At 47.4% G+C, this 72,089-nt stretch overlaps 1 protein-coding gene and 2 pseudogenes across 1 annotated transcript; 2 read left to right on the forward strand and 1 right to left on the reverse strand.

Annotated features, from left to right (window-relative positions):
- Positions 1 to 3,700: 3,700 nt before the first annotated feature.
- Positions 3,701 to 25,628, forward strand: LOC125513597 (uncharacterized). The gene is made up of 11 exons (XM_048678737.2): positions 3,701 to 4,053; positions 4,585 to 4,865; positions 4,982 to 5,176; positions 15,490 to 15,836; positions 19,797 to 20,088; positions 22,776 to 22,934; positions 23,877 to 24,242; positions 24,384 to 24,449; positions 24,773 to 24,821; positions 24,912 to 25,035; positions 25,325 to 25,628. The coding sequence occupies exons 1-11, from the start codon at positions 3,888 to 3,890 to the stop codon at positions 25,398 to 25,400; spliced, it is 2,121 nt and encodes a 706-aa protein (XP_048534694.2). The 5' UTR covers positions 3,701 to 3,887; the 3' UTR covers positions 25,401 to 25,628.
- On the reverse strand, positions 11,446 to 13,540 carry LOC147965441 (uncharacterized; annotated as a pseudogene).
- On the forward strand, positions 13,931 to 14,517 carry LOC147965442 (uncharacterized; annotated as a pseudogene).
- Positions 25,629 to 72,089: the final 46,461 nt, after the last annotated feature.

Consider the following 72,089-nt stretch of genomic DNA (forward strand, 5'->3'; position numbering starts at 1 on the left):
ATGTACTTTCGCTAGTACGATCTCTCAACAATGCTAATCTAATTGGATCATATAACCATCCCTCAAAGTGCGATGAAGAATCACTCCAAAGTTCCTATCTAGAGGAGAACATAAGAAGAAATTATTTGTAGCTATTCTTTCCGATCGACCTATCCAAGAGTTCGTACTAAAATAACACCAAGTTATTCTTTCCAATCGGTCTATCAAGAGTTCGTACAAAAATAATACAAGTTATTCTTTCCGATCGATCTATCAAGAGTTCGTACTAAAATAACACCAAAACAAATTCAGATTAATAATACTCAATCCAACACAAAGAACCTCAAAGAGTGCCCTAAGATTTCTACCGGAGAAACAAAAGACGAGAACGTGCCTCAACCCCTATGCATAGATTACCCCAATGTCACCTCGAGAATCCGCGAGTTGAGTGCCAAAACATATCTCAAGTGAATCAATATAATACCCCATTGTCACCACGGGTATTTATATGCAAGACATATATCAAGTGCTCTCAAATCCATAAAAGTATTCAATCCGATAAAACGAAATCTCAAACGGAAAACTAAATTCATCACAACAAGATAGAGAGGGGAAAACACCATATGATCCAACTATATTAACAAAGCTCGCGATACATCAAGATCGTGACATCTCAAGAACACGAGAGAGAGAGAGAGAGATTAAACACATAGCTACTGGTACAAACCCTCAGCCCCGAGGGTGGACTACTCCCTCCTCATCATGGTGGCCGCCGGGATAATGAAGATGGCCACCGGTGATGATTTCCCCCTCCGGCAGGGTGCCGGAACGGGGTCTAGATTGGTTTTTCATGGCTATAGAGGCTTGCGGCACCGGAACTTCTGATATAGGGTTACCCCGAGAGTTTTTGGAATATTTGACAATTTATAGGGCGAAGAGGGGGTGCGGGAGGCCACCGAGGTGGGCACAACCCACCAGGGCACGCTTGGGCCCCCAGGCGCGCCCAGGTGGGTTGTGCCCCCCTCGGGCACCCCTCTGGTACTTCTCTGGCCCATCCTTGGTGTTCTGGTCCATAAAAATTCTCCAAAAAGTTTCACTGTGTTTGGACTCCGTCTGGTATTGATTTTATGCCATGTAAAAAACAAGCAAAAAACAACAACTGGCAGTGAGCACTATGTCAATAGATTAGTCCCAAAAAATGATATAGAGTTGCTATAAAATGATTGTAAAACGTCCAAGAATGATAATATAACATCATGAATACTTCATAAATTATAGATATGTTGGAGACGTATCACTACCCATACAACAATGTTTGGATAAGTGATTAAGAAACATTTAGCATTGCGCCTCCAATGTTCTTAATGATGTTCGAAGTACCACATTCATGCTTTAGGATAGCATTGACATGGTCATCGGGTAAGGTCGGACCTTGGGAACACAAATGATCCATCAGGAATTTCTACAACATCTCATGCAATTTTATTGGGAAAAAGATGAGGATGTGGCCGATGGGTTCAGCAGCAATCCATCGACATGTCAAAAAAGATGTATTTCCAAAATTATATGAACAAGTTTGTGTTGGGAGGAAGGTAAGAATGTTGCCGATGATAACACAAATCATCGAGGGGAAAGGATGGTATTTCTCATCATGAATTTGACTGATATCTTGGAAGAGCTCAGAATGTTGATGATGACCATCACTCATTTGTCGAGAGATTTCATGAAGATGTAATCGATCGGCGATGACATCAAGTCAAAGGAATGATGAAGCGAAAGGTTATTGGGACCACAGGTAGGAAAAAACTCGGAATCAAGCTTGTTGTTCAAGGTGAAACGATATGATGAGGCAGATCAACGTAAGCTTAGCTCACTGTCGAAAATTGTGCTTCGGGAAGAAGGACCAGGTAGCAAAGTTAAAATTTAGCATGATAATGATATAGCCAATCAGGCTAGGAATGACATGATGGAGTATCAAACTTCCCAGCAACAAAGTACTAGGAGTGTTGAATCATAGTGTGGATTCGATTCATTGTTCAGCGTTCACGAGTGACTAACAACTCAGAACCCAGGAAACTTGTAATCGATGAGAAATAATAGTTGATGAAGAACTCATCGGAATTTATGTAGTTCCGTGATACTCTCAAGATACCAAAGGGTAAAACTCGAGGTAGATCAGAATAGGGGTTAGACGGGCATATTGATTTGCAGAAGATAAGTGCTAAACTTGTCTGAGAAAGGGGATCACAAAAGAACAATCATGGAGACCAAACATAGATATAAGATGAACTTATAACAAGGGTATAATTATTGTTACGAGAAGCTTGCATGATAAGGTCTACATCGTTTCCATGGGCACTACCAGAACCAAAAGTGCAACTTTTAAATAGCTCGAATGGTTCCACCAAAAATTGTCCGAAGGCTCCGAATGCCTTTGGCTCACCTACACACGCCACCGGTCTCGTTTGAAAAATCCGAAGAAAAATTGTTCGGAAGGTCCAAGCAATGTACAAAGGAGTGCAAGTGCTCCGGGGCTCCTAATGGAAAATCCTAGAGGCTTCGACCGAATTAGGGTTTGCGACAACTATCTCCAGAGTCGTTCAAAGGTTTTGAAGGAATGTTGTTCGGTGGCTCCAAGGAGTGAAAAATCAAAGAGATAGTGGAAAAATGAGAGTCCTTTGAGGGTTTGAAGATTGATCTTTAAGCATTCTCGAGAAAGGAGCTCAATTAGCAACCTCGTCCCCCTTTTGATAGTATCGACATAGCTATGAACTCAGTATGATCTTGGATTACTAAAATATTAAAACAAGTCTTGAGCTTTGCCAACACTTGTCTTTGAAATAGGGATCACCCACCACTTCCCTTATTGTATCTTTTGGAAGAAATATCAAATAGATTTGACAATTCATTAGTCTTTTGAGATATGTTGACACTAATCACCAAATTCCACCAAGGGGATGAAGATGCACATTTAGTTGGGTTTTGCGCCTATGGCGCATAACGTCAATGCCATTATTGAGGATTCCGTGGGCACTTACGAGGCGCTTCTGGTGGCCACCGGCCGCGTCCCAAGCTCAGTGTCCATGAAGGATCTGGCGAAAGCTCACCTAGTAAGATGGAGTGACGACTGGATTTGGTGAAGTCAAGGATGATATCTTCATGCTTTTCTGTCGTCGTGGTGGAGGAAGAGGAGTCAATTACATGTTTGTCTCTGGCTTCTTCAGATCGTCCGTCGCACCAAAGATGGGTCTCCAACTGTGGATCGATGATATTTTTCAGTGGAACTACTACGCCCTCTAACGCTTGCTGATATCAAAGGTTTATTGTCGGCCTTGAGCGCTCCATTGCCGACCGTTTTGGCTGAAAAGTGACCCTCTAAAGCTCTCGTCTTCTTCCATTCCACACGACCAAGGTGTCAAAAGGGAGGCAATTCAACAACAACATAGCGTAAGTTTCTTTTTTCTTTTGTAAGCGCTGACATGTCTTCATGTCAGATGATAGGGTCCTCTTTGCCCAAAAAAAATGGTAGAGTCCCCGATAATGGAGATTTGGTTAGTTGTTGAAGCCAAAAAAAAGATGCACTGGATCACACTCCATAGCTCAAACCCATGTTATTTTTCTAAAGTTTATGGGCTGAGTTTTCTTTAGAGGGATCTTTGGATCAGCTGCACTGAATTGCAAAATGAATCCACCTTCTGTTTTTGCAGAATGAATCTATCTTTCAGTTTTGTTTTTAAAAAAGAGAGCCGTTTCTTGCATGGTCAACGGGCAAAGCAGTCGAACACGGACCGACAGACTCGAGCTGCTTCACACTGATCCAACCCCACCGGGCCTCTCCCGCCGCCGCGCTCTCTCGCCGGCAGCCCCTACGCCAACTCGTCCTCGAATCGTGCGCCTCCGCATCTGCGATGGCCTCCATGCCGCCGGTGGCAAGGAAGGTGCCGCACGAGCTGGCGGAGCATGGCGACGTCCGCGTCGACTGCTACTACTGGCTCCGCGACTACTCCCGCTCCGATCCCGCCGTCCTCGCCCACCTCCGCGCCGAGAACGACTACACGGCCGCCCTCATGTCTGGTGAGAGCCTATGTGCCATTGCGGAGCTTCTGCTCGGTACCATCCGATTGGATTGGATAGTTTAATCAAGTGAGAATCTTCCTGCTGAGGTCGATTTGAGCGAACCGCTTTTAGTGTGTCTGCACCAACAAATTAATTAATTAGGCTCCACCATATTCTCTAGTAATTTGTCATGATATTTGTGGTATACATTCGATTTGGTTCTTGTTGGTGCCTAGTAGATCGACCTGCCTTATGTTGTTCTATCGGCGGAATTTAAATCTTGGATTGTCATCCTGTGCAGCTTGATTGCTAGTGGAATTGGAATGTTTGTGCCGTGGCATTGGTTGCCATGTTATAGGGGTACGATGCAGTCATATAATTTGATCGCTAGTGGTAGTGGAGACTGATGACAAATGCATTCTGAACTGAAGGGGGAGTTTAATGCTGTACTTGAGACCAGACCTTTTTTTCTTCTAAATATGTATTAACACCTTATAAGTTATCTAGTATTATACTCTTCTTTTATATCTTATATTTCCCTTCTTCTAGATGTCAAACACATCGAGGATGAAATATTTGCTGAAATTCGAGGAAGAATCAAGGAAGATGATACAGATGTGCCTGTTCGCAGAGGGCAGTATTACTACTATGAAAGAACATTGTCTGGCAAGGAGTATGTACAACACTGCAGGCGTCTTGTACCAACAGATGGCCATATTACAGTCTTCGATGCAATGCCCGTAGGACTTGATGCCCCTGATGAGCATATTGTCTTGGATGAGAATGTAAAGTCTGAGGGCCATGATTATTACAGCATCGGGGCTTTCAAGGTATAATTTTGGTTTCCCTTGCTCCATGTATTTGTGCGAATGTGTGCTCCTTGATTCCTTGTGTACGTGTCTCTTCAATGTTCTCATATTTAGGTGAATCTGAATATTCGTTTCAGGTCAGTCCCAGCGGTAGGCTAGTTGCTTATGGAGAAGATACTAACGGTGACGAAGCCTACACGCTTTATGTCATTGATGCGGAGAGTGGAGAATATGTTGGGCAACCACTTAAAGGAGTTACTTCTGACATTGAGTGGGCTGGTGATGATTACCTTGTTTACATTAAAATGGACAGCCTTCATCGACCAGATAAAGTATGTGAACTATCCTTCTTACTTCTACATGAAATGTGTCCTGGCTCGTGCTCACGAGGTTTATAGACGCATGAGAGAAAAGTAAATATTGATGTTTCATCATGTAAGTAGCTCAAATTCATGGAAAAAAGTAGCGGAATTTCTCTCTGTCATCGTTGTTCTCAAGCTATTATGGCACTGTGCAATGTGGTCTTCCCTGCATGCCCAAATTTTTGCTCTTATTTTCTTGGGAACGAAAATGTTACTTCTTGATTTGTAGTTTAACAGAATGGTGGCGACATGTTCAGATTAATCACTCATTCTTGACTCCTAAGGTGATAGCTGACTGAAAATTACTATATCAAGTTGTAAACTTGTAATCCTTTTTTATTTAAGAATGTGCAAGAGCTTTGCATGCCATTTTGTTAAGATCGAAAGGCAGTCAATTAGAAGAGGTTTTAGAACACATTGAGCAGCCAAACACTAGCCACTCCAGCTGAGAGCAACTACACTGATTACTCACGGTAGCCAGCCGGCAGCTGCACCTTCTTCTACATAACGAAGTCCTCCCTAACTCGTGAGGTCACTCTACCTCGCAGCAGCCACGCGTCGGCCTCTCGTGTCACACAGAAGTGCCCCCTGCGGGACCCCTACCAAGGGTACCCCCTAAATAGTTGCTCCCTAAAACATGTTATATAATGGATTATCTCTTAGTGTTATCTTTAGTATTTAGGGTTTTTATCATTTATGCCACTAGTTGTGTTACTCAATTTTGCCACTAGAAGTTTCAACTGCTAAAAAATGCCATCACTCCATTAGGTGCATGCTAAAAAATGCCACTAGGCACCATTACTGTCAGCTCAAAGCCTGTTTACCATGTTACATGACCAAAATACCCATGGACTAACATGTCTGCTCTCCCTCTATCTCATTACGATAAAGTGTGGGTCCCACTCGAGCCCCAACAATGTTCTTACTTTCCTCTAAAATAATTCACTTCTTACTCCTGACAAGTGGGGCCCACACTTATCATTGTGTGATAGAGAGAACTGAAAGGCGCACCTCATGAACAAAGCCGGCCGCCTTGTGCTCGTGAAAGTCGTCCTCAGCGCGATCCCGATCCATCAACTACTCGTGCTAACGCCCCTATGAAGACCATCAGGGCACTCGAGAAGATCCGGCGTGGCTTCCTCTGGGTTGGACGCGTTGCGGCAAATGGCGGACACTGCCACGTCAATTGGCAACGCATTGCCCGCCCGATCTCCCTAGGTGGCCTTGGCGTGCACGACCTCACGCGTACCAGCCTCGCGCTGTGCACGCGGTGGCTCTGCTTTAGCCGTACGGACACCAACAGAGCATGGGCAGGCCTCGACCTGCAATTCTCCGCCGAAGAACGCGCTTTCTTCTTCGCCTCCACCACCATGCATGTCGGAGATGGCACGCAGGCTCTATTCTGGGAAGATCGCTGGATTGGCGGGCGCTCTATCCGCGAGATCACCCCTGATAGGAACCAATTCCCTACCAGGGCGTGCTCTCAGGTTGTAGGGGTGGAAGGGCAGTTGGCGAGGCGAGGGGCGCGTGCGGCGGCGCTGGGGCGCCATGATCGAGCGCGGGATAGGGAGGCGCAGGGGCGGCTAGGGTTTAGGGGTCTCGGCTCCTGAAGGGAGCCGAGCAATAAAGATTACTTATTGCTTGTCTCCAAAACAAGTCATTACAGGTGTTTATATAATCCTTCTATGCGCTAATAAAAATAACGATAAGTTGGGCCAAGCCCCTAACTGCCTGCGCCATTGGTGGGCCTCCTCCGACTATAGTGTACGCCGATCATAACATCTCTCCCCGCCTGCGCAAACAGCTCGTCCTCGAGCTGGAAGTCAGGAAAATGCTGACGGAACTCCTCGAGCTGCTCCCTAGTGGCATCCTCCGCCGGCAGGCCTTGCCACTGGATCAACAGGCGCCAAACACCTCGGCTCTGCTGGCCCTTCAACACCCGCTCTGGCCCCGGAAGAAGACGACCCTCGGAGGTCGGGGGAAGAGTCGGTGCGGTCGGCGGTGGTTCGCCGCGGAAGGGCTTCAACAAGCCCACATGGAAGACATCGTGGATGCGGGCGCCGGGCGGCAGCTGAAGGCGGTAGGTGACGTTGCCGATGCGTCCCAACACTAGAAACGGCCCGGCGTAGCGAGGACCCAGCTTGCACTTGGCGCGAGGATCCAGGGACTGCGTGGTGCGATGGAGGAGCCGCAGCCACACCCAGTCACCCACCGCAAACTCCGCCTCGTGGTGGTGGGCATCGTAGTATTTCTTGGACTGCTGCTGGGCCTGGAGAAGACGCTGGCGCACCTCGGCAAGGATTTCATCCCTGCTGCAAAGAAGGTCACCCGCCGCCTCAGTCCGGGTCGTCCTGGGTTGAAACGGCAAGATGGGTGGTGGAGGGTGACCGTAGACCACCTCGAAGGGTGTGGCACACAGGGCGGAGTGGTAGGAGGTGTTGTAGCAGTACTCCGCCCAAGCGAGCCAGTCCACCCAAGCACGTGGACGATCACCTATAACACAGCGTAAATACATAGCAATCACCTTGTTGACCACCTCGGATTGGCCGTCGGTCTGTGGGTGGAAGGCCGTACTCAGGTGCAATTTGACGCCCGCCATCCGAAAAAGATCGCGCCAGACATGGCCGGTGAACACCTAGTCGCGGTCGCTGATGATCGAGGAGGGAAACCTGTGGAGGCGGATGATGCCGTCGAAGAAGGCACGCATGACGGAGGTGGCGATGTAGGGGTGGCCGAGCGCGGTGAAGTGCACGTACTTGGAGAAGCGGTTGGCCACCGTAAGAATAACGGACTTGCCGCCCACCTTGGGAAGGCCTCGATAAAGTCCATGGAGATGCCGGCCCAAACCTGAGAGGGCACCTCAAGGGACTGTAGCAGTCCCGCGGGCTGCGGGGTCTCCGTCTTGTTGCGCTGGCACGTCACGCAAGACTGGACCCAGTCTCGGACCAGCGCACGGTCGCCAGGGATGTAGAAATCTGCTCGGAGGTGGTGGAGGGTCTTCTGCACACCCTCGTGGCCGGCCGAGTGGGCCAGCAACATGATCTGGTGGCGGAGATCGCTGTGATCCGGCACGAAGAGACGCCGCCCATGCAGGAGTAAGCCATTGTCCAGGCGCCACGGCTACTGCAACTCGCCCGCCTCGAGGCACCGACGGAGGTGCTGCGCATCCGTAGAGGTCGCCGTGCCCTGGCGGATGTCGTCGATGAAAGCGAAGGAGGGTCCCGAGCGGGTGCAAAGGACTGCCCCCTCGGTGTCGGCGGCGCCCATGTCGTGGTCGGTGTCACGGCGGGACAGTGCGTCCGCCACGGTGTTGAGGCGACCCGGCCGGTACTCGACGGTGAAGTCGAACCCGAAAAGCTTGCTGATCCACTGGTGCTGCGGAACGGTGGACAAGCGCTGGTCCAATAGAAGCTTGAGGTTGTAGTGATCCGTGTGAATAAGGAACGGCCGCCCCCATAAATACGGCCGCCAATGGAGCACAGCCTGCACCAAGCCGATGAGCTCCCTCTCATCGGCCGCGAGCTTGTGATGGTGTAGGACCGAAAGTATGTCTAGAGGGGGGAGGTGATTAGACTACTTGACCAAATAAAAATCTAGCATTTTCCCAATTTTAAGTCTTGGCAGATTTTAGCAACTTATCACAAGTCAAGCAATCAACCTACACATGCAAATCTAAGAGTATAATAGCGGAATGTAAATCATTGCATATGAAGGTAAAGGGGAGGAGTTTGGAGGGAGCAAACGCAATGTAGACACGAAGATTTTTGGCGTGGTTCCGATAGGTAGTGCTATCGTACATCCACATTGATGAAGACTTCAACCCACGAAGGGCAACGGTTGCGCGAGTCCACGGAGGGCTCCACTCACGAAGGGTCTACGAAGAAGTAACCTCGTCTATCCCACCATGGCCATCGCCCACGAAGGACTTGCCTCACTTGGGTAGATCTTCGCGAAGTAGGCGATCTCCTTGCCCTTACAAACTCCTTTGTTCAACTCCACAATCTTGACGGAGGCTCCCAAGTGACACCTAACCAATCTAGGATACACCACTCTCCAAAAGGTAATAGATGGTGTGTTGATGATGAACTCCTTGCTCTTGTGCTTCAAATGATAGTCTCCCCAACACTCAACTCTCTCTCATAGATTTGGATTTGGTGGAAAGATGATTTGAGTGGAAAGCAACTTGGGGAAGGCTAGAAGAGATCAAGGTTCTTGTGGTTGGATTGGAATATCTTGGTCTCAACACATAAGTAGGTGGTTCTCTCTCAGAAAATGAATGGTGGAAGTGTAGGCACGTTCTGATGGCTCTCTCCACGAATGGAGGATGGGTGGAGGGGTATATATAGCCTCCACACAAAATCTAACCGTTACACACAATTAACCAAACTTGGTGGGACTGAATAGTTAAACTCGGTCAGACCGATTTAGTTCAAAATGTGAACGTTAGGATTTCCGGTGGGACCGACATGTCAACTCGGTGTGACCGATTTCATTAGGGTTAGGGCATATCATAATCTCGGTGAGACCGACCACATGAACTCGGTGAGACCAATTTCTGTAATAGGCAAACAGAGAGTTGGTTAGGCAAACTCGGTGAGACCGATCGCTCATTTCGATGAGACCGAAACATTACGAAAAGGAAACAGAGTGTTTGCATTGCGAACTTGGTGGGACCGATCGCTCATCTCGGTTAGACCGAAACATTACGAAGGGAAACAGAGAGTTTGCAATCCCATCTCGGTGAGACTGAGATCCCTATCGGTGAGACCGAACTGATTAGGGTTTCTGGCTATGGCTATGTCAAATGAACTCGGTGGTGCTGGATAGATCAAATCGGTGGGGCCGAGTTTGACTTTTGGTTTGGGACATATGTGGATATGAGAAAGTGGTTGAGAGCTTTTGGAGCATATCACTAAGCATTTTGAGCAAGCAAGCCATTAAGCAACACCTCATCCCCTTTTAATAGTATTGGCTTTTCCTATGGACTCAATGTGATCTTGGATCACTAAAATGAAAATGTAGAGTCTTGAGCTTGAGCCAATATGTGTCCTTAGCATTTTGAGGGGTCCACATCTCTAGTCCATGCCATGCCAATCATTGAACTTTCTGAAATGATCATCTTGAAAGAGTATTAGTTCAATGGGCTATATGTTGTTAAGAATTACCAAAATCACCCAGGGATTAATTGCACTTTCAGATGGCGCGTGGCGAAAGGCCTGCTGAAAACGCGAGCGGTCCGGCGCCCTGATGAAGGACAGCGCCAAACCCCACGCCCGAGGCGTCGCAGTCCACCATGAACGGCTTGTCGATGTCAGGCATCTGGAGGACCGCCCCCATCGTGAGAGCCTGCTTGAGTGTCTGGAACGCCTCGGTCGCCTCAGTATCCCAGGAGAAGGCGTCGCGGCACAACAGTTGAGTGAGCGGTGTTGCGATAAGGCCGAACTCCCAGATGAACTTCCGGTAATAGCCTGCAAGGCCCAGAAAACCCTGGAGGACCTGCGGCGAGTGCGGCGTTGGCCAAACCGGGACCACCGCGACCTTATCAGCATCCATGGCGACTCCCTCCGCCGAGATGACGTGGCGAGATACGCAACGGACGTCGTGCCGAACGAGCACTTCGAGCGCTTGAGGTGCAGATGGTGCGCTTGAAGCTTGTTGAAGACGATGGCCACGTGTTGTAGGTGCTCCGCCCATGACGAGCTGTAGATGAGTATGTCTTCGAAGGAAACGAGCACAAACCGCCGCAAGTAGGGGCGGAGGATGTCGTTCATCAATGCCTGAAATGTCGCCGGGGCATTGAAGAGGCCGAAGGGCATCACCAAGAACTCGAAGTGGTCGTGATGTGTGCGAAAGGCCGTCTTAGTGACATCGTCCGGGTGCATCCGCACCTGGTGGTAGCCTGAACGGAGGTCGAGCTTGGTGAAGAAGCGGGCCCCGTGTAGCTCGTCCAGGAGTTCATCAACGATGGGGATGGGGAATTTGTCCTTGGACGTCTTGGCGTTAAGAGCACGGTAGTCGATGCAGAAGCGCCACGAGCCGTCGGCCTTGCGCACAAGGAGCACCAGCGCGGAGAATGGCGATGTAGTGATCTGGATGATGCCCTGGGCGAGCATGACCGCGCACTGCCGCTCCACCTCATCCTTCTGCAGCTAGGGGTAGCGGTACGGTCGCACGGTGACGGGGGCTTTGCCCGGTAGCAGGTGAATGTGGTGGTCGTAGGGTCTGGCGGGTGGGAGGCCCTATGGCTCGTCAAAGAGGTCGATGTGCTGCTGCAATAGGCTAGCCAACAGGGGATGCTCGGGGTCGATGGTGGTCGTCGTCAGCTGGGGCTGGGCCACCGCGGGGTCGGCGCCACCCACGCCCTCCCACCGGACGCGGTGACCCAGGCGCCAAAAGATCATCGTCATAGCGTCGAAATCCCATAGGATGGGATCCAGGGTCCACAAAAAGTCTATGCCGAGGATGAAGTCGAAGCAGCCCAAGTCAATGCCGACGCATGTGATGGTGAAGTGCTCTTCGCCAATGATGATGGGGACATGCCGAGCAATTCCCTGGCAGGGTAGGCGATCACTGTTGGCCACGGTAACTCGGAGCTGCTCCGTGCTAGTCGGTTACAGTGCCAGGCGGCGCATGGTGGACCTAGGCAGGAAGTTATGGGTGGAGCCCGTATCCAGCAGGGTGAGGAAACGCTCCCGTTGATCGTCACCGGCAGCAGCATAGTCTTGTCCGCCCGTATACCCGCGAGGGCATGGAGGGAGACCACGAGGCGAGGGCGTTCGCCTGGGCAGGCCTCGGGGCGACCTCTGCGTCAAACAGGGCGGGCATGTCGCCGAGCATGGCGGCGCCAGCGTCCTCCTCGATGTAGTCCGCAGCCTCCAAGTAGAAGAGTCGCGGGTAGACGTGGCCCGGAACGTAGGGCTCGTCACAATTGTAGCATAGCCCCTGACGACGGCGCTCGAGCTGCTCGGTCGGGGTGAGCCGACGGAATGGGCGCGTCGCGGGGGCCTGGGCGGGATGCCCCCACGCTGGTGGTGTCTGTCGGCGGGGGGGGCTGGCGGGCAGCCCAGGGCGGTGGCGCTTGCATAGCCACCGCGCGGTGCTCAAAGGCGCGGGCATAGTACATGGCTGTCTGGAGGTCCTGTGGCCCGCGCATCTCCACATCCACGCGGATGTGGTCCGGCAGACCGCCAACGAAGAGCTCGGCCAGCTGGCGAGCCGTGATGCCAGGGCCTGGAAGCGGTCGGCGAAGTCTTGCACCGTGGAGAGAAAAGGCAGGCGCCCAAGCTCCGCCAGCCGGCTCCCGTGTATCGGCGATCCGAAGCGGAAGAGGTATAGTTCGCGGAAGCGCTCCCATGGTGGCATCCGCCCTCGTCCTGTTCGAGGGCGTAGTACCACGTCTGAGCTGCTCCCCGAAGGTGATACGAGGCGATCCGGGTGCGGTTGGACGCGAGCGTGCGCTGCCCCCTGAAAAATTGGTCGCACTGGTTGAGCCAATTCAGAGGGTCCACAGTGCCGTCGTAGGTGGCGAACTCCAACTTGGAGAATCTCGGCGGTGGCTGGGCGTGGACGAGGGTCGGGTGTGCCTCGTCAGCGCGGAACAGCGAGGGTGGCGGAGCCAAGTAAGCGGGCATCAGGGTGCCGCCCTGGAACAGGGGCCCGTCGACGCCGTCGTATGAGTTGGTGGAGCTCGAGGACCCACCGTACTGCATGGTTGGGTGCGATGTTGGTGGCAGCGGCACATGCGGTTGGCCTGAGGCCGTCGTGTAGACCAGCCCGAGGGACCTGGAGAGCCAGGCCGGCAGCGGTGATGGCGACGTGGGGAACCGGACCTGGTGGATGGGCACCCCGAGATCCGTCGTCGGGATACCCGGGGCCGAGGTCGCCGGTGGCGGCGGCGGTAGCTACTGCTGCGGCGGCGGCATGGTGGGGGCAAAGGAGGTCGCCGGTGGTGGCGACTGCCACGGTTGTTGCTGCGGCGCCATGATGGTGGCGAAGGGGGCGGGCGACTGCGGGGCATAGGGTCCTGAGAGGAAGGTGCGGATGCCCGCAACCGCCTGAGTGAGGTCTCGGAGCACAGCCGTCATCTCCTCCGGGGTGAGGACGATGGGGGCGGACACCGGCGGTGTCCAGGCAGCGGAGGAGACCGGCCACGACAGGGATGGCGCTCCCGCCGTGGTGGTCATCGGTGGTGTGGTGGCGACCGGCAGTGGGCAAAGGGGCGGACATGATCGATCCCGAGACAACTGATACTAGATTGATAGGAACCGAGTCCCTACCAAGGCGTGCTCTCAGGTTGTAGGGGTGGAAGGGGAGTTGGCGAGGCGAGGGGCGCATGCGGCGGCGCTGGGGCGCCGTGATCGAGCGCGGGATAGGGAGGCGCAAGGGGCGGCTAGGGTTTAGGGGTCTCGAAGCCGAGCAATAAAGATTACTTATTGCTTGTCTCCAAAACGAGTCATTACAGGTGTTTATATAATCCTCATATGCGCTAATAAAAATGACGATAAGTTGGGCCAAGCCCCTAACTGCCTGCGCCATTGGTGGGCCTCCTCCAGCTATAGTGTACGCACGCCGGTCATAACAACCCCACTGCTGTACACATGCATCCCCAAGCGCCGTCACAAGCTCCGGACTGTCGCCGAAGGACTGCTGGACAACCATTGGACGCATGACATACACGGCACAGTGGGAATCCGTGAGATCAGGCAATATCTGCAGCTTTGGCACATGATCGCCGGCACGTCCCTTTCAGCCGAGCCGGATCTCCTAACCTGGAGGTGGCGTGCGGACGGCACCACCGAGTCTGCCTACAATGCCACGTTCAGCGGCTCCGCAACTTGCGCCACATGGAGGCTCACCTGGAAAAACTGGCCGCCGCCGAGCGTCCGTTTCTTTCACTGGTTAGCTCACTTGGACCGCTGCTGGACTGCAGACCGTCTCGCCCGGCGCAGCTTGCAGCCCCCCGAGACCATGACCACCTTCTCCTAACCTGCCCCTTCGCCCGTCAGGTTTGGCACGAAACAATGTACTGGCTCCGGATGCCATGCACCCCGCCTGCCAACGAAGCCTCGCTCAACGACTGGTGGCAAACCACGCAGCAGGCCACCCCCAAACCCATGCGTAAGGGCCTTGACTCCATGACCCTTCTTGTCCCATGGATGATTTGGAAGCATCGCAACGACCGCGTCTTCAACGGAGGGCGCCCATCAGTGCACGACCCGCTAACAAAGATCAAGGACGAGGCCGCCCTCTGTACCGGCGCGGGCGCCCTAGGACTTAGAGCAATCATACCCCAAACATGGGATGTCCACTGATTCGATCATGGACTATGTAACCGCCTCCTAGGAGGATTGTAACCAAAACTCTCTATTTTCAATGCAATGAAACGGAAGCTCTCTTGCGTTTTCTCGAAAAAAACAGCGGTTGTAAAAAATGAAAACCGAAAAAAATCGGAAACAAGCAAAACGTAAACCTGAAAGCACAACCGTTCTTTTTACCTTTTTGGGAAGCACATCTCTGCTTTTTCACTTTTCTGAGCTGTGCTTCACCATGAAGTACAACTGTACTTTTCACTTCCTGGGAAGCACATCTGTGTTTCACACCGAAGCACAACTGTACTTCACCGTGAAGCACAACTGTGCTTTTCACTTCTCAGCAGCACAACTGTGTTTTTTCAGACGGTGTGCTTCACATGAGGAAAACAACAATTTTTTCCCGAGAAAACTTAGGAAAAACCAAGCAAAATCCAAAAACCCGAAAAAAAGAAACGCGTCCTGGAAACAAAAAAAGAATTGCCTTTTTATAGCAAATTATGATTTGTTGAGCTGCAAACACCATCGCTTCATCCACAAAAAGGTATAGTTGATGCCCTGGAGTGGAGAATTGCCAGTAAGAACGGCCACGAAAAAAAAGTCAAATGCCTCCACAATGTCCATTTTCAGTACGAATGCTGGAGCACATTTGCGGTGGAAGAATTCCACAGCCCGTTGCCCAGGAATGAAGTTGTTCTGGATTGATCTTTCTCGGATGAAAGCACTCTGATTTGCGGCGATGAGAGTGTCAAGCTTGTGAGCAAGTCACGGCCCCGAAGTCTTCAAGAAGATCTTTCCAAATCCATGTACCTGACTAATGGGGTGAAACCCGCTGATGTTCGCTGCGCCATCCTTTTTCAGAAGCAGGGTGATGAAACCAAGTTTTAATACCGCGTCAATGCATGACAAGTGTGTGCTTGTGTGTTTTGCAGTGCTTGTCATAGTTTTATTGACTCGTTACCTTGGCTTTGACAGGTATGCCTACACAAGTTAGGATCTGATCAATCTAATGATATGTGCCTGTATCATGAAAAAGATGACATATTTTCACTTGGTCTTCAAGCTTCAGAAAGCAAGCAATATTTATTTGTTAGATCAGAAAGCAAAAGCACAAGCTTTATATTCCACCTAGACATCTCCAAACAGAACAAGCAGCTTGAAGTTTTGACACCTCGCTTGTATGGCATTGATACAGCAGCTAGTCATCGTGGAAACCATTTCTATATTAAGAGGCAGTGTGAAGATTTCTACAACTCTGAACTGGTTGCTTGCCCATCGAATAATGTTGCTGAGGCCACTGTCTTGCTATCACACAGAGAAAGGTAATCAACTTCGTTGCTATTTAAGTTTGAAAGTTAGTTTTCTTGGCTTCTTGATTATATACTGATACACAGTGCCCATTCCCCCCCTGGAAACACCATTCCTTGGATTCCATAATTGCAAATTCTTTCTTAGGACTAAAAAAGAAAGACTGAAAAGTGGATTTTAGACCTGGCTGACTGTCATGTTTATTTCTCATATTGGTTAATGTATTTGGAACCCCTAGGAACTTCTGTCAAATCTTATTAAAAAATCACCCAAAAGCAAAGACTACCAAATAAAGCTTCACTGTTATGGAGATAGTTAAAAAAACGTTGATCCAAATGCCTCAATGTAATTTGATTTTCTGTATGATTCAGTATTTTTTTACTTGGAGATGGAATAGGATGTCAATGGTAAATTTGTATGATCTGTGAACTTGCTAATCATTTATCCAACCTGGACAGAGAGACATTGTTGGCATCAGTTTTCAAGCTTATACCGAAAAAGGCTTTCGCCCCGCTTTATATTATAAAGCAAACCGCCCAAGCCAACATCCAACAAAGTTCACACACACGCACACAAGTCTCACACAACCACTAGTACACATAAGGGTTAATGCTGAGGGCACAGCTCAACAAGCCCTGGAAACAGAAAAACAGCACACACACGCCCACACCCAGCAACACAAACTCAATCGGGTTCCGGAGGAGGGGGCGGCGGCGGGGGCGCCATGCGGACGACCATCGAGCGAAGGTCGGTGATGAGGGTGTTGATGGTGTCCCGGTCCTGGGGGCGGCTAAGCGGCCTCCAGAGCTGCAAGAAACCACACATTTTGAAGACTGCATCAGTCGCACATCGAAGAGGCACTTTCTGAATAAACAAGCTTGTTGCGGATGGTCCAAAGCGTCCAGGCGAGGACACCGACACACAGCCACCGAGTGGCGGTATCGAGGGGGGGGGGGAGGCGAGGATCTGAACAAGCAAGTCGGGGAAGTTGGTGTTGCACCACTGTCCACTAACCGTCTCACGGAAACAGGACCACAGGAATTGGGCTGTGGAGCAAGAGAAGAAGATGTGGTTAGCATCCTCGACCGTGCCGCACAGTGGACAAATCCCATCTCCCGATCCATTACGCTTGAGGACCTCGACCCCAGAGGGAAGGCGTCCCCGGATCCACTGCCATAGGAAGATTCGAATCTTCAGGGGGAGGCGAATGTCCCAGATCAGGCTAAAGGGCTCAGGAGCCGATGAGGGAGCGATGGCCGCATATAAGGATTTAGTGGTGAAGCGGCCAGAGGGCTCCAGGCGCCAAGAGATGGAGTCAAGAGTATCGTCGACGTCCATCGGGAGGAGAGCGATGTCCTGGAGGAGGGAGTCCCAAGCGACCACCTCAAGAGGGCCAAGGGACGCCGGAAGGCGAGACGCCCTAAGTCAATAAGGGCCGTCTCGACAGAGACCCGAGGGTCAACCGCTATGGCGAATAGTTCTGGGAAGCGAGCGACTAGGGGGGAGTCCCCTAGCCAACGATCGAACCAGAACAGGGTCGAGGACCCGGAGCCAACCGAGATGGAGGTGCCAATGCGGAGCACGGGAAGAAGTTGGATCACAGCCTGCCAGAACCGGGAGCCACCAGACCGCTGGCAGAAAGCAAGGGGTTGGCCCCGAAGATACTTATTCCTGATGATGGTAAGCTAGAGGCCACCCACTCCATTGGCGATTCGCCAGAGCCAACGGGTCAGGAGGGCGATGTTCATGTGCCGAGAAGACAAGATCCCCAGACCCCCCTGGTCCTTGGGTTTGCATATGTCGAGCCAGCTCACCATATGGTACTTCTGCTTGTCTCCCTCGCCTGCCCAGAAAAACCTGGCCTGGTATTTGGCGACCTCCTGATGAAGCGTCTCATGGAGGCTGTAGAAGCTCATGAGAAACCATAGGAGACTGGCAAGCGAGGAGTTGATTAGGATTACCCTGGCGGCCTTCGAGAGCCACCTCCCCTTCCACGGCTCCACCCGGTGCTGCATCCGGGTCACAGTCGGGCGGAGGTCAGCCACGGTGAGTCATGAGTCACTAATGGGTATCCCCAAATAAGTCGTGGGGAAAGTACCCAGACGACAGTTTAACCGATCAGCAATGGTATGGGTCTCCTCCGGAGGATAACTGAGGATCATCACTTCGCTTTTATCGAAGTTGATAGTGAGCCCAAACATCTGTTGGAAGCACAGGAGGAGGAACTTCAGGTTGGCAATGTCGGAAGCGGAACCCTCTACCATTATTATGGTATCGTCAGCATATTGTAGGAGGGAGACCCCTCCCCCTCCTACCAGGTGAGGGACTAAGCCGTGGATATGGCCAACAGACTTGGCCCTATCCAGGATAACAGCAGGAGCATCGACCACTATGTTAAACAGAAACGGGGAGAACGGGTCGCCCTGGCGAACCCCACAAAGAGTGGGGAAGTACGACCCGATCTCGCCGTTAATGTTAACCGCGGTCCGACCGCAGGAGACGAGTTGCATCACTCTGGTGACCTACCGGTCATCGAACCCTTTGCGAAGCAGGACTTCCCGAAGGAAGGGCCAGGGAACCATATCACAGGCCTTGTGGAAGTCAAGCTTCAAGAAGACCGCCCGTTGGTGTTTGGCTCGGACTTCGTGAAGGACTTCGTGGAAGACTAAGACCCCATCCAAAATAAACCGCCCTTGAATGAAGGCGGATTGGTTGGGGTGAGTGACAGTGTTCGCCAAAAGGGTCACCCTATTGGCATACCCTTTGGCCAGGATCCGGAATATCACATTGATCACGGTGATAGGCCGGAATTGGCGAATATCCGAAGCACCCAGAACTTTGGGGATGAGGGTGATGACCCCATAGTTCAGGCGCCCAAGGTCCATGGTCCCCGAGAAGAATTCGTCGAAGAGGGCCATGACCTCCGGCTTGATGGTTTGCCAGAAAGCTTTGAAAAACATCACTGGTAATCCATCCGACCCCGGAGCCGAGGAGGGGTTCATCCCCTTTATGGCCGCGAGGACCTCGTCCTTCGAGAAAGGTGCCACCAATGCGGCATTAGCTTCGGCGGACACTAACTGGCGACCCGACCAAGTGTCGGGGGCTAGTGCTGCCCCACCCCGAGGGGTGGGGGAGAAAAGGGCTTTATAGAAGCCGTCTACATGGACCCGGATGTTCGAAGGGCGGACTATTTGGGAATCTCCATCCCACAAGCAATGGATGGAGTTCCGTCTACGTCACCCATTCGCGATCGCCTGAAAGTCACCCATTCAAGCTTATAAAGAGTAAACATCTTTTGTAACACAAGCCCCAGGTTTTGCTGTGGTGTCTCTAGTTCATTTCCAGTGCTACATAAAAATGCCTTTGTCTATATGGATACTGGTCCCACAAGGATATTTCACAGATGCACCATGTACCCTTTTTCTCATTGGAAACTTGCTGATTAAAAAAGAGAGCTGGAAGTCACTGCTTTTGCAAGTACAGTTAGCACCGTGTATAACAAGCTAATGAATTTGAACACCACTAAAGTATCGGGGAACACACCAATTAATGTTTTCATGTTGCAGTGCTGTCAAACATATGGATCATTGATAGGATGATATCACAACAATGCAAAGCTCTCGATTTAGTTAGGTCACGTTTTCCTTTTTTTTGTAATTAGGAAGTGGGTGAGAAACTTGATGCTCATAAAGTAATGTCCTAGATTTTTGAAACAAATACACTGAAAATATTTCTGGAGAAGTATGCACTTAGATTAATAGTACAGTCATGTGTACCGATAGCTAAGCTGCATCTAATAGATAACTGCACGGTACATATCAGTTAAGTTATTCGGCTGCACCTTATCGGCTTGCAAATCTAATTTACTGTACTCTGCTCTTCTTATCAATGTGAAAATTATGTATTAGTGATGATGATCCAACATTGATAACATAAGGAGCAACACTGCATAAAAAAACTGAAGCTCCTTTCAGTGTGAAAATTCAGGACTTCCAGCTCTTTGAGAATCATATTGCTGTCTATGAGCGTGAGAATGGTCTACCAAAAATAACTGTATATGGCTTACCGGCCAGTGGAGAGGCACTTGGGAAACTTCAAGGTGGACGGGAAATTGATTTTGTTGATCCAGCATATGCAGTGGAACCCGAGGAGTCACAGTTCCATTCATCTATTATTAGGTTTCATTATAGCTCACTGAAGACACCACCCTCGGTGTTTGACTATGATATGGATTCAGGGGTGTCTGTATTGAAGAAAATTAATACTGTAAGCTATTACTTGCACCACTTGGTTTTATGTTATTTGGACAAATTTTGCATGTGCTTCATATCTCTTTGTGTCTGGCCATGGTAATCAATGCACAATGAATATCAATATTTCAACAATGGTAAATTCATTGGGTAGTTTCTGTTTGTTGCTTACACTAATGCCTCTACTTTCCTTAATATGCTATTCTTGTGAGTTTTTTTTTTTTGAGCTGTATTCTTGTGAGTTTTGACAGTAGTTTGGTGATGGTCTATATTGCCCGGGCCAAAAGCTTTCCGCTGATTTTGTTTTACAAATCTACTATTACATCTATTTCAACATGTAAGACGTTCGTGCTAAGTTCGGGCGTTCTCAGGATTTGATCCAGCATCTGATGGCCCCCTTTGAATTGCCGCTTCAGGCAACATTTCGCTGTCCAACCGAGCCATGTTTACTGTCTCTGCCTTTTCTCTTTTCACCATTACTGAAAAAGGCTTTCGCCCGCTTTATATATAAAACAACGTTCCACAAGCACCATGATACAAACTCACGCCACCACCGCACACGACACACACAGCCAAGGCAAGATACAAAGGTGCCGAGCACCGCCACACCACCCAACGACTACCAAGCTACTACATATGAGCGAGGACCAACGTTTGGAGCCAACGGAGACCTCCAATCCTCCGAGGAGAGGTGAGACAGAAAACAGCAGAGCAAGGACTACAAGATGGTGCCTCCTAGAAGGGAACGACCACTGATAGCCGCCACCATCTGATCCCAAAGATCGAGTTTTCACCCGGAGCAACTCGAAGGAGTAAGGACACCGTGACGGAGCCTTCATGAAGGATACGGCGTCCACGGCCGCCGCCGCCGTCGGTCAATACAAGATTGGGCAAGTGATGTACCCTGGCACGTCCACCCCTCCGATGCATCCTAGCTCCGCTAACCACCAGCGACCACCCACCCGTGTGGCCATGGCCACTTGCTCGCACCCGAGGCACAAGTTCCGCCCACGAACGCTGTGCTTCCCGCCGCCAGGGCCGCCGCCCTGCATCCAGACACCCCAAGACCGACCAAAGTGACCGGCTTTGAACCAAAGGACGCAACCGACCAAAGAAACCGCAGCATACGTCCCGCCTCGAACATCGTCGGAGCCGCATCAGCCCACACACGGCCGGGGAACGGGGGAGGAGTGGGAGCGGACGCATCCGGGCCGGCACACCCCTGTGCCCGCGACAGGTGGCCCGAGCTCGTCGGCGCCTCCCATCCCTCTAGCCTACCTCCCCACCGGACACCTCCTGTGTCGCCCCACCTCGGCGGCGAACGCAGCTCCACATGAGGCCACCAACACACACCCGCCCACCAGCAAGGAGAGATCCCAAGGGCCGCCACCAATCGCGAAGGAAGCTCACCGAGGAGCCCATCTGCGCTGTCTGCCGTGGTCCCTGGATCCCGGTCGGTCCGCCCACCGGCCAGCCGCTGCTGCGTAGCACCACCACTCACCGTGGCCATGGCAGGGGCAGTGACCTGCAGCCCGCGTCGCCCTCGGCCTGTGCCGCCAGGCCCCAGATCTGGCCTTGACCTCGCCGTCCCTAGCGACCATGGCGCGCCCGCCACCGCCGCGCCGCCCAATGCACCACCGTCGCGCCGCCGCCGTCGACCAGCCCCGGCGGGCCGTCGTGTTGCGCGCCCGGCGCCCAGCACAGCACCCATGCCCGGGTGAGCTGCCCCGCGTCACGCCACCCGTGTGAGGGGAAGAAGAGCGCCCCCTGGCGGCAGCGAGGAAGGGGAGGAGGGGCGCCCCGCCGGCGGCTAGGGTTAGCCTCCCGTGCGCCTGCGGGGGCGTCGCGGGAGGAGGAGGGAAGGAGGGTTATAATCACACATCTCTTTTCGCCATTTACCTTACCTGCCCCTTTTAGGCTATATAAGCCGGAGCTTAGAGAGGAGATGGCATCATCTTTTGTTTGGGTTTCCCCCTTTGAGCCGCCACTGTTTGTGGGCTGGCAAGAACTCCTTTTGTGTTCGACTAAGTAAATCATCCACCTGAATTCGGCTAATCGATGTGTGTGTTCGACTGAAACTCTTGATGTTTCTGAATTTCCTAGTCTAGGCTTGTCATTGCTGCTCAAGATGCAACACAGACAATCAATTCTTGTACTAAATGCTACTAAAATTTATAAATACAGAACATGTTATGAAAGTAATTTCAGTGAGAAATTACTTATATAAATTCCTGTGGATTAATATATTTATTTTATTTAAATCAACTGAAGTAGCAAAAGTCTGACTGTACATACACAACAATGATTTACATTTAAAAGGGAATAATTATAAGTGTCTGCGGTCAGTGGTGTCGGGCTTTGTTTACATGAACTGAATGAATTGAATTCTTAGCTTTGTTCAGAAATATGTGGTGTGTGCATATTATTTTCTTGTGCAGTATATGCAAATTTATTAAAAGGGCAGCCCCAGTGCATGTAGCTCCTGCTTGCGCAGGGTCTGGGAAAGGGTCCGACCACTTTGGGTCTATTGTACGCAGCCTTTCCCTACATTTCTGTAAGAGGCTGTTTCCAGGACTTGAACCCGTGACCTCATGGTCACAAGGCAGCAGCTTTACCACTGCGCTTTATTGACCACTTGAAATAGTAAAGAACTCTCGTGAAAGAAAACTATTTTCTTGTGCTTTGAACTTGTCTTTTTTTCAGGTTTTAGGTGGATTTGATTCATCAAATTATGTATCAGAAAGAAAATGGGCTGCCGCTTCTGATGGAACACAGATCCCTATCTCCATTATATATAGAAAAGATCTTGTGCAGCTCGATGGCTCAGACCCCATGCTGCTATCTGGCTTTGGCTCCTATGAGGTATTGCGTTGCTATCTTTATTAATCAGAAAAAAATCTTTCTGCTGTCATGAATATCGTAGACAATTTTTTTAGAGCAGCCTGTAATTCATGCTAATATCCTTGGTTCATCTCAGATGCAAATGAGTCATTTGGAATGTTCAAGTACTTTTTCTTTATTTATACAGAAATTGTGAGGTTTCTGCACATGAATGCCTTGAAATTTTCTAGAATGCCCTATGGCTCACGTCAACATCTCTTCTTCATCATGGATGCAAATGACTGTTTTCGAACAAATGTAGTTCTTGTGTACTTTTGCAAGAAACACAAACTTTTTTTCTAACATGGCATCATGTTTTCACGCACGCTATTTCATCTGAATGTGATTATCCAGTAAAGTGCCATAGTGTTTCATCATACCTTCATACGCTTCATAGAATTTACAAGCACACACAATTGAAACACCACTCTCGGCCAGAGGGTAAATGACAGAAATACAAAATTTCTTCTACTTGCATGTAGGGTGGTTTTGCCATTTTCTGAAATTAAGGATTATCAATGCTAAAGTAGAGTGTAAAATGTAAAACTGTAAATTAAGGGGACATATCTAGCAAAAGAGAACCTAAACTATAGTGGAATATTGGGAAAATAAAACATGTTTTTTGAAACTTGTTGTTTCCTTTGATAGTACTGGTTTTGACATTGTATGTTTGGCAAAGGCTAGCAACTGACAAAACATAACAGTTTCCCTTCGACCTATAACCTAAACTGTAACAGAATATTGGGCAAATAGACCATTTCTCCTTTCTGATAATACTGGTTTTGACATTGTATGTTTGGCAAAATCTAGCAATTGATAAAACATAACAATTTCCCTTCAACCCATAAAAGCTGGCAAACCTGGCAAACATAACAATTGCGCTAACTATGCACCGTCTTTTTGTGCACCACTTTATGTGAACAGATATGCATAGATCCGAGTTTCAGTGGATCAATATTCTCTCTAGTAGATAGGGGGTTTGTACATGCGATAGCTCATGTTCGTGGAGGTGGGGAAATGGGCCGGAAGTGGTATGAAGATGGAAAGCTGTTGAAGAAGAAAAACACCTTCACTGATTTCATTGCTTGTGCTGAGCACTTGATGAAAAGCAAATACTGTTCAAAGGAAAAGCTTTGCATTAGTGGCAAAAGTGCAGGTGGCCTATTGATGGGCGCTGTCCTAAATATGAGGCCTGACTTATTCAAGGCCGCCATTGTTGGGGTCCCTTTTGTTGATGCTCTCACAACTATGCTTGATCCAACCATTCCATTGACCACAGCTGAATGGGAGGTATTCATCTCCTCTAGTACATCTGAAGTTAACTTTCCAAGCTCCACTGTCGTATCGCCATTTTGTAGACTAGCTTGCACTGCAGTGCACTTGAAGTTCTGTTCCTACTCTCATCAACTCATGTTTTAATCATTTTTTCAAGAGTGGGGTGATCCAAGGGAAGAAGAATACTATTATTATATGAAATCATATTCTCCTGTTGACAACGTAAGTGCCGACCTTTATGTATTCATTCCCACATTTAGTAAGTTGGAATTCCCTTCAATGTGATTATGTCTGGTGGATATTTTCGTGCTGAAGCTTGTTAGTGACACCACCGATCACCCCCTGTATGAATATATTCATGAATAGGAACTGCAATTCTCACAATAATATTGTGGACTGTACTCTGGGTCAAGAAAGAAGAGACTAAACTCTGAACGTATGAATAAGAACTGCCGTGTGTTCACTTTGTTTCTCCCTTGTGATGTCTAATTGGACTGCAAAAATGTATTCATGTTATGCGTTACGTGTGTTAATATTTATTGCAGGTGAAAGCACAAGAGTATCCCCACATTCTCGTCACGGCCGGCTTAAACGGTAGGCATTCGTCCCTTTGATCACTTGCGAGTTTCTTCCGAGTATGTATGGTTTTGCATCACAGCTCATTTCCTCTGTAACAACTACCAGATCCTTGCGTGATGTACTCGGAACCTGCCAAGTTTGTGGCTAAGCTGAGGGAATTGAAAAGGGATGACAACCTTCTGCTATTCAAGTGTGAAGTAGGTGCCGTACACAACTCAAAGTCTGGAAGGTATACAGAAAAGGATATGAATCCTTCTCCATCTGTGTTGGTTTTTGTTTTTTGACGTGTCAAATATACTACTCCCTCCGTTCCGAATTACTTGTCGCAGGTATGGATGTATCTAGATGTATTTTAGTTATAGATACATCCATTGCTGCGACGAATAATTTGGACGGAGGGAGTACATCTATATCAAAATATAAGACATTTTTGCAGTTCAGTTTATGGTATGGAGGGAGTAAAAGAGAATGAGCAAGATCCTATTTTTCCTTTTGGCCTAACTGTTGGTTACTTGCAGGTTCGAGAAATTGCGGGAGGACGCCTTTTCTTACACGTGTCTCCTCAAGGCACTCGGCATGACAAATACGGCTTGATTGTGTCGGGCTATCCGGCGTATGAGGTCTAGTTTGTTCTGAACCCTCTTCGTAGAGTTTGGTGTCTTCCTAGCTGGCTATACGGATCTTACTTTCTTAGTTTAGCGACGGGACAACTCTAGTGTTGACGTTCTCGATGCTCCATCGACACGTGTGAGACATAAAAACAGAGGAGTTCCCGAGGATTTTGTTTTCTTCGGAGCTAATTTGAGACGGGGATTTGTAGCACGTAGGTGGGCATGCACCCCTTTTTTCTTAGCTTTTGGTTTTTAATCTTTCATATCTTTTAAATCAAAAATCCAAAAAATGTTCATTTGCATATTCGTATTGCTGGCGATGACAACTTTCAATTGAGATCCATTTAAAATTATGTTTTCACAAAATTTTAAAAAGCTTCGTTAAGTTTAAACTTTTGAAATTTGGTACGAGTGACCGACAAAAACGTAAGTTTCAAATTTGCAACCTTCTGAAATTTGGTATGAACAAAAAAAATAAGTTTCAGAATCTGTGATCGATCAAATTGTAATTTTCAAAAACTAAAACTTAAAACTTGGTATGCTTTCGTGTGAGATTTATCCACTTTGCACACCATGAGGCAATCGGACGGCTGCGGGTGTGAAGGTGCATATGCCCCGAGTTTCCGGTGACTCGACCCGACTCTTCGAAGGAAAATAAAAATTCCTGAAATTATTTCCGTCCCGTTCTCTCTCCCTCACCTTCCGTGGCTCCGGCGTTGAGGGTACAGCCTCTCCGCTCTACTGCCGCCATTAGTTCCAGACCTAAGGGCATGTACAAAGGCATCCAGTCAGCTGTCTATAACAGAGGCCACGTAAGGAAACAATTGATGTGGGGGAGAGAGGGGAGAAAACGGCCTAGCCTATCTGCAGAAATATCTGTTCCGCAACTCCTGGCGGCGAGTCCGGTCCAAGGTTGTGGAGCGGAAGCGAGCATCGTAGCAGAAAAGTAAATAGACACAGAGATGTAGAGGGGAGTCTTTCTTTATTAATCATCATCAACTGTACATACACAGAATGCTCTCCTTTTTATATAATGGGTGCCCACTTTAACGTTAAGTGGAGGGACTTGGTCTATAATGGGTCAATGACTTGTGAACGAGAAGACCATGTGAGGCAGCTAGTGAAAGTAGAACTCGAATAGTGGTCAGTCGAGCCACAGGTGAGTAAGTATCAAAGAAGTCTTCACCTTCCTTTTGGGTATAACCCTTAGCCACGAGCCGAGCCTTGTACTTTTCAATAGTACCATCAGTCCTAAGCTTCTTCTTGAATACCCATTTGCATCCTATAGGTTTGCACCCATAAGGACGATAAGTTATTTCCCAAGTTTCATTCGCCAAGATGGAATCCATATCACTACAAACTGCTTCCTTCCAATAGTCAGCATCTTTAGATGCATAGGCCTCTGAAATAGAACTGGGAGTGTCATCTATGAGATACACAAGAAAATCATCACCAAAGGACTTTGCAGTCCTCTGTATCTTGCTCCTAGTAGGAACTTCATTGTTCTCCTCCACAGGACTTTCAAAGTGTTCTATCGAAATGGCAGGTTTGGTAATTGTAACTGGTTCCTGATTCGATGAACTAGGCATCTCCTGATTAGATGAGGTAGCCATATCCTTCATGGGAAAGATATCTTCAAAGAAAGTCGCATCATTCGACTCCATGATCGTACCGACATGCATGTCAGGTACCTCAGATTTTACAACCAAGAATCTATAGTCAATGCTATGAAAAGCATATCCCAGGAAAACACAATCCACAGTCTTTGGTCCAAGCTTCCGCTCTTTGGAATTGGAACATTGACTTTCGCCAAACAACCCCATGTTCGTAGACAAGAGAGTTTTAACCTTTTCTTCTCCCATTACTTGAATGGAGTTATCTCTTTGTTCTTTGTGGGAACTCGGTTTAGGACATGACATGCCGTCAATATCGCCTCCCCCCACCATGCCTTGGAGAGACCCGATGTGTCTAACATGGCGTTAACCAAATCAGTTAGAGTATAGTTCTTTCTTTCGGCAACCCCATTTGACTGAGGTGAATAGGGAGGCGTCCTCTCATGGATTATACCATGTTTCGCACAAAAAACATCAAATTCATTGGAAAAATACTCTCCACCACGGTCGGACCTAAGCCTCTTGATTTTCCGTTCAAGTTGGTTTTCCACTTCAGCTTTACAGATCTTGAAAAAGTTCAAAGCCTCATCCTTAGATTTCAGAAGATACCCACGGCAGTATCTAGTGGAGTCGTCAATTAACGTCATGAAATATTTCTTTCCACCTTTTGTCAAAACACCATTCATTTCACATAGATCTGAATGTATGAGCTCTAGTGGTGCAAGATTTCTCGTTTCCGCAGTCGTGTGATACTTACGAGGTTGCTTAGCTTGCACACACACTTGACACTTAGATCCCTTGACAGTGGTGAAACTAGGGATTAAGTTCAACTTTGCTAGTCGCGACATGCAACCAAAGTTAACATGACAAAGACGTGAATGCCACACATTTGATTCACTATTGTTATAAACATGATTAACAACTTTATTGCAAATGTCTGATAAGGATAAACGAAACAGACCCCCTGAATCATAGCCTGTACCAACAAAGGTTCCATACTTGGATATTACAAATTTATTCGACTCAAAGACAAGCTTGTAGCCATCTCTACACAGAAGAGATCCGCTAACAAGATTTTTATTGACGGAGGGGACATAATGCACGTTCTTCGGCCGCACGATCTTCCCCGAAGTAAATTTCAGATCGATCGTGCCAACACCACGAACAAAAGCACTTGAACCGTTGCCCATCAGCACGGTTGAAGTCCCTGCGGTCTGATAAGACGAAAACATGAAAATATCACCGCATACATGCACATTAGCACCCGTGTCAACCAACCAATCAGGAGAATGACACACTGAAAGAATAGTGGGAAATATACCATACCCATCATCCTTCATGTCAGTGTCTCCAATGACAACATTAGCGGTCTTGCCGCCTTTCCCGGGGTGACACTTGTCATAGCGATTAGGGCAACTAGGTGCCCAATGATCAGGATCCCCACACACATGACAGACACCTTTCTTCTTGTCATTCTTCTTCTTGAAGTTTTTGTGCTGGACAACCTTGTTCTTCCCATCACACTTTGCTTTACCATCAAACTTGCCCTTGTTCTTGAACTTGTGGGGCTGGAACTTCTGCTTCTATACCACATTGGCACTAGATCCTCCCTCAATACCTCGAGCACGTGTGTCCTTTTGCTCTCGCCTTTTCTTCCACATCAAGAGTGCCAATGAGATCCGGGACGGAAAACTCCTGCCTCTTATGCTTCAGCAAGGTAGCAAAGTTGGAAGCTTAGTGATGATACCTCCGGCAACAAACTTGTCCGGTAGCATACAACCGAAGTACTCAAGTTCTCTAGCAAATGACTGTATCTCATGAGTTTGCTCAACCACGGAGCGCTCTTCAGTCATCCTGTAATCATAGAATTGCTCCATGATGTACAACTCAGTGCCAGCATCCGAGACCCCAAACTTGGCCTCGAGTGCATCCCACATATCATTTCCATTATCAATTGACGCATAAGAATCAACTATGTTCTCACCAAGAACACTCAAGAGAGCAATCTTAAATAGAGTATCCATTTTCTGAAAGGCTTGTGCCTGTTGAGCATCAAGCTCTCCTTCAGATTTGCCAAGAGTGGCGTCATAGCAACTCATGGTTTAAAACCATAAGACTGCTCTCACGTGCCACCTCTTATAGTGGATACCCTCAAACATAGGAGGTCTCATGAAAGCAGCAAAACCACTCGGGGTAAATTGCCTATATTAAGGTTTTTGGATTGTTGGAAATATGAGCAATTTATCGAATGATTTTATTAACAGAAATACTAGATAAAGCATGACCAGTATAGTAGTGATAAAACAAGTCATGCGATTTGACAAAGAGAAGGTAAACAACATCTTTATATATGAACTGTAACTAAACATATCTAGAGCAGACAGTATAGCAAGTTGCATATATGAAATAGAGTCTAACATATCTAGGGCAAATACTAGAACAAGGAATTGTAGCAGGACCTCTAATAGAAAGGAGAAGAACATGTACGGGACAACAGCAGCAGAAGCGCTGGACTTGGGGTCGGTGTCCTCGCCTGCCATGTCGTCGAGGAGGTCGTGGACGTCAGGGAAGAAGTCGTCGTCGGGGAAGTAGTCGTCGGTGACCGGATCGTCCGTGATGAAGCAGTCAGTAGTCGCGCTGAGCGCTCCCCAAAAACCTTATCACCCTTCTCCCGTACAGGACTCAAAAGGTGCGGTTTCGGAGGCCTACTATCTCGACGTGTGGTGCACCGCGCAAGCCGGGATGAGGAAGATAGCAGCAACTCAGAGATGGAACCGATGACGAGGGAAGGAGTAGTTCTGGTGCGTCTCTCTGGGAGGAGCGACCTCCCTTTTATAGGCACAAGAGAAGGAGGCGAGACGGCAGCGACGGGAGGTGAAACGAAGAGACGGGGATGAAGCGAACAGCCAGCAGCCGAAGGGCTGGACCGTTCGCATTCGAACTCCACTTTCAAAAATCTTTTCAGCTTCCTTGTGACCTTTCGTATACCCATAGTGCGTGGCAAAAATTTAGACATCGGCTCAGCTCATTCCCGCAACCCGCGCCGCGGCGCGGCGAGGCGTGGCGTGACGGGAGGCGGAGGAGGAGCGCGCGTGGATGTCCCTCTTGTTCTCATACTCATACAAGTGGGGAAAGAACCTCCCTTATAAAGAGGTCCAACTCTGTGACGCCCCCGATTTGACCGTACACTAATCATACACGCAAATGTGTACGATCAAGATCAAGGACTCACGGGAAGATATCACAACACAACTCTAGACACAAATTAAAATAATACAAGCTTTATATTACAAGCCAAGGGCCTCGAGGGCTCGAATACATAAGCTCGAATACGCAAGAGTCAGCGGAAGCAAAAATATCTGAGTACAGACATAAGTTAGACAAGTTTGCCTTAAGAAGGCTAGCACAAAAGCAACAACGATCGAAAAGGCAAGGCCTCCTGCTTGGGAGCCTCCTAACTACTCCTGGTCGTCAGCGGTCTCCACGTAGTAGCATGCATCGGCGGTGGCATCTGGCTCCTGGGCTCCGACACCTGGTTGCATCAACCGAAAAGAAGAAGAAAGGGGAAAAAGGGGGAGCAAAGCAACCGTGAGTACTCATCCAAAGTACTCGCAAGCAAGGATCTACTCTACATATGCATCAGTATCAATGAAAAGGGTTGTATCTGTGGACTGAACTACAGAATGCCAGAAGAGAAGGGGGAAAGCCTAGTCTATCGAAGACTAGCATCTTCTGGAAACCACCATCTTGCAGCAACAGGAGGGAGTAGAGTAACATGAAGTAAAGTAGTAGTAGCGTTATCAACCTCGGCCAAAGACCCTTTCTCGACTCCCTGCGAGAAAGCAATCCCAGAGCCATACTATCCAGTTCTCATCTCCATTTCTCATATCCATCTCTCATCTCAGGTATCCAGTTCTAGTTGTATCGATCAGGCTATCGATAGATGTTTTCTTCCCTGCAGCGGTGCACCAACTTACCCACCACGCTCGATTAACTCCGGCCGGACACACTTTCCTGGGTCATGCCCGGCCTCGGCCAAACAATGCGCCGCAACCCGACCTAGGCTTAATAGAGAGGTCAGCACGCCGGACTAAACCTATGCCCCCAGGGGTCATGGGCTATCTCCCCGGTAACTCCTGCACGTTGCGTGGGCGGCCGGTGAGCAGACCTAGCTACCTCCTTCAACAAGGCAGGTGCTTACGCAGTCCAACCCGGCGTGCGCCGCTCAGTCGCTGACGTCTATTAAGCTTCGGCTGATGTATACAACGCAGAACGCCCATACTATGCCCACGTGATGGTTAGTGCTATCAGGCCAGAGGCCCCTCGGATCAAATATCCAAATCGTAGTGGATTAGGAACGCGCGGTAACAAGCAGAGACTCACGAAAGATGTGACCCCGTCGCCCCGTCTCGAGGACTTGCGGCAAGGGCTAAGAATGCCCGACCGCGCCTCGTAATTATCTTGCGGGCACCCTCGAGGTCAACCCGACTCCTCATCACTCGCAAATATGCTCGCGCGGGTACCCCTCGGGGCCAACCCGTCTTTAGTAACATGGTTCAGTGTAAAGTCATAGTAACCATAGTAATCGTGTGTCCAAACATCAAGGAGAAAACCCGAGGAATCACCCCCGGTGAATTCCACTCGATGTAATCATCAAGGTGAACGTAAGAGGAACCACCCCCGAGGTTCACACTTGAGGGGTTGCACGACATAGTCGTATCGGAAGTGGTTATGGCAGAATCACCCTCGATGACCACGACCGAATAGCTACTCTACAGAGGTCTCATCAGGAGTGATGTAAGAGGTTCCACCCTCGACACTCGATGGTTACTTTATAGAGTCGTACAACTAAGGGGGGGTGATGTGCGGTGTCGGGGCCTGGACGTCGATCATGTTGATCGAGTCATCGAACATAAAGCGGGGCATCTAGGACAAGGTGGGGGTCACTGATGGATCACTAACCAACCTATACTAAGCAGTTTAGGATAAGCAGGTAAGGTATGAAAGCAGGTAACAACAGCAGGATATGCATCAGAGTAGGATCATACAGAAAGCAGTAGCAGTTCTAATGCAAGAATGAGAGGGAAATAAATGGGCGATATCGGAATGCTCAAGGGGGGTTTGCTTGCCTGGTTGCTCTGGCAAGGAGGGGTCGTCGTCGACGTAGTCGATCACAGGGGCATCAGCAGCGGTCTCGAGGTCTACCGGAGAAGAAGAGGGGGAAGAAACAATAAATACACGCAAGCATAAGCATAACAAGACAATAAGCGGTGCTAGAGGTGTTCTAACGCAACGCTAGGCGATACTGGCGAAGGAGGATAACATCCGGGAAAGTTTTTCCGAAGTTTGCATTTTTCGGACAGATGAAACGGAGGGGAAAGCTGCAGGCTCTCTATGCTAGGGATGTGTGGCGGACGAACGGACCGCGTATCCGGATTGGTCTCGTCGTTCTAAGCAACCTTCATGTAGAAAACTTTTTCATCCGAGTTACAGATTATTTATTATGATTTTTCAAAGTTTTAAACATTTTCTGAAATTAATATTAATTCGAAGATAATTGCTAAAATGCTAAGCGCACCCAGCACAGGGTGCACAAAACTGTACCCAATGGCTGACAGGTGGGCCAGGGGGTCCCAGTTGACCAGTCAACGTTTGACTGGTCGACACGGGGTGGGGTCCTCCTGTCATTGACTGTTTCGTTAACTAACTAGTTAATTCGGTCTAATTAGGCTATTAAGCTAATTAACTTTAATAGTTTAACTAACCAAATTAATTAATTAATTAATTATATTGATTATTTATTTATTTTTTAAATCTTTTTTTAACACCTATTTTTTTAAAGGACAGGGGCTGTGGGGCCCGTTCGTCAGTGGCACTAGGCCAACTCAGCGGGGCGGGTTAACGGGCGGAACCCCGGGGTCAGGCGCAGGCCTCCGGGTGGAGAAGCAGGGCGGGCGCCCGTGGAGGCCGCAGCCTGCCTGGGGCGGGGCGCCGGCAGCTGCCAACAACGGCGAGGGACGGCAGTGCAGGACGGCGACGAGCAAAGGCGCGCGCGGCAGGCGGGGCAATGGCGGACGATGCGGGCATCGGGCGCGAGCGCCCATCGAGGGCGAGGCCGTGGCCTCGGCTGGGCTTGGGCGGGAGCAGACAGAGGCGCGGGCGGCACCGGGCGCGCAAGGGCGACGGTCGGCAGCGACGCGGTCCCGAGCAGTAGCAGGGGACGGGGACGGCGGGCGAGGCGCGAGGCGGGGACGGGGCCCTACGATGGAACAGAGCGGAGAGGAGGGAAGGCGCTCACAAGAGGAACGTAGGGCACAGGGCAGCGGGCTCGGGGAAGGTTGGGGTGGTCCGACGACGGAGAGGATGAGGAGGTCCGGCGAGGCTCGACGGAGCCGATGAGGAGGCGAGGCGACGTGGAGCGGCTCCGACGAGCGGCGTCCGTCGGCGAGGTCGGGGCGTCCGGCGTGGCGACGGGGATGGGGCGGCGCTCGGCGAGGTGGTGGGGGAACGCGCCGGGCGGCGGCGGGAGCGCGGAGCGATGGCGCCGAAGACGGGATCGGGCCCGATCCCGATCCAATTGAGAGGAGGGGAACGAGAGGGAGACGTGGGGAGGAAGTAGGGCGATCTGTCCACGTATTTTGGGTGCGTGGGGGGATAAGGGAGAGGGAGAGGTGGGCCGGCCAGAGGGTCTGGTGGTCCAGCTGGGCCACGACCCAGTGGGGGAAGGGGCTTCTCTTTCCCCTCTTCTCCTTTTTGTCTTCTCTGCTTTGCATTTTCCTTTTGCTCCAAAAGACTTGTAAAAAGTGTAGCTTCTCTCAATAATTATTATGTAATATTTAGCATTGCCTCAAGAAGTTTGAGAAGAAGTTGAAAAGCCTTAGAATCTTTATAACTTTAAAAGTGATTTAAAATATTGTTTTGACCCCTTGTTTTATTCATTTAAGGGCATTTAAACAATTTATAAAAAATATGGGTTTCAACATGACAAATACCCAGGGATTATTTACAACACTTTGAACATTTTGTTCTTCATGTTTGGCAATTTGAATTTTGGACTTTGATTTGAATTTGAAATTTGAACCAGTTTTGAACCAACGTGAGTTTAACAACAGTAATCACAATGATGTGGCATCATTAGGAGGGTATTACTGTAGCTTAATTATCCGGGCGTCACAATTCTCCTCCACTACAAGAAATCTTGTCTCGAGATTTAAGGGGGAGTAAGGAGGGAAAGACTCGGGAAGGACGGAGCTCAACACAAGGTAGGTACCAGGGGGCTATCTTAGTGAACGTGGCATAGAGGCATCTCTCAAGTTTGAAATATAAGAAAGTCATCGAGAGCAAGGTAAGAAGGTGCAATAAGAAGTTTCAACCGGGTAGGAAATTTCTTGATGTCTGCAACAGAGTGCGAAAGAGGCTCAGAGCATCGAGATAAGTATTGCATTTGATACCAGAACAGATCACAAGGAAGATGGCTCGCGAATTACATACGAAGCCAAGCCCGAGGGATAACTTAGAAAACAAGGATGCATAGGAGAGTCAGGTTTCGATCCTATGAAACTGTGGGTTATGGGCCCACCATGTGGGTTAAAAGCAGGAAGGGTGCTAACATTTTGTACGGCTAAGGTAGCAAGGCATGTCAGAGGACAACCTGTCAGTTATGTTGGCAACAACGTTGGTACCAAGGGCGAGGGACGAAGAGAACCATTTTCCTGCTCGTTAAGACAAGGCGGACCAATAGGCAACGTTCTCATCCATCGGTGGCTACTAGAATGTCATCAACAATAGTAACAAGGTCTTACTGACAGAGTTGTACACCGAGGTGTTTACCTAAGCAGAGAATTAACTCTGCTCGGATAAGTTAGATTACGAGAAAGGTTTAAACAAACCAATGGAAAGGAAAAAATGTGACTATTAATTTAATCAGAACAATGGAAAGGAAAATTGTGTTTAAACACAAATATCAGGAGTATATCCTTTCAAGGACAAGCAAATGATGATATCCACAATAGGATAGTAAGTAGATTACCATTTGGGTAAAGGGGAGAGGAATGTTCATGACATTACCCATACCACAGTGTTTGGATAAGTGATCAAGAAACAATTAGCATTGCTCCTCAATGTTCTTAATGATGTTTAGAGTACCACAATCATGCTTCGGGGCAGCATTGACATGGTCATCAGGTAAAGGTCGGACCTTGGGAACACAAAGGATCCATCAAGAATTTATAGGACATCTCATGCAATTTTATCAGGAAAAAGATGAGGATGTGGCCGATGGGTTCAGCAGCAATCCATCGACATGTCAATAAGAAAAGGATGTATTCCAAAATTGTATGAACAAGTTTGTGTTTGGGGGGGGGGGCAAGAATGTCTTCGATGATAACACAAATCATCAAGGGGCAATGATGGTATTTCTCATCATGAATTTGATTGATATCCCGGAAGAGCTCAGAATGTTGATAATTTTGTCGAGAGGTTTCATGAAGATGTAATCGATCGGCGATGACATCAAGTCAAAGGAATTTTGAAGCAAAAAGGTTATCGGAACCACGAATATGACACAAACTCGAATTCAAACTTGTTGTTCAAGGTGAAATGATATGACGAGGAAGATCGACGTAAGTTGAGCTCATCATCGAAAGTTGTGCTCCAAAAAGAAGGACCGGGTAGCACAGTTAAAATTAGCTCGATAATGATATAGCCGATCAGGCTATGAATGACTTGAAGGATTATTAAACTCGTAAGCAACGGAAATAGCTTAGAGTTATTGAGTCGGAGTGCAGAATCGATTCACTTAAAGGTGTTCTTGAGTGACTAATAACTCGGAACCCAGGGCAATCTGAAATCGCTGAGGAGCAATACCAGATGAAGACTCATAGGAAGCAACACAGTTCTTTGTTATTCTCGAGATACCGGAGGGTAATACTCGAAGGAAGGTCAAGATAGAGCTTGCAAAGATGCATTGATCTATAGAAGACAAGTGCTTTAACTTGTCCGAGAAATGGAATCAAAGGGGAAAAATCATGGTCAGAACCACGGTTGCAAAGGAACAAACATAGTTACCAGATGAACTTATAACAAGGGGATTATTATTATCACAAGAAGCTTCCATGATAAGATCTACATCGTGTCCACGGGCATGAACACAAAGTTCAAGGTCGACTCCCACTTCTTCAATGCATATCATTTCATTTACTTCTCTCTTTCGATGAAGTTCTAGTGTTGAAATTATATCTGGCAAAACACCAGAAGAGTATGACTCGTGAAAACTCTCGGGTTCACACGGATTAGGGAAGGCATAGGTTCAACCCACAGGGGCATCTTAGGAACATATACCACAAACCTCAGGAGTAATATAACACAAGCTCGAAGGCAGAGCATGGTTGAGAAGGCAGAGGATACAATTTACCAAAGGCATTATGTATCCGAGGAAAGGCTCACAAGCTTATTGAATATGAAGGACGTTGTCGGATAAAATCCGAAAAAGGGGTCTGGTGGTCCACAAGGGATCTGATGTGAGCATCAATATTCAACCAGAGGAAGAAAGAATGCAAGGAGATCAGATTATAGAAACAACTGACTAACTCAAAGCTCAATTGCAAAGGAATTATGAATTCCAAGACAAGGGATCAGAAGCAATGCTCTGATAAGGGATGGATAGGTAGAATAGCCTTAGGGGTACAATCGATGGCGATTTGATTGATCAAGATTCAGCACATGTTAGAATGACTCTGAGCCGGAAGGATGAATTCTAGGATCTGATTGAGCATTGCGAGCATTCGCAACATATTGTATCAACGGACTCAAATGATAATGACAAAGGCTGATAATAAGATTACTAGACTTATGGTATTAACCATAATGCAAGCAAGCAAGAAATCCAAGAACAATAGGCTGTTGAGGATTTTCACAAGAACGAATGGTATTACGAAGACTTTTGTGAAGTACAAGAATCAACTGAGGATGAGCGGATACTCGATAGGTGCACAAAGTTATCCGTAGGGGTATTCAGTCGACAAGGAACTGCAAGGCAGTAAGCTCAAAGGATTCTCGGAAAAAGGAGAGCAGTTCAGGGCATCTTGTAATAACAAGATCAATGGGATAGAAAGTAAGATTGGTAAGTGTGTGTAGTTATCCATAAGGATATTTCGGTGGTAAGGAATTGCAAAGGCAACAGGCACAAAGTCTCGAGAGAATATCGTAGAGTATCTTCGGAATCTTCTGATGCAGCAGGCGATCATCTGGAGTGAGGGACTCTCCGGTAGAACGTATTGACAAGAACCTAGAGTTAGCAAAATCATTTAACCCGAATAGAAGAGAGATCAGATTCCCAGAGTATAGACGAGGAATAAAAGATCCTAATACCACCCAATGGCGACGTGGGCCCGTAAGCCACACAACCATGTTAGTAAAATAGTTTTTCAAAGACTAGACTCAACTTCGGACAAGGAGTTGGAAAGGGGGATCCTACAGGTAGTCGGCTCTGATACCAACTTGTGACGCCCCCGATTTGGCCGTACACTAATCATACACGCAAATGTGTACGATCAAGATCAAGGACTCACGGGAAGATATCACAACACAACTCTAGACACAAATTAAAATAATACAAGTTTTATATTACAAGCCAGGGGCCTCGAGGGCTCGAATACATAAGCTCGAATACACAAGAGTCAGCGGAAGCAAAAATATCTGAGTACAGACATAAGTTAGACAAGTTTGCCTTAAGAAGGCTAGCACAAAAGCAACAACGATCGAAAAGGCAAGGCCTCCTGCCTGGGAGCCTCCTAACTACTCCTGGTCGTTAGCGGTCTCCACGTAGTAGCATGCATCGGCGGTGGCATCTGGCTCCTGGGCTCCGACACCTGGTTGCATCAACCGGAAAGAAGAAGAAAGGGGGGAAAAGGGGGAGCAAAGCAACCGTGAGTACTCATCCAAAGTACTCGCAAGCAAGGATCTACTCTACATATGCATCGGTATCAATGAAAAGGGTTGTATCTGTGGACTGAACTACAGAATGCCAGAAGAGAAGGGGGAAAGCCTAGCCTATCGAAGACTAGCATCTTCTGGAAACCACCATCTTGCAGCAACAGGAGGGAGTAGAGTAACATAAAGTAAAGTAGTAGTAGCGTTATCAACCTCGGCCAGAGATCCTTTCTCGACTCCCTGCGAGAAAGCAATCCCAGAGCCATACTATCCAGTTCTCATCTCCATTTCTCATATCCATCTCTCATCTCAGGTATCCAGTTCTAGTTGTATCGATCGAGATACAACTCCAAGTGTCCGTTACCGTAGGACAGGCTATCGATAGATGTTTTCTTCCCTGCAGGGGTGCACCAACTTACCCACCACGCTCGATTAACTCCTGCCGGACACACTTTCCTAGGTCATGCCCGGCCTCGGCCAAACAATACGCCGCAACCCGACCTAGGCTTAATAGAGAGGTCAGCACGCCGGACTAAACCTATGCCCCCAGGGGTCATGGGCCATCTCCCCGGTAACTCCTGCACGTTGCGTGGGCGGCCGGTGAGCAGACCTAGCTACCTCCTTCAACAAGGCAGGTGCTTACGCAGTCCAACCCGGCGCGCGCCGCTCAGTCGCTGACGTCTATTAAGCTTCGGCTGATGTATATGACGCAGAACGCCCATACTATGCCCACGTGATGGTTAGTGCTATCAGGCCAGAGACCCCTCAGATCAAATATCCAAATCGTAGTGGATTAGGAACGCGCGGTAACAAGCAGAGACTCACGAAAGATGTGACCCCGTCGCCCTGTCTCGAGGACTTGCGGCAAGGGCTAAGAATGCCCGGCCGCGCCTCGTAATTATCTCGCGGGCACCCTCCAGGTCAACCCAACTCCTCATCACTCGCAAATATGCTCGCGCGGGTACCCCTCGGGGCCAACCCGTCTTTAGTAACATGGTTCAGTGTAAAGTCATAGTAACCATAGTAACCGTGTGTCCAAACATCAAGGGGAAACCCCGAGGAATCACCCCCGGTGAATTCCACTCGATGTAATCATCAAGGTGAACGTAAGAGGAACCACCCCCGAGGTTCACACTTGAGGGGTTGCACGACAGAGTCGTATCGGAAGTGGTTAAGGCGGAATCACCCTCGATGACCACGACCGAATAGCTACTCTACAAAGGTCTCATTAGGAGTGATGTAAGAGGTTCCACCCTCGGCACTCGATGGTTACTCTACAGAGTCGTACAACTAAGGGGGGTGATGTGCGGTGTCGGGGCCTGGACGTCGATCACGTTGATCGAGTCATCGAACATAAAGCGGGGCATCTAGGACAAGGTGGGGGTCACTGATGGATCACTAACCAACCTATACTAAGCAGTTTAGGATAAGTAGGTATGGTATGAAAGCAGGTAACAACAACAGGCTATGCATCAGAGTAGGATCATACAGAAAGCAGTAGCAGTTCTAATGCAAGCATGAGAGGGAAAGAAATGGGCGTTATCGGAATGCTCAAGGGGGGTTTGCTTGCCTGGTTGCTTTGGCAAGGAGGGGTCGTCGTCGACATAGTCGATCACAAGGGCATCAGCAGCGGTCTCGAGGTCTACCGGAGAAGAAGAGGGGGAAGAAACAATAAATACACGCAAGCATAAGCATAACAAGACAATAAGCGGTGCTAGAGGTGTTCTAACGCAGCGCCGGGCGATACTGGCGAAGGAGGATAACATCCGGGAAAGTTTTCCAGAAGTTTGCATTTTTCAGACAGATGAAATGGAGGGGAAAAGCTGCAGGTTCTCTATGCTAGGGATGTCTGGCGGACGAACGGACCACGTATCCGGATTCGTCTCGTCGTTCTGAGCAACCTTCATGTAGAAAACTTTTTCATCCGAGTTACAGATTATTTATTATGATTTTTCAAAGTTTTAAACATTTTCTGAAATCAATATTAATTCGAAGATAATTGCTAAAATGCTAAGCGCACCCAGCACAGGGTACACAGAACTGTACCCAGTGGCTGACAGGTGGGCCAGGGGGTCCCACTTGACCAGTCAACGTTTGACTGGTCAACACGGGGTGGGGTCCTCCTGTCATTGACTGTTTCGTTAACTAACTAGTTAATTCGGTCTAATTAGGCTATTAAGCTAATTAACTTTAATGGTTTAACTAACCAAATTAATTAAGTTAATTAATTAATTATATTGATTAATTATTTATTTTTAAATCTTTTTTAAACACCTATTTTTTTTAAAGGACGGGGGTTGTGGGGCATGTTCGTCAGTGGCACTAGGCCAACTCAGCGGGGCGGGTTAACGGGCGGAACCCCCGGGGTCGGGCGCAGGTCTCCGGGCGGAGAAGCGGGGCGGGCGCCCGTGGAGGCCGCAGCCTGCCTGGGGCGGGGCGAGGCCGGCGGGGTGCCGGCAGCTGCCAGCAGCGGCGAGGGATGGCAGTGCAGGACGGTGACGAGCAAAGGCGCGCGCGGCAGGCGGGGCCATGGAGGACGACGCGGGCATCGGGCGCGAGCACCCATCGAGGGCGAGGTCGTGGCCTCGGCTGGGCTTGGGCGGGAGAGGACAGAGGCGCGGGCGGCGCCGGGCGCGCAAGGGCGGTAGTCGGCAGCGACGCGGTCCCGAGTAGTAGCAGGGGACGGGGACGGCGGGCGAGGCGCGAGGCGGGGACGGGGCCCTACGACAGAACAGAGTAGAGAGGAGGGAAGGCGCTCACGAGGGGAACGTAGGGCACAGGGCAGCGGGCTCGGGGAAGGTTGGGGTGGTCCGACGACGGAGAGGATGAGGAGGTCCGGCGAGGCTCGACGGAGCCGATGAGGAGGCAAGGCGACATGGAGCGGCTCCGATGAGTGGCGTCCGTCGGCGAGGTCGGGGCGTCCGGCGTGGCGACGGGGATGGGGCGGTGCTCGGCGAGTTGGCAGGGGAACACGCCGGGCGGCGGCATCGGGAGCGCGGAGCGATGGCGCTGAAGACGGAATCGGGCCCGATCCCGATCCAATCGAGAGGTGGGGAACGAGAGGGAGGCGTGGGGAGGGAGTGGGGCGATCTGTCCACATATTTTGGGTGCGTGGGGGATAAGGGAGAGGGAGAGGTGGGCCGCCCAGATGGTCTGGTGGTCCAGCTGGGCCACGACCCAGTGGGGGAAGGGGCTTCTCTCTCCCCTCTTCTCCTTTTCTTTTGTCTTCTCTGCTTTGCATTTTCCTTTTGCTCCAAAAGACTTTTGTAAAAAGTGTAGCTTCTCTCAATAATTATTATGTAATATTTAGCACTGCCTCAAGAAGTTTGAGAAGCAGTTCAAAAGCCTTAGAATCTTTATAACTTTAAAAGTGATTTAAAATATTGTTTTGACCCCTTGTTTTATTCATTTAAGGGCATTTAAAAATTTATAAAAAATATGGGTTTCAATATGAAAAATACCCAGGGATTATTTACAACACTTTGAACACTTTGTTCTTCATGTTTGGCAATTTGAATTTTGGACTTTGATTTGAATCTGAAATTTGAACCAGTTTTGAACCAACGTGAGTTTAACAACAGTAATCACGATGATGTGGCATCTTTAGGAGGGTATTACTGTAGCTTAATTATTCGGGCGTCACAAACTCCCTCTAAACTAGCAATGTGGGACTAAACTTTAGTTCCACCTCTTTCCTTGCACGAATGGGCTGCATGGGTCTCTAGGATTTATTAAGAATTTCTGAAACTGCTATTGGGCTAGGCCCAAAATAGACAAAATTCTAGCAGTCGATCACCCGCCGAAGCCATGCACACTCTTGTGATTCTTCGTATAGTGCCATGATTTCCAAGTGGTTAGTGAAAGTCGATATGAGACTTTGCTTAGTCGATTTCCAGGAAAACGCAATTCCACCACAAAGGAAATAACATATCCAATCTGTGATTTGCAATCATGCGGGTCTGATAGGTACCCACCATCGCATAGCCTATAATAGATAGGTCTTGATTCCTTTTATAAAATAGGCCAAGATCTTTGGTCCCTTGTAGGTAACGGAAGACGTCCTTAACACCTTTCCAATGTTTCTTGGTAGGTTCAGAACTGTACCTAGCAAGCAAACTGACGACAAACCCAATGTCTGGTCGTGTACAATTTGCGAGGTACATGAGTGCTCCAACTGCACTTAGGTAAGGAACCTCCGGTCCCAGAGTTTCCTCCCCCTCTTCCTTTGACCTGAACAGGTCCTTGTCTGGCTGTAAAGATCTCCCGACCATCGGGGTCTTAGAAGGATATGCCTTATTAAACCTAAATATTTCCAGCACCTTCTGGGTGTAGGCCGACTGGTGCACTAGAATCCCATCAGGGGAATGTTCAAGTTGCAGACCTGGACAAAACTTGATTTTACCCAAATCCTTCATCTTGAATTCCGACATCAGATAGGAACTCGCGTCCTCAATATCCTCAGGTGTACCGATTATGTTCAAATCGTCCACGTACACCGAGATTATACAGAATCCATCTTGGGATCGCCGTATAAAAACACATGGGGAATCTTTATTGCTTGTGTAGCCCTTCTGATGAAGGAAATCGCTTAGGCGATTATACCACATCCTACCAGACTGTCTAAGTCCGTACAGTGCCTTTTGAAGTTGAACATTGTATAGACCCCTGATTGCTCTATCATGGTTTGGAACAGGGATACCTTCTGGAACCTTCATGTATGTGTTCGAAACTAAGTTACCATATAAGTAAGCAGTGACAACATCCATTAGTTTCATTTTCAAGTCCATATTTACTTCCATTGAGATCAATTATCTAAAGGTAATTTCATCCATGAGTAGGAAATGAGTCTCCTCAAAATCGACACCTGGTCGTTGAGTGAAGCCTTGAGCGACGAACTTTTCTTTGTACCATACTACCTTATTATTTTCATCTCTCTTTTGACCAATAACCCACTCATGGCCAACAGGGCGTATGTGGGGAGGAGTTAGACAAACCAGTCCAAACACCTTCTTTTTGTTGAGAGATAATAATTCGGTAGTAATTGCCTCATGCTAATCTTTTTGATCTGACCTTTTCAGCGAGCATGTTAGGCTCGGGGTCAAGATTTATGATTGAGGCAATTTTCTTAGCAAAGTTAATGTTGGCAATCACCATTGCTCGGTTCATGGACTCTCCCATATTAATATAACTTATGGCCATTTTGTCATGGGGCGCATCTGGCGCTGACCCTTGCTCTACCAAATTTCCCATTCTGGGAGCAAGGTCCTTTAGCTTTCCCGCGCTGATGTGTGCGCACACATCTCCGTTGGGTGTTTCCTCTATGGAAAAGTTTAAGCCCGGAATTTTGTGCACTGAATTTTCCGTACTTGTGCCAGGTCTCAAACTGGCTCCCCATTTCACTTTGGGGCACTTTGGTGACAAGCTGTGATAAATCTCTCTAATCCTTTTTCGTCAGGCGTCCCCGAGTACTTGGGATCTGAGAAGCCGGATATCTCGTCCTTTAGGCCTATGGACGGGTGCGGGAATACCATCATTTGCTTTTGGTATTTCAACCATTTTCGGTGCATTGCACACATGCACATGCGACTTTGTCATGGTGTTTAAGTCACTAAAGTGGTCAGGCAGTTGATTTGCTAATGACTGCAAATCTATTATATTTTGGACTTCTCTCTCGGTCTCAGCAGTGTGCGGGTCATAAGCGTGGATTCCCGTGGCTTGCCACGTGATTTCTCGACTTTTAGCATCAAGGGGTTGATTCTCTCCCCCTAAAGTCAGGAAAAAAATCCTCGTCAAAAATGCAATCAGCAAAACGAGTCGTGTGACAGTCACCTGTCATGGGGTCCAGATACCTAATTATGGACACAGTCTCATAATCAACGTATATCCCCCACTTACGGAGCGGGCCCATCATTGATCGTTGGGGTTGTGGTATTGGTACATATACTTAGCAACCGAACCTACAAAGGTGGGAAATTTTTGGTGCCACCCCTTGCGCAAGCTGAATAGGAGAGTGGATGTTCTAGGCCGACAGTCTAAAGTTGATGAGATGGGCCGCGTGTAACACTATGTGGCCCCAACATGTAGTTGGTAAATTACAACCCTGAAGGAGCGGCCGGGCAATGAATTTAGTTCTTTTAATCAATGCCTCAGCAAGTCCATTTTGTGTATGAACATGTGGTACTGAGTGCTTAACTTTGATTCCCATTGCCATGCAATAATCATCGAACGCCTTTGAATTAAATTCTCCAGCATTGTCCATTCGAATAGACTGTATACGATAATCAGGGAAATTATTCCTCATTTGTATGATTTGAGAGATCAATTTTGCAAAGGCATGGTTCCATGTTGACAGCAGGCAAACATTGGACCATTTAGGGGAAGCATCAATGAGCACCATGAAGTACCGAAACGACCCTGTGAGAGCTGAATTTGATCGCATATGTCCCCTTCGGTACGTTCCAAGAACGCGGGGATTTCATCTTGCACTTTGGCGGGCCATCGTCTAATGACTAACTTTCCCATGGCGCATGCGAACCATACGAAATCATCAGGATTAGAGAAGTTTTCACATAAACATTATGACCATGCGAGTTGTTAATTATATTTCTCATCATCCTAAGTCCGGGACAGCCTAAGCTTGAAGGAAATATGTCCTAGAGGCAATAATAAAGTTATTATTTATTTCCTTATATCATGATAAATGTTTATTATTCATGCTAGAATTGTATTAACCGGAAACATAATACATGTGTGAATACATAGACAAACAGAGTGTCACTAGTATGCCTCTACTTGACTAGCTCGTTGATCAAAGATGGTTATGTTTCCTAACCATAGACATGAGTTGTCATTTGATTAATGAGATCACATTATTAGGAGAATGATGTGATTGACTTGACCCAATTTGTTAGCTTAGCACTTGATCGTTTAGTTTGTTGCTATTGCTTTCTTCATGACTTATACATGTTCCTATGACTATGAGATTATGCAACTCCCGTTTACCGGATGAACACTTTGTGTGCCACCAAACGTCACAACGTAACTAGGTGATTATAAAGGTGCTCTACAGGTGTCTCCGAAGGTACTTGTTGGGTTGGCGTATTTCGAGATTAGGATTTGTCACTCCGATTGTCGGAGAGGTATCTCTGGGCCCACTCGGTAATGCACATCACTATAAGCCTTGCAAGCATTGCAACTAATGAGTTAGTTGCGGGATGATGTGTTACAGAACGAGTAAAGAGACTTGCCGGTAATGAGATTGAACTAGGTATTGAGATATCGACGATCGAATCTCGGGCAAGTAACATATCGATGACAAAGGGAACAACATATGTTGTTATGCGGTTTGACCGATAAAGATCTTCGTAGACTATGTGGGAGCCAATATGAGCATCCAGGTTCCGATATTGGTTATTGACCAGAGACGTGTCTCGGTCATGTCTACATAGTTCTCGAACCCGTAGGGTCCGCACGCTTAACGTTCGATGACGGTTATATTATGAGTTTATGTATTTTGATGTACTGAAGGAGTTCGGAGTCCCGGATGAGATCGGGGACATGACGAGGAGTCTCGAAATGGTCGAGACGTAAAGATCGATATATTGGACGACTATATTCGGACATCGGAAAGGTTCTGAGTGATTCGGGTATTTTTGGGAGTATCGGGGAGTTACGGGAATTCGTATTGGGCCTTAATGGGCCATACGGGAAAGGAGAGAAAGGCCTCAAAGGGTGGCCGCACCCCTCCCCATGGGCTGGTCCGAATTGGACTAGGGAGGGGGGGCGCCCCCTTCTTTCCTTCTCCTTTTCCCTTCCCTTTCCTTCCCTCCTACTCCTACTACTTGGAAGGGCTCCTAGTTCTACTAGGAAAGGGGGAATCCTACTCCCAGTGGGAGTAGGACTCCCCTAGGGCGCGCCATAGAGAGGGCCGGCCCTCCCCCTCCTCCACTCCTTTATATACGGGGGCAGGGGGCACCCCAAAGACACACAAGTTGATCAAGTTGATCGTCTCTTAGCCGTGTGCGGCGCCTTCCTCCACCATAGTCTACCTCGATAATACTGTAGCGGTGCTTAGGCGAAGCCCTGCGTCGGTAGAACATCAACATCGTTACCACGCCGTCGTGCTGACGAAACTCTCCCTCAACACTCGGCTGGATCGGAGTTCGAGGGACGTCATCGGGCTGAACGTGTGCTGAACTCGGAGGTGTCGTACGTTCGGTACTTGAACGGTCGGATCGTGAAGACGTACGACTACATCAACCGCGTTGTGCTAAAGCTTCCGCTTATGGTCTACGAGGGTACGTGGACAACACTCTCCCCTCTCGTTGCTATGCATCACCATGATTTTGCGTGTGCGTAGGATTTTTTTTGAAATTGCTACATTCCCCAACAGTGGCATCCGAGCCTGGTTTTATGCGTTGATGTAATATGCATGAGTAGAACACAAGTGAGTTGTGGGCGATATAAGTCATACTGCTTACCAGCATGTCACACTTTGGTTCGGCGGTATTGTTGGATGAAGCGGCCCGGACCGACATTACATGTACGCTTACGCGAGACTGGTCCTACCGACGTGCTTTGCACACAGGTGGCTGGCGGGTGTCAGTTTCTCCAACTTTAGTTGAACCGAGTGTGGCTACGCCCGGTCCATGTGAAGGTTAAAACAGCACCAACTTGACAAACTATCGTTGTGGTTTTGATGCGTAGGTAAGAACGGTTCTTGCTCAGCCCGTAGCAGCCACGTAAAACTTGCAACAACAAAGTAGAGGGCGTCTAACTTGTTTTTGCAGGGCATGTTGTGATGTGATATGGTCAAGACGTGATGAGATATAAGTTGTTGTATGAGATGATCATGTTTTGTTGAAGTTATCGGCAACCGGCAAAAGCCTTATGGTTATCTCTATTGCATAAGATGCAAGCGCCAAATAATTGCTTTACTTTATCACTATGCGATAGCAATATTTGCAAGAGAAATTGTTGGCGAGACAACCATGTGACGACACATTGATATAGATCAAGATGGGAGATCATGGTGTCATGCCGGTGACGATGGAGATCATGACGATGCTTTGGAGATGGAGATCAAAGGCACAAGATGATGATGGCCATATCATGTCACATATTATGATTGCATGTGATGTTTATCTTTTATACATCTTATTTTGCTTAGTTCGGCGGTAGCTTTATAAGATAATCGCTCACTAAATTATCAAGGTATAAGTGTTTTCCCTGAGTATGCACCGTTGCGAAAGTTCTTCGTGCTGAGGCACCACGTGATGATCGGGTGTGATAGGCTCTACGTTCAAATACAATGGGTGCAAAACAGCTGCACACGGGGAATACTCAAGTTAAACTTGACGAGCCTAGCATATAACAGATATGGCCTCGGAACACAAAGACCGAAAGGTCGAGCGTGAATCATATAGTAGATATGATCAACATAGTGATGTTCACCATTGAAACTAATCCATCTCACGTGATAATCGGACATGGTTTAGTTGATATGGATCACGTGATCACTTAGAAGATTAGAGGGATGTCTGTCTAAGTGGGAGTTCTTAAGTAATATGATTAATTGAACTTTAATTTATCATGAACTTAGTCCTGGTAGTATTAGCATATCTATGTTGTAGATCAATAGCTCGCGTTTAGCTCCCCTGTTTTATTTTTGATATGTTCCTAGAGAAAACTAAGTTGAAAGATGTTAGTAGCAATGATGCGGATTGGATCCGTGATCTGAGGTTTATCCTCATTGCTGCACAGAAGAATTATGTCCTTGATGCACCGCTAGGTGACAAACCTATTGCAGGAGCAGATGCAGATGTTATGAACGTTTGGCTAGCTCAATATGATGACTACTTGATAGTTTAGTGCACCATGCTTAAACGGCTTAGAATCGGGACTTCAAAGACGTTTTGAACGTCATGGACAATATGAGATGTTCCAGGAGTTGACGTTAATATTTTAAGCAAATACCCGAGTTGAGAGATATGAAGTCTCCAACAAGTTCTATGGCTAAAAGATGGAGGAGAATAGCTCAAGCAGTGAGCATGTGCTCAGATTGTCTGGGTACTACAATCGCTTGAATCAAGTGGGAGTTAATCTTCCAGATAAAATAGTGATTGACAGAATTCTCTAGTCACCATCACCAAGTTAGTAGAACTTCGTGATGAACTATAATATGCAAGGGATAACGGAAACGATTCCCAAACTCTTCATGATGCTGAAATCGATGAAGGTAGAAATCAAGAAAAGCATCAAGTGTTGATGGTAAACAAAAACCACTAGTTTCAAGTAAAGGGACACAGGGAAGAAAGGGGAACTTCAAGAAGAACGGAAAGCAAGTTGCTGCTCAAGTGAAAAACCCAAGTCTGGACCTAAGCCTGAAACTGAGTGCTTCTACTTCAAAGGGACTGGTCACTAGAAGCGGAACTACCCCAAGTAATTGGCGGATAAGAAGGATGGCAAAGTGAACATAGGTATATTTGATATACATGTTATTGATGTGTACTTTACTAGTGTTTATAGCAACCCCTCAGTATTTGATACTAGTTCAGTTGCTAAGAATAGTAACTCGAAACGGGAGTTGCAGAATGAACAGAGACTAGTTAAGGGTGAAGTGACGATGTGTATTGGAAGTGGTTCCAAGATTTATATGATCATCATCGCACACTCCCTATACTTTCGAGATTATTGTTGAACCTAAAATAAGTGTTATTTAGTGTTTGCGTTGAGCATGAATATGATTGGATCATGTTTATTGCAATACGGTTATTCATGTAAACTAGAGAATAATTGTTGTTCTATTTACATGAATAAAACCTTCTATGGTCATACACCCAATGAAAATGGTTTGTTGGATCTCGATCGTAGTGATACACATATTCATAATATTGAAGCCAAAAGATGCAAAGTTAATAATGATAGTGCAACTTATTTGTGGCAATGTCGTTTAGGTCATATTGGTGTAAAGCGCATGAAGAAAATCCATGCTGATGGGCTTTTGGAATCACTTGATTATGAATCAGTTGATGCTTGCGAACCATGCCTCATGGGCAAGATGACTAAGACTCCGTTCTCCGGAACAATGGAGCGAGCAACAAATTTGTTGGAAATCATACATACTGATGTATGTGGTCCGATGAATATTGAGGCTCGCGACAGGTATCATTATTTTCTGATCTTCACAGATGATTTGAGTAGATATGAGTATACCTACTTGATGAAACACAAGTCTGAAACATTTGAAAAGTTCAAAGAATTTCAGAGTGAAGTGGAGAATCATCGTAACAAAAATAAAAGTTTCTATGATATGATCGCAGAAGTAAAATATTTGAGTTACGAGTTTGGCCTTCAGTTAAAACAATGTGAAATAGTTTCACTACTCACGCCACCTGGAACACCACAGTGTAATGGTGTGTCTGAACGTCATAACCGTACTTTATTAGATATAGTACGATCTATGATGTCTCTTTCCGATCTACCACTATCGTTTTGGGGTTATGCATTAGAGACAGCTACATTCACGTTAAATAGGGCACCATCTAAATCCGTGGAGATGACACCGTATGAACTGTGGTTTGACGAGAAACCTAAGCTGTCGTTTCTTAAAGTTTGGGACTGCGATGCTTATGTGAAAATTTTTCAACATGATAAGCTCGAACCCAAATCGGAGAAGTAAATCTTCATAGGATACCAAAAAGAAACTGTTTGGTACACCTTCTATCACAGATCCGAAGGCAAGTTATTCGTTGCTAAGAATGGATCCTTTCTAGAGAAGGAGTTTCTCTCGAAAGAAGTGAGTGGGAGGAAAGTAGAACTTGATGAGGTAACTGTACCTACTCCCTTATTGGAAAGTAGTTCATCACAGAAATCTGTTCCTGTGACTACTACACCAATTAGTGAGGAAGCTAATGATGATGATCATGTAACTTCAGATCAAGTTACTATCGAACCTCGTAGGTAAACCAGAGTGAGATCCGCACCAGAGTGGTACGGTAATCCTGTTCTGGAGGTCATGTTACTTGACCATGACGAGCCTACGAACTATGAGGAAGCGATGATGAGCCCAGATTACGCGAAATGGCTTGAGGCCATGAAATCTGAGATGTGATCCATGTATGAGAACAAAGTATGGACTTTGATTGACTTGCCCATTGATCGGCGAGCCATTGATATTAAATGGATCTTCAAGAGGAAGACAGACGCTGATAGTAGTGTTACTATCTACAAAGCTAGAATTGTCGCAAAAAGGTTTTCGACAAGTTCAAGGTGTTGACTATGATGAGAGTTTCTCACTCGTATCTATGTTGAAGTCTGCCCGAATCATGTTAGCAATTGCCGCATTTTATGAAATCTGGCAAATGGATAAACAAAACTACATTCCTTAATGGATTTATTAAAGAAGAGTTGTATATGATGCAACCAGAAGGTTTTGTCAATCCTAAAGGTACTAACAAAATATGCAAGCTCCAGCAATCCATCTATGGACTGGTGCAAGCATCTCGGAGTTGGAATATACGCTTTGATAAGTTGATCAAAGCATATAGTTTTATACAGACTTGCAGTGAAGCCTGTATTTACAAGAAAGTGAGTGGGAGCACTACAACATTTTTGATAAGTATATGTGAATGACATATTGTTGATCGGAGATAATGTAGAATTATTCTGCAAAGCATAAAGGAATGTTTGAAAGGAGCTTTTCAAAGAAAGACCTCGGTGAAGCTGCTTACATATTGAGCATCAAGATCTATAGAGATAGATCAAGACACTTGATAAGTTTTTTCAATGAGTACATACCTTGACAAGTTTTTGAAGTAGTTCAAAATGGAACAGTCAAAGAAAGAGTTCTTGCATGTGTTACAAGGTGTGAAATTGAGTAAGACTCAAAGCCCGACCATGGCAGAAGATAGAAAGAGAATGAAAGTCATTCCCTATGCCTTGTCCATAGGTTCTATATAGTATGTCATGCTGTGTACCAAATCTATTGTATACCCTACACTGTTTTTGGCAAGGGAGTACAATAGTGATCTAGGAGTAGATCACTCGACAGTGGTCAAAATTATCCTTAGTGAAATAAGGATATGTTTCTCGATTATGGAGGTGACAAAAAGGTTTGTCGTAAAGGGTTACGTCGATGCAAATTTTGACACTGATCCAGATGACTCTAAATCTCAATCTGGATACATATTGAAATTGGGAGCAATTAGCTAGAGTAGCTCCATGCAGAGCATTGTTGACATAGAAATTTGCAAAATACTTACGGATCTGAATGTGGCAGACCCGTTGACTAAACTTCTCTCACAAGCAAAACATGATCACACCTTAGTACTCTTTGGGTGTTAATCACATAGCGATGTGAACTAGATTATTGACTCTAGTAAACCCTTTGGGTGTTGGTCACATGTCGATGTGAACTATGGGTGTTAATCACATGGTGATGTGAACTATTGGTATTAAATCACATGGTGATGCGAACTAGATTATTGACTCTAGTGCAAGTGGGAGACTGAAGGAAATATACCCTAGAGGCAATAATAAAGTTATTATTTATTTCCTTATATCATGATAAATGTTTATTATTCATGCTAGAATTGTATTAACCGGAAACATAATACATGTGTGAATACATAGACAAACAGAGTGTCGCTAGTATGCCTCTACTTGACTAGCTCGTTGATCAAAGATGGTTATGTTTCCTAACCATAGACATGAGTTGTCATTTGATTAACGAGAACACATCATTAGGAGAATGATGTGATTGACTTGACCCATTTTGTTAGCTTAGCACTTGATCGTTTAGTTTGTTGCTATTGCTTTCTTCATGACTTATACATGTTCCTATGACTATGAGATTATGCAACTCCCGTTTACCGGATGAACACTTTGTGTGCCACCAAACATCACAACGTAACTGGGTGATTATAAAGGTGCTCTACAAGTGTCTCCAAAGGTACTTGTTGGGTTGGCGTATTTCGAGATTAGGATTTATCACTCCGATTGTCGGAGAGGTATCTCTGGGCCCACTCGGTAATGCACATCACTATAAGCCTTGCAAGCATTGCAACTAATGAGTTAGTTGCGGGATGATGTGTTACAGAACGAGTAAAGAGACTTGCCGGTAACGAGATTGAACTAGGTATTGAGATACCGATGATCGAATCTCGGGCAAGTAACATACTGATGACAAAGGGAACAACGTATGTTGTTATGCGGTTTGACTGATAAAGATCTTCGTAGAATATGTGGGAGCCAATATGAGCATCCAGGTTCCGATATTGGTTATTGACCGGAGACGTGTCTCGGTCATGTCTACATAGTTCTCGAACCCGTAGGGTCTGCACGCTTAAAGTTCGATGACTGTTGTATTATGAGTTTATGTATTTTGATGTACCGAAGGAGTTCGGAGTCCCGGATGAGATCGGGGACATGACGAGGAGTCTCGAAATGGTCGAGACGTAAAGATCGATATATTGGACGACTATATTCGGACATCGGAAAGGTTCCGAGTGATTCGGGTATTTTCGGGAGTACCGGGGAGTTACGGGAATTCGTATTGGGCCTTAATGGGCCATACGGGAAAGGAGAGAAAGGCCTCAAAGGGTGGCCGCACCCCTCCCCATGGTCTGGTCCGAATTGGACTAGGGAGGGGGGGCGCCCCCTTCTTTCCTTCTCCTTTTCCCTTCCCTTTCCTTCCCTCCTACTCCTACTACTTGGAAGGGCTCCTAGTTCTACTAGGAAAGGGGGAATCCTACTCCCGGTGGGAGTAGGACTCCCCTAGGGCGCGCCATAGAGAGGGCCGGCCCTCCCCCTCCTCCACTCCTTTATATACGGGGGCAGGGGGCACCCCAAAGACACACAAGTTGATCAAGTTGATCGTCTCTTAGCCGTGTGCGGCGCCTCCCTCCACCATAGTCTACCTCGATAATACTGTAGTGGTGCTTAGGCGAAGCCCTGTGTCGGTAGAACATCAACATCGTCACCACGCCGTCGTGCTGACGAAACTCTCCCTCAACACTCGGCTGGATCGGAGTTCGAGGGACGTCATCGGGCCGAACGTGTGCTGAACTCGGAGGTGCCGTACGTTCGGTACTTGATCGGTCGGATCGTGAAGACGTACGACTACATCAACCATGTTGTGCTAACGCTTCCGCTTACGGTCTACGAGGGTACGTGGACAACACTCTCCCCTCTCGTTGCTATGCATCACCATGATTTTGCGTGTGCGTAGGAATTTTTTTGAAATTGCTACGTTCCCCCAACAAACCTATCGTGCCAGAGGCAGGAAAGTTCAGAGCTTCTCATAGTCTTGAGGGTAGTGTACACAGGCGGTGCTACTATTTTAGTATAGTATAGCCCTGTGTCGAACGGAGAAAGCCTTTTGATAGCATGTTTACCATTTGCATCTGCTCGATGATGAGTATACACTCTTGGTCATACTCGTAATCGGTCTCAACGTGAAAACCATTAGCGCGGATGTCTTTAAAGCTCAAAAGAGTACGAGTCAACTCCGGATACAACAATGCATCATTAATGATCACAGTTTGTCCCTATAGAAAGTATGAAGGCGGCTCGTCTGGAGCCGAATACGTTCGAATCGGAGCAGGCGATCGTCACAACAATTCTCAGAGATTTTAATAGACTCAAAGTACCCAGTTTCTCGCAAAATGGTATTAGTGGTACTGCTATCAACAAGGCACATTTCCTCCACTCGGGTGCTACACGTGTTCTAAAATATGACATCGAATTAATGTAACGTAGCGAGGAAGAAGCTACATAAATAATAAATGCACACATTTCAGAACATAACAAGCTATCAAAATTCAATAAAGGAATAAATGGATGAATGCAAAGATCATCCAGACGCCAAATGATGAATAAGGTTTTGCTCTAATAGAGTACAACCCATCGGAGATGAATATATCAGTTTAATTTAGGGAATTATAAACAAATGGGAAACCAAGAGAATAAATGAGGGGGCCATTTACTCTAGTCTAGATGTCGAGACGGCTAAGCATCTCCAAATAGGAGAGCTTTTGCCAGGATAACATCACCATTGAGTTCGTGTGTCATGGAAGGGGGGACCCCAATGGCTCTACATTGGGCACCTATAAGGCGTTGCCGTATGAGCCGATGGTGCTCCCCCTAGATAATATAGACACCCCCAAGCAGTTGCGCAACAATGGTTCTACTCCTCTCCATGGGGACAAACAATGTGCTCCAGCCTCTCGAACAACCCTTGTGAGAGCAATCTAAAAGACTAGGGCACTTCAGTTTGTCATGTACACATTTTGCAAGGTACCACGGAGGTGGAGTTGAAGAAAGTGCAGCAACCGGCATTCACCCTAGGAGTGACAGCGACCATCTGGGTCGAGTCTATCGCCCTAAGTCATTCAGACTCGAGGACAACCTCCACGTTGAATGACAAGGTGGGATACCCTAGCCCATACACTATCCGCGCATTCACCCTAGGAGTGGTGAAGACCATTTGGGTCCACAAGCCTATCACCCTCTAGGGTCACTCGGATCCGAGGATGATCTACACGTTGAATGCTCGGTGGGGTAGTAGAACCCTTTCTGGGCCAACTCGATGGACTCCCAGTTTATTGATTCCGCCCAATCAGCGATTATGAAGGGGTTACATCGGGTAATCCATGATGTAAAAGCGATGATGATACATTTTATTCATCAAACTGACGTTTCGATATTTATGGCATGCTAAAATATGCATTACATAGTGATTAAAAGTAAGCAACAATTAATCTACAACAGTAAAAGCATATAATAGAAGCATGCATGTTAAGCGCGTCCTAGACGTGAAAATTGGCTCTAACATCAAATTCCCGAAACATTAAGCACACATTTTCCACGAAAACAGACTGAACCGACGGCTTATGCGCAAAATGACTCAGCTGGAATATAATGCGCATAAATACGGAAAAATCTGAGTGTAAAAATGTAAAAACGCACGAGTGGAACATGGCGGCGGCGGTTGACCAAGGCAGCAGCTCGCTTGGTCGCGGCGACCAGCAGGGCCGGTGACACACGTAGCAGATCGGCGCGCGTGGTTCGATGCGGGAGCTCGGGCGGCCACGACAACGGCCAACGGGGGTCACGCGCGGTAGTGCGGCGGCGAGCACTAGGCCATGCCCGGCTCGCGTAGTGCGCGGCGGCGCTCTCAGGCGCTCGGCTGCCCGCGGCAACGTCCGACGGCAGGCGATGTGTCAGCAGGGTCCGCGCGCGATGAGATGCCTTTGCAGCAAGGCGTTATTACCATGACGCGGCTCGGCCACTACAAGCGCGGCGACGTGCGTGACCAGCGAGCCTAGGCACGCGGCGGGCAGGCTCGAGCAGAGGGGCGGTAGCCGGCTTATTACGCAACATGCGCGGATCATCGTACAGCCGAGGCTTGGCGCGATGGCGGACATCGACGAGGACCGACACAGCTCGGCCATGCGAGCTGGCCATCCAGCACGGGACCGTGGTGGTGGCGCCCAATCGTTGACCGCCGTGAGCAGTGGCGCGCAGGCAAGCCTGGCAGCGACCAACAGCGCGAGCATTGCAGGAAACACGACGCGGCTGTTGCCCTGCAGCCGAGGCAAACGGCGGCTGACGGACCTCTTGTGATACGGCCAACAAGGCTGTTCACGAAGACGCCGGGGCGATACAACAAGTGCACGGTGATTTGCATACACATAACACATGCAAGTCATCCAGACGGCATGTATGAGTTTGGGAAGACGATTTCGTCTCTGCTGTTCGACGTCGGACGACACAAACCAGCGGGAGGACGCGTGCACATCCAGTGCATCGCGGTGGTGCCGTGCTCATCAGGGCACCGTCTCCATACAACATAGTCAACAAATTCATCTACATGCAAGATCGATCCGCATTAGCGGGCGACATCAAGTCCTCCGCAATCTCACGAGAAAACTCGACACCGTTGGTAAAGTTTAATCCGAAAAATTACGGAATCGCAAAGACGGAATCACAACAGCGAGAGGAATCCTTTTTTGCGAACAAATTCCGGATCCATACTTCCGCGAGATCGACGAAAGCCTGCTCGATGCAAGCTTGACGCAGGCTTGATGTAGAGTTGGAGGATCGAAGCGTGCTGATAACATGTTTCACAACTCCTGCCAGCGAGTCTGGTCCAAGGTTGTGGAGCGGGAGCTAGCATCGTAATCGATTACATACAGGTACAGAAAGTAAATGGACACAGAAATATAGAGAAGAGTCTTTCTTTATGAGCAAAATGCATCCATGATCATTAAACTTGTGTCGAAATCTCACTTTGGTCATTGTACTTAAAAATACGGTCACTATATACGACTTGAGGTGATTATACGGTCACTGCCTCACTGTATAGTCCCGTATTTTACCCTGTTGACTGGTCAAACATCACAGCACCCTCTCTCTAACTTATGTGGGACCCACATGTCAATTCTTTTTTAAAGAAAAACTCTGCGTGGCATGAGAATCAAACCAGGGATCTCTACTGAAGCCCACGTACTCTAACCACTATGCCCACACAATGGAGCGTTATGAATATTTAATTAACAGGCACAAAACACACTTACACAGTTACACGCATGCACGCAACGCTTTGAACCCTTGCCGTGCTCATCATGGTGTCCATGTTATGGAGCTAAGGCATCTTCAGCTGTTGGCCTATCAGGAGGAGCAAAAAATCGCGCCCTGAGGACGCACCGGCGCTAAACCGCGCACTGGAGGCGTGATGCCCCCTAGTCGCGCCCCTCACGGGTTTTTAAAATATTTAAATTCGGCACAAACACAACACAAACACGTTCGAGTTCGTTCAAATTTAAACATATTTTTAAAAAAAAGAAAAACTACCGCGGGCTACCCCCGCCGCCGCCCGCCTCCCCGCCCGCCCACGCGGTTCTACATGCCGAGGAGACGGTAGAACCGCGTGTAGTCACCGCCGCCGCCGCCGTCGTCATCGTCGTCGTCGCCCCCGCCGACGCCTCCGCCGTCCCTGCTGCATCCCTCTCCCGGTTGGCGCGGCGGGTTGGACGGTCCGGGGGCGTCGTCGTCGTCGTCGATGTCGAGGACCACGACGCCGTGCTCGTCCTCGTACCCACGCTTGCGGGCGGCGATCTCCTCCAAGGCCCGGTGCTGCCGGACCATCTCGTCGCGGAGGTAGTCGTCCCGCGCCCACCGCAGGGCATCCTCGTCGGAGAAGCCACGCCGGGCTACCTCCTCGTACTCCGCGGGGAGGTCGGGCTCCGGCTTGGGCTCGACGAGGACGAAGCGGCCGGTGGGGGAGGCGTTGTCGCCGATGCGGACGCCGGAGCTGCGGGTGCGCGCGCTGACAGGCGCGCCCTGGGGCTCCGACTTGACGGGGCGGAGGTGGAGGCAGGGGGAGCCGGCGGACGAGGAGGAGGACCCCCCCGGTCTCCATGCATCTCGGGGTCCAGGAGCTTCCCCGGCGGCGTGTGAAGGACGGGGGAGCGGGGTACTCGAGGCGCGGCGTGTTGCCGCCCTCGATATACTCGAGGACGGCCTCCGTGCGTCCGGGCACGCCCCAGCACTGACGCCGGCCGACGGTGTTGAGCCTGCCGGAGGGCTCGACGCCGTTGGTGGCCTCGAGCTGCTCGGCGTGACGGCGGCGGAAGTAGGGCTCCCAGAGCGGGCTGTCGGGGACGTACCGTGGCCCCTCCCTCGCCGCACGCGGCAGGGACGAGCGGATGCGTGCGATCTCCGCACGCCGCGCCGCGCCGGTGGGTATCGGGGGCACCAGCACGCCGCCGGCGCAGATCCTCCACGCCCCGGGCACCCGCATGTCCGGCGGGACCGGGTACTCGGCCTCGAAAAGGAGGCGAGTCTCGCTCTCGTGAAGATGGCGGTGGCCGAAGCCGTTCGCCGCCGCGTCGTCGCCTGGGAAGCGCTCGGCCATGGGTGCTGGAGACGGCGAGAGAGAGGAGAGGGAGGAACGACGACGGCGAGAGAGATGAGAGGGAGGAACGACGACGGCGAGAGAGAGGAGAGGGAGGAACGACGACGGCGAGAGAGTGCGAGTCGTCGAGTGCGCTGGGCGCGTCTTATATAGGCCGAGGCGCCGCCCGTGCACGAGCCGCCGTGAGTACGCGTGGCGGGCGAGGGAGGGCGAGGGACGCGCGTCATCCGGTCTTCACTGCGCCGCCCGTGAGGCATCAATGGCGCAGGCTGACCGGCGCGGCAGCGCGGCAGCTTTGGCATTGATTCGCCGTGGGAAACGAGGCGATGAGGACGACGAAGGGGCGAGAAGAGGGTAGAGTCGCTGACGCGGCGGGCCCGTGGCTGTTTCGCCCCAAAACAGTTCGCCCCGGCGCCCCCGGGCGCCCCCCAGCGCACCGGGTTCGGTCTGGGTCCGCCGGCGCTGTTTTCGGTCCAAACCGGTGAAAATCGGGTTTCTGAGATGTAACTGGACCGATTTTTCGACGCCAGCGTAAAAAAACGTTTGGAAAAGCCTTTTTGAAAGCGTGGCTGGAAATGCTCTATGGCCTGTGCGGCTGTACGTGCATGCCGATGAATGGGAGCATGCCAGTGTGCAAGCGAGGACACCGGGCTGAGCTGCTTGTGCCCCAGACATTGGAGAGTCCATGTCCGGCTTGGACTGGAACAATCGCCGTTGAGGTCGGTACCTGCGCGGCTGCGCCAACAGCGGCGATGGTGGCCGGGCTTATCAAAGTGCAGGTGGCGATGGTGTGAGCGGAGCGGCGGATCCTCAGATGATGCGCCCGTCGGTGAAGACAGCGAACGTCCTATATAGTACTAAGTATATATTTATGTAACAGACGTACTTCTTCGTCCGGTAATATTTGTTATTAAAATGGATAAAAAGGGATGTATCTAAAATTAAAATACATTTAGATACATCTCCTTTTATTCGTCTTGATGACAAGTATTTTCGAACGGAGGAAGTACAAACTAGAGGTATAACAATGGCCATGTGGATGAGTCTTAAGTATAAGGATTGTTGTCTTTTTTTTGGAATAAAGCTCTCTGATTTCTCGCAAAAAAAAAGGATTGTTGTCTTTTTTGTTCTGGGAAAGGAACACTGAAGGGAACTGATGAAGAAAGTCGGGAGCAGGGATCGTAGCATGCAGCGCCGTCCAGCAAGCGCTCCATAGCATGCATGCATGCACACATGCGGCGGTACCAGCCTAAGAAAAATTGCTGCTGTGTGCTGTCCACAGATCGATCCAGAGGTCAACTGACACGTGGGACCCTCATAGGGTAGAGAGAGGGTGTTGTGATGTTTGACCAGTCCACAGAGTAAAATACGGAGCTATACATTGAGGTAGTGACCGTATAATTACCTTAAGTTATATATGGTGCCCGTATTAATTATTGACCATATTCTTAAGTACAATGACCAAAATGAGCTTTTGACACAAGTTCAATAACCACGGGTGCGTTTTACTTTTTCTTTATTAATCCTCTTCTCTTTGTATAACTACTAGGGGGTGAAGGGATAAGTGCCCACTTTAACATTAAGTGAAGAGACTTGTCTATAATAGGTCAATGACTTGTTTCATCTAAGGCTCAAGTTTCCCAACAATACCAACGGTCTATTCCCATGTAATTTGCTGCGTACAGACAGCTTGTTTCCCATTGTGCGAGTCTGTCGCTAGCCATAGGCCAAATAGAGTGCAGATCGGGTGTTGGACCCAGGAAGCAACCAACTCGAGAGACTGCCTCCGTGGCGACTTCCGGCGATGGTCCGGCGACTGGCGTGGTGCCGAATCCTCCCTTCCTCTGATCTCCTCTTTCCTGCTCCAAATTAATCGCTGATCTCCAGTCTCCGCCTTCCTTTTTTTTCCTGCCCTCTCAATCTGGTAATCCCTTAGGATCTAGACCCTGATCCCCTTTTGTTGTTCGTTCTCTTTCTTTTTTCAATCGATTTGATCGGATCCCTCACTATCAGCGCCCCCCATCTGGTTCTTCTCCTCCCTTTTTGCTGCTTGCTAATCTCTAGCATCTCCACTTCCATAGGTGTTTTCCCCTTCCCTGGTTGGTCTTGCGTTCCATTGGTCCTTCTGTTCAAGGCTATCTTCCCTTTCCCACAGCCCTCCTGCTGACACTTTGATTCAGGCCTCCTATCACTGGTAGACATAGTGTGAACTGGTGCTTTAGGGCCTTGGGATTGTTAGGTATCAAGTCTCCACTTTGTAGCTGCCGATTGCCTTATCCCTTTCTTTGTTTCGTTGGTACCTGGTGGTGACTCTTATCTCAGTTATCTGAGACAGCTATCCCGAGTAGCACCTTGTATCTGCTGGTAATTTATTACAGCTTTCTAGCGTCCTGCAAGGCGCTCGGATCAGGAGAGCCCGTGGAAGCCCAAATCCAGGTTGTTCTGCTTTCATGTAGGTTATTCGACGCCCTCTGCTCAGTTGTAGCAGGCAGCCTATACTTTATTCTTCAGGAACTGGTGATATCCCTGTTCTGTGTAGCTGGGTAAGGACCAAGTTCAATGAAATTAATAGCCTGGAATTGCAGAGGCAAAGGTAAGGGCCTGGGTAGTCAAAAGATGGTGTACCTTGACAATTTGATGAGATCGACGAACGCCCAGGTAACCTTTGTGTCAGAAATCAAATCCTCTAAAGTTAATGCCAATGATTTAGTCAATCGATTCGATATTGTTCATGCTGAAGTAGTGCCATCAAGGGGGAAATCAGGTGGTCTTTGGTTAATGTGGACAGACGAAGTTCGGGTAAATGTCCATATAGCAAATTTTCATGTGATCTTAGCCTCTGTTGTTAATATAGCTTCCAATGTTGATTTTCCGTTAATCTGTATTTATGGGGATCCTCATCACCACTATACTAATCAGATTTGGAATTGTATTACCTCTTTTGTGTATGATAATCAAAGCAAGCCTATCTTATGCATGGGAGATCTTAATGATATTCTCTATGATGAGGACAAGAGTTCTCCCTATGTTAATAAATACCGTATGCATGCTTTTCATGCTTTAGTCAAACAATATGGCTTCATTGATCTAGGATACAGTGGCCCTGCTTATACTTGGACTAATAAGCGATGCACTTCTAGACCTATTATGGAGCACCTTGATCATTGTCTTGTTAATGCTGAATGGTGTGGTATTTACCCAAGCTCAAATGTTTTTAACCTGCCTATCATCTACAGTGATCATGCTCCTATTCTTCTATCTACTGAAGCTCAAACTCGTAAACCTAAGAAGAACTTTAAGTTTGAAAATTGGTGGCTTATGGAAGAGGATTTTCATACTCATGCCAAAAATGTGTGGACTGGTTCAAGAAATAAAGCTTTTCATAATAGGGCTACTAATCTTGCAAGGGCTCTGAGAATATGGTGCAAGAAAAAGAAGCCAATACAGCAAGAGTTGGACTTTTTAAGTGAGCAAATCAAGAATATTCAAATGCAACCAGCACAGGTACAAAATCACGCTTTGGAAGCCTCCCTTGTTTGTAAATATGAACAAAACATGGTCAAACTAACAGAATTTTACAAGCAGAGGGCAAAAAAGCATTGGGCCATCAATGGTGATAGGAATACAACCTTTTTCCATCATGCAATGCTAAATAGAAGAAGGAAAAACATAATTGCCTCTATAAAGGATGATAATGGTGTAGTTCAGGTTGAGCAAGAGGACATTGCAAAAACCTTATACAATATTTCAAAAATCTGTTTTCCTCTTCTAATATTAATTATGGCAGGCCGTATATCCATACTATGCAGCCAGAGATGGAGGATGATTGCACCTACAGTATTCCAGACAAGAAAGAAATATGGGAAACTCTCAAAGCAATGAGAAGAAATGCATCACCTGGACCAGATGGATTCAATGTGGAATTTTACCTTGGAGCATGGGACTCGATTGGAGAAGATACAACGAAATTGGTAAGAGATTTCTATATGACTGGTTTTCTTCCTGCCCATCTAAATGATACTCATATTGCTCTCATTCCAAAGAAGTTGTCACCAATTGTTCCTCAAGATTTTAGACCTATTAGCTTATGCAATGTCATTTATAAAATTATAGCAAAAACCCTAGCTAATAGGCTTAAATCTCATTTACCGGATTACATTCATCAAACCCAGCAAGCTTTTATTGAAGGCAGGAGGATAAGCAACAATATCATCATTGCCCAGGAAATTACTCATTCTTTCAGCCTTAAATACTGGAAGGATCCAGCTTTCATGATTAAAATTGACTTAGCAAAAGCTTTTGATAGAATTGAATGGAACTTTATAATGAGAGCTCTTAATCGTAAAGGCTTACATGGTCATTTCATAAACTTGATTCATGCTTGCATTGCTGCTCCTATATTTTCGGTTATCATAAATGGTCAATCTTATGGGCGTTTTCAAAGCAACCGAGGTATAAGACAAGGTTGTCCTTTATCTCCATACTTATTTGTCCTGGCTATCAATGAACTGTCTATATCCCTGCAAGAGGCTATGTGCTCCAACTATTTAACAGGGATCTCTCTAGGGCCAGGATGTCCTCCGATCCATTCTCTTATGTTTGCTGACGATTTGTTAATATGTGTACAAGCTACCATTGTTGAGGCTACTCACATGTATAATATTCTTCAAAACTTTTGCGATCTCTCTGGTCAAACTCCCAATTGGAGCAAATCGGGTATAATTTTCAGCCAAAATGTTAGCAACACCACTAAAGAGGACATTAAGAGGATTTTTCCTGTAATAGATATAAATGAAAACTCAGTGCACTTAGGACACCCCTTAATCCTCCCTGCTAAAGACAGATCTGCTGCTTATGATTTTGTAGCCGATAAATTTCGTACTAAACTTACAGGCTATAAAGCAAACAAACTTTCCCATGCAGCAAGACTTACTCTCATTACTTCTGTCTTCGCATCAATTCCTGTATATTACATGTCTAATATCCTTTTTTCAAGGAAATTGGTTGCAAAACTGACAGCCATTATAAGGAATTTTTGGTGGACGGGAATAAAAGAAGAGCCAACAACAAAAATTATTTGTCTCAGGGCTTGGAAGGACATTTGTATTCCAAAGTGTGAAGGAGGTTTAGGTATTCGAAATATCCAAGCAATGAATAGAGGACTCATTCTCTCAGCAGCTTGGAGAATAGCAGAAAATCCAGACAACTTCTTGTTCAAAGTCCTAAAATCCAAATACCACCCAGACACTTCTATATGGAGGGCGAACTCCAGCATCCCAAAATCTGCCTTTTGGTCTTCTATCTTAAAAGTTCGCCATATCCTATGCTCCAACTCCCTTCATTCAAATCTTAGATGGAAATTCTTCAATCTGGAGCACTCCTTGGTTCTCTCATTGGCAATCCATTTATGACCATCTCATAATCCAGCCAAGGCACTATAATTATCCGTCTCAAGTTAAAGATCTCTGGATTCCAGATCAAAAGGCTTGGAATGCTAATCTAATATATGGCCTTTTTGACCAACAAATAGCTGATAGTATCATGCAGGTTCCCATCATTATGCATGAAGGACCAAACATTCTTTGCTGGAAACCTCATTCATCAGGGAAGTGCACCTCTAAAAGTGCTTACAAAGTCTGCATGCAAGATATGCAGCAACAAGGAGAGCCATCGCCCAGGCAGGTACAAAATGAAATTAAACAACTCTTAAAGCAGGTATGGAAAGAAAAAGGAATAGCTCCCAGGGTGCAAACATTTGCATGGAGACTTCTAAGGAAAGCTATACCAACAGGCATGAGAGCAGGGAAGTACTCTTCCCATATCAAGAAACATTGTTCTAGATGTGATCAAGAAGAAAATGATATGCACCTTTTTTTACCTACCCCTTTGCAAAAGCTGCATGGTTCTCAGAGCTATGGTTTATTAAAACAGAACATCTTGCTCAAAACCATGACTCTATGCATGCAATAATCCTGTCCATTCTGGATTCTAATCATCCCCAGGCTACTATCATAAATGTAATGACCTTTTTATGGTGCATATGGAAAGCAAGGAATGATAATCTCTTTGGTAGGAAGCAAAACACTCCCTTGTAGGTACATCAAGCAATGCAGGCGATTATAAAAAGTCAGGATCTATTATCTTACAGAGACAATGTAGGTGATGCCACAATGATAGAACAGAAACAAGGGAAGCAACCGACCAATTATCGAACACAATCAGGCATTTCAGGATATGAGGTGTACACAGATGCTGCATGGAAAATAAGTGCAGACTCTTTATCTACAACAATAGCTAAAGTAGGGATTGGAATCTTCATCCAACCAGCAGGGGAACATAAAAAGGAGGAGTTTACATATCAGCAGCAGGTGCACAAGTCAACTCTCCCCTCAAAGCAGAAGCCCTTGCACTCAAGGTTGCTGCACAGATTGCCACAGCTTTGACAAATAATCACATCACCTTCCTAGTGGACAATCAGATCTTAGCCCGAGCAGCAAATTCAAAGAATCTTCGACAAGAACCTGGTCACTGGGATATTAGGCATCAGTTAGCTGCTTTCTTTGACATAATGAGACATAATGGGAAGGTTTTCCATATTCCTAGGATCCACAACTTTAGGGCTCATGATTGTGCAACCAATGCTAACCTCATAGATTCTCAAGGTAGCCCAAAACTGGCTTGTTGTAATAACGCTCATGCAGGTGGACACTGTCCTACGCTCATGAAGCTAGGCAATCTTTAGATGAAAGATTGTAAAATCATAGCTGTAATATGTACTTGATGTTAATACAAGGCGCTTTAGGGTAGATCGCAGATCGTGGGCTGGGAATCTGTGACAGGCGTCCGCGGTTAGAGTATTTTACGGCTGGCCTAACGGATGGCTTGTTGTGCGTTTTAGGGCATGTACAATGGTTGATAAGATAGTTCTATCTTAAGTTTTGCATGTAATTTAGAGATGGTAATTTTTTTTGTCTACAATGGGTCATCTCTTAGCCTTATCTTTAATAACTAGCAATTCCTAAAAATATGGTGAGACATATTATGCTAAGAGATCACCTCTTGTCTTCTCTTAAATAAGAAAAGACAAGCCTTTTCTTAGAAGTTCTCTCCCCTCCACCTTATCATCTATCCTACGTGGCACTTCTAAGATAGCACCATTGTACATGCCCCTATTACCCTATTTCTGATGGAGTCTATAGATGACGTGTAGAAATATTATAGCCACCGTTCGTCTCTACTGATGTACATGCCCTGAGAGGAAACGATAATGGGGGGATGGGCCATGATCTGGATTGTGGCCCCACCACCATCCGTCGCGCTATGCGCTGCGGCCTCCGCCATCGGCGCCGTCCACCAGGGTTGCCGCCATCCGTGGCCCTGCCGTCGACCGGCCCGGCCACCACCTCCATGACCACCTTGGTTCAGCCCCTTCTCGTGCACAAGGTCTCCTCGTCTTGCCTAGCGACCACATAGGTGAATGTTCGGTGCTGCCTTTTTGGTTCTTGTTCGTGCCTATTCTCCTGTCCATCGGTTCAGTATTGAGTTGGTCTTCTTTTTTCTGATTGGTTCATGTCCAATTCCGTACGGCAGCAAAAAATAAACTGAAATCGAGATAAGTCGAATACAAATCCTATTAAACTATGATTTGAACCAAGTGAATCAACCTAATTCAATTCTATGGAGCAAACGAAGTGGCAGTTGTCACTTCGTCAAAGTTATAGGTTACCTGTAGGATTTGCACACCAAGTTGTTTCATTGTAGGGGTGGACGAGGAATGAGAGAGTAATGAGAAGGACAGAAAGATGAGGGAAGAATGAGATGAGCGTGATGCTAGTGTTTCTAGACACCTAAACACGAAGGATAGGTCATAGGTGGATAAATGACCATGAAGCGGAGTTTCAAGGTAGACATTTGAGGGACTCAGAGTTCAAGATTCGCGTTTTGCTGGAATTTTATCTATTTATTGGCCAACCCAATAACAATTTCAGAAATTCCTAATAAATCCTAGAGGTCCACTTAGCCCATTGCAAAAGGCACTACTAAAGTTTAGTCTCATATTGCTAGTTTAGAGGGAGTTGGACTTCTTTATAAGGGAGGTTCTTTCCCCACTTGTATGACCGTGAGAACAAGGAGGGACATCCACGCGCGCTCCTCCTCCGCCGCCCGCCCCGCCACGACGCGGGTTGCGGGAACAAGCTGATGTCTAAATTTTTGCCACCCATGACGGGTATACGAATGGTCACACGGGAGCTGAAACGTTTTTGCTGAAGTGGAGATTGAATACGAATGACGCACCTCTTCGTCTGCTACCTGTTCGCTTCGCCTCTCTCTCTTCGTTTCACCTCCCATCGCTGCCCTCTCACCTTCTTCTCTTGCGCCTATAAAAGGGAGGTCGCTCCTCCCAAAGAGACGCACCAGAACAACACAACCCTCTCGCCTTCTTCTCTTGCGCCTATAAAAGGGAGGTCGCTCCTCCCAGAAAGACGCACCAGAACAACACAACCCTCTCGCCTCCAAGTTCCTGACCACTGAGCTATTGCTATGATCTTCCCCATCCCGGCTTGCGGCGTGCACCGCAGGTCGGGACAGTAGGCCTCCAAAACTGCACCTTTTGAGTCATGTACGGGAGAAGGATGATAAGGTTTTTGGGGAGCGCTTCATGCGACTACTGACTTCTTCGTCACGGATGCTCCGGACTCCGACGACTACTTCCCCGACGTCGATGACCTCCTCGATGACATGGCTGGCAAGGACACCAAACCCAAGTCCAGCGCTTCTGCTGCTGCTGTCCCGTACGTGTTCTTCCTCTTTCTATTAGAGGCCCTGCTACAGTTCCTTGTTCTAGTGTTTGCCCTAGATATGTTAGGCTCTACTTCATATATGCAACTTGCTATACTGTCTGCTCTAGATATGTTTAGTTACAGTTCATATATGAAGCTGATGTTTATCTTCTCTTTGTTAAATCGCATGGCTTGTTTTATTACTGCTATACTAGTCGTGCTTTATCTAGTATTTCTGTTAATAAAATCATTCGGTAAATTGTTCATATTTTCAACAATCCAGAAACCTTATTATAGGCAATTTACCCCAAGTGGTTTTGCTGCTTCCATAAGACCTCCTATGTTTGAGGGTATCCACTATAAGAGGTGGCGCGTGAGAGCAGTCTTATGGTTTCAAACCATGAGTTGCTATGACGCCACGCTTGGCAAACCTGAAGGGGAGCATGATGTCCAATAGGAACAAGCTTTTCAGAAAATGAATACTCTGATTAAGGCTGCTCTCTTGAGTGTTCTTGGTGAGAACATAGTTGATACTTATGCGTAAATTGACAATGGAAAAGATATGTGGGATGCACTCGAGGCCAAGTTTGGGGTCTCGGATGCTGGCACTGAGCTGTACATCATGGAGCAATTCTATGATTACAGGATGACTGAATAACGCTCCGTGGTGGAGCAAGCTCATGAGATACAGTCATTTGCTAGAACTTGAGCACTTCAATTGTATGCTACCGGATAAGTTTGTTGCCAGAGGTATCATCACTAAGCTTCCTCCTTCGTGGAGGAACTTTGCTACCTTACTAAAGCATAAGAGGCAGGAGTTTTCCATTCCGGACCTCATTGGTACTCTTGATGTGGAAGAAAAGACGAGAGCAAAGGATACACGTGCTCGGGGTATTGAGGGAGGATCTAGTGCCAATCTGGTGCAGAAACAAAACTTCCAGCCCCACAAGTTCAAGGACAAGGGCAAGTTTGATGGTAAATCAAAGTTTGATGGAAAGAACAAGGTTGTGCAACACAAGAACTTCAAGAAGAAGAATGACAAGAAGAAAGGTGTTTGTCATGTGTGTGGGGATCCTGGTCATTGGGTTCCTAGTTGCCCTGATCGCTATGACAAGCGTCACCTTGGGAAAGGCGGCAAGACCGCTAATGTTGTCATTGGAGACACTGACATGAAGGATGTTGGGTATGGTATATTTCCCACTATTCTTTCAGTATGTTATTCTCATGATTGGTTAATTGACACGGGTGCTAATGTGCATGTATGCGGTGATATTTCCATATTTTCGTCTTATCAGACCGCAGGGACTTCAACCGTGCTGATGGGCAACGGTTCAAGTGCTTCTGTTCATGGTGTTGGCACGGTCGATCTGAAGTTTACTTCGGGGAAGATCGTGCGGCTGAAGAACGTGCATTATGTCCCCTCCGTCAATAAAAAGCTTGTTAGCGGGTCTCTTCTATGTAGAGATGTCTATAAGCTTGTATTTGAGTCAAATAAATTTGTAATATCCAAGTATGGAACCTTTGTTGGTAAAAGCTATGAGTCAGGAGGCCTGTTTCGTTTATCCTTGTCAGACGTTTGCAATAAGGTTGTTAATCATGTTTGCAACAATAGTGAATCAAATGTGTGGCATTCACGTCTTTGTCATGTTAACTTTGGTTGCATGTCGCGACTAGCGAAGTCGAACTTAATCCCTAGTTTCACCACTGTCAAGGGATCTAAGTGTCAAGTTTGTGTGCAAGCTAAGCAACCTCGTAAGTCTCACACGACTGCGGAAACGAGAAATCTTGCACCATTAGAGCTCATACATTCAGATCTATGTGAAATGAATGGTGTTTTGACAAAAGGTGGCAAGAAATATTTCATGACGTTAATTGACGACTCCACTAGACACTGTCGTGTGTATCTTTTGAAATCTAAGGATGAGGCTTTGAACTTTTTCAAAATCTATAAAGCTGAAGTGGAAAAACAACTTGATCGGAAAATCAAGAGGCTTAGGTCCGACCGTGGTGGAGAGTATTTTTCCAATGAATTTGATGCTTTTTGTGTGGAACATGGTATAATCCATGAGAGGACGCCTCCCTATTCACCTCAGTCAAACGGGGTGGCCGAAAGAAAGAATCGTACTCTAACTGATTTGGTTAACGCCATGTTAGACACATCGGGTCTCTCCAAGGCATGGTGGGGGGAGGCGATATTGACTGCATGTCATGTCCTAAACCGAGTTCCCACAAAGAACGAAGAGATAACTCCATTCGAGGAATGGGAGAAGAAAAAATATTAAAGCTCTCTCATCTACGAACCTGGGGTTGTTTGGCGAAAGTCAATGTGCCAATTCCAAAGAAGCGCAAACTTGGACCAAAAACTGTGGATTGTGTTTTCCTGGGTTATGCTTTTCATAGCATCGGTTATAGATTCTTGGTTGTAAAGTCCGAGGTACCTGACATGCATGTCGGTATGATCATGGAGTCGAATGATGCGACTTTCTTTGAAGATATCTTTCCCATGAAGGATATGGCTACCTCATCTAATCAGGAGATGCCTAGTTCCTCGAATTAGGAACCAGCTACAATTATTGAACCTGCCATTTCGATGGAACACTTTGAAAATCCTGTGGAGGAGAACAATGAAGTTCCTACTAGGAGCAAGGGACAGAGGACTGCAAAGTCCTTTGGTGATGATCTTCTTGTGTATCTCATAGATGACACTCCCAGTTCTATTTCAGAGGCCTATGCATCTGAAGATGCTAACTACTGGAAGGAAGCGGTTCGTAGCGAGATGGATTCCATCTTGGCGAATGAAACTTGGGAGATAATTGATCGTCCTTATGGGTGCTAACCTATAGGATACAAATGGGTATTCAAGAAGAAGCTTAGGCCCGATGGTACTATTGAAAAATACAAGGCTCGGCTCGTGGCTAAGGGTTATACCCAAAAGAAAGGTGAAGACTTCTTTGATACTTACTCACCTGTGGCTCGACTGACCACTATTCGAGTTCTACTTTCACTAGCTGCCTCACATGGTCTTCTCGTTCATCAAATGGATGTTAAGACTGCTTTCCTAAATGGAGAGTTGGACGAGGAAATTTATATGGAACAACCAGATGGGTTTGTAATAGATGGTCAGGAAGGGAAAGTGTGCAAGTTGCTGAAGTCTTTGTATGGACTCAAGCAAGCACCCAAACAGTGGCATGACAAGTTTGAAAGAACTTTAACTGCTGCATGATTTGTTGTGAACGAAGCTGGCAAATGTGTGTACTATCACCATGGTGGGGGCGAGGGAGTTATCCTTTGCTTGTATGTTGATGACATACTGATTTTCAGAATAAATCTGAATGTTATTAAGGAGGTCAAGGATTTCCTATCTCGTTGTTTTGAGATGAAGGATTTAGGAGTGGCTGATGTCATTCTGAACATCAAGTTGTTGAAAGACGATGATGGTGGGATTACATTGCTTCAATCTCACTATGTGGAAAAGATCTTGAGTCGCTTTGGCTATAGTGACTGCAAGCCTCTCCAACACCATATGATGCCAGTGTGTTGCTTCGAAAGAATCAAAGAATTGCTAGAGATCAATTGAAATATTCTCAGATTATTGGCTTGCTTATGTACTTAGCCAGTGCTACAAGACCTAACATCTCTTTTGCTGTTAGCAAACTGAGTCGGTTTGTCTCAAAACCAGGGGATGTGCATTAGAAAGCTCTAGAAAGAGTTTTGCGTTATTTGAAAGGCACTGCGAATTATGGAATTCACTACATCGGGCACCCAAAGGTGCTTGAAGGGTATAGTGACTCAAACTGGATCTCAAATGCTGATGAGATAAAGGCCACGAGCGGATATGTATTCACTCATGGAGCTGACGCTGTTTCTTGGAAGTATTGCAAGCAGACCATCTTAACGAGGTCAACAATGAAAGTAGAACTCACAGCACTAGATACAGCTACGATCGAAGCAGATTGGCTTCGTCGGCTCTTGAATGACTTGTCGGTTGTTGAGAACCTGTACCAGGTATCCTTATGAACTGCGACAATCAAATTGTGATCACAAAAGTGAGCAGCTCAAAGGATAACATGAAGTCATCAAGACACGTTCAGAGAAGATTAATGTCTGTCAGGAAAATGAAAAACTCCGGAGTTATTGCATTAAATTATATCCAAACGTCTAAAAATCTGGCAGATCCTTTTACTAAGGGTCTATCACGTAATGTGATAGATAATGCATCGAGGGAGATGGGTATGAGACCCACAATATGAGTTGTTCACAGTGGTAACCTAGTCTATGTGATCGGAGATCCCATGAATTAGATGTGGAAGACAAGCTGTTGGTCAACTGAGAGGAGAGTATCCTTACTATTTTACCACTCCATGAAGATGCAATACTCTCCTAAATCTGCATGGCAGGTTGATGTATATCTTAATGTGTTCTAAGTGGCTTATTTAAGCAGAGATGTTGTCCTGCAAAACATCTTTTGAAGAACACACCTATATGAGTCAGATTGTCAAACGTCGCAGTCTATGAGAGTAGGGTTCTCTCTAGTAAACTCATGAAAGGTCACGGAGTATGACGCATAAGCTCCACCCGTGGGGAAGACCCACGGTAGCCTAGTATCGGTCAAGGCTTTGTGTGAAGCTAGATTCGCAGAAAACTTACAGTTCAAGGCCCAGTCCACTGTTAAAGTTGCTTACTAGTGTAGCATAGAGTTCTAGGTGGAAGTTCAACTTAACAGTCTCCACTGCAATACCAGTATATAAAACAGTGTTTTAGAACTAAAGGCAAATTCTATGTGCCTCTAGGATCTGGTGGGGGATTGCTGGAATTTTATCTATTTATGGGCCAACCCAATAACAATTTCAGAAATTCCTAATAAATCCTAAAGGCCCACTTAGCCCATTCGTGCAAGGCAAGGGGCACTACTAAAGTTTAGTCCCACATTGCTAGTTTAGAGGGAGTTGGACCTCTTTATAAGGGAGGTTCTTTCCCCACTTGTATGAGCATGAGAACAAGAGGGACATCCACGCCCTCCTCCTCCGCCGGCCGCCTCGCCACGCCACGCCTCATCATGACGCGCCGCGGGTTGCAGGAATGAGCTGAGTCGATGTCTAAATTTTTGCCACGCATGACGAGTATGCGAACGGTCACACGGGAGCTGAAACGTTTTTGCTGAAGTGGAGATTGAATACGAACGACACACCTCTTCGTCTGCTGCCTGTTTGCTTCGCCTCCCTCTCTTCATTTCACCTCCCGTCGCTGCCCTCTCGCCTTCTTCTCTTGCGCCTATAAAAGGGAGGTCGCTCCTCCCAGAGAGACGCACCAGAACAACACAACCCTCTCGCCTCCAAGTTCCTGACCATTGAGCTACTGCTACGATCGTCCCCATCTTGGCTTGCGGCGTGCACAGCAGGTCGGGACAATAGGCCTCCGAAACCGCACCTTTT

Source organism: Triticum urartu, chromosome 6A, assembly GCF_056163025.1.
Source record: "Triticum urartu cultivar PI428250 chromosome 6A, HENAU_Tu73, whole genome shotgun sequence".
NCBI lineage: Eukaryota > Viridiplantae > Streptophyta > Magnoliopsida > Poales > Poaceae > Triticum > Triticum urartu.

Excerpts from the sequence above, each read along its gene's own strand:
- LOC125513597 (XM_048678737.2), top strand. The coding sequence starts at position 3,888 with ATGGCCTCCATGCCGCCGGTGGCAAGGAAGGTGCCGCACGAGCTGGCG. Across the intron at positions 22,935-23,876 it reads CTGGCTTTGGCTCCTATGAG|ATATGCATAGATCCGAGTTT; the intron begins GTATTGCGTTGC and ends TTATGTGAACAG. Across the intron at positions 24,822-24,911 it reads CGTCACGGCCGGCTTAAACG|ATCCTTGCGTGATGTACTCG; the intron begins GTAGGCATTCGT and ends AACAACTACCAG.